The 72,089-nt window shown below is 37.9% G+C and overlaps 1 pseudogene; it reads left to right on the top strand.

Moving 5' to 3' along the window:
• The first annotated feature begins 46,256 nt into the window (after positions 1 to 46,256).
• LOC102965821 lies at positions 46,257 to 69,086 on the top strand (annotated as a pseudogene).
• Positions 69,087 to 72,089: the final 3,003 nt, after the last annotated feature.

Genomic DNA, 72,089 nt, shown 5'->3' with positions numbered 1-72,089 from the left:
CACATGCACGCTCACTTGCATGCTGTCTCTTTCTCTCTCTCTCAAAAGAAATAAATAACCTTAAAAAAAACATGATAAAAAATCAAGACGGAGTAATTCGAATTACCATTTGAGGACTTACCAAGTGCCAGATAGTCTGCTAAATAATACATGTATATGTAAATGTATAGTACATACACAAACACGTAATTTCATTTAATTCTTATGAGAAGCCTTTGAAGAAACAAATCAGAAGAAATCAAAGCCGAGGGAATTTAAGTAACTTATTCAAGCTCTCACTGAAATTCCTGGCCAGGTTTTTCTGACTCCAGAGGCATATTTCAATGCCTCTGTGATATTGTCTTCTGGTATAGATTTATTCATAACTCACAAAGCTTCTGCATTGTTGACTAGAGCTTGATTAAGAAATAGCTTTATCAATGACTTAGAGATGAACGTTCTAGGGTAATCGTAAATTATTACCCCAAAGTGTTTTGGACTCCAATTACTAAAAACCAGGAATCAAAATCAGTAATCTAAGTGCAAATAAGGCAAAACACTTTCTAGTAAAGATGCATCCTTTCTTTATAGTTGGCAAAGTAATAAATTCTAAAGAATTTCAAAGCACACAATCAGAGGACAATTGCAAACAAATGGATTTAAGCAGTAGGCTGAGAGGGAATGGGACAAATCACATGAAGGAATATTTAATTGTTCCGCTTTCAGAACTTTCTGAGAGCAATTTCTCTTTTCTCAAGGCCTAAATACATAAGATAATTTTTGTGAAAATTATTAGAAGAGAAGCAAACACTATGAACAGTTGCAAAAAGAGAATGAACTTCCTTTTGGAAAGGATTATCTTGAAATTTTATGGACGGAGGAATATTACACTACAGTGATCCCAGGAGAATTAGGGTACCCAATTTAAAGAAAAATTGTCATCGGCTTTACTGAATGAAATGTCTTTGTGCTGCTTACCCCCAGAGGAAAGGAAAAGTCTGCTTTTCTGTTCTAGAAGCTGCCAGTCATGCAGCAGTGAACATGAGCCATCAGATGAGTCACTTTTCTTTCAGCTCTAATCTCTTTTCACAGTGACAAATGAATCACAGAAATCAATCTCAACTCTGACTCCCAAAAATCTTCTGTGGGATTTTTATTTGAAGAGAGTAAAGACAGGCGACCTAAAATTTCACATTAGGAGGCAGACAAGCTGGGTGCCAGGAGTCCACTGAAAGGGTTTGGCATGTTGGGGAGGGGTCAGGGTCTGGATACAGAGCAGATGAGTCCACATCCTGTGCCATGGCCTCTTAGTTGTGTGAGTGGGTAAATTAGTCAACCTCTGTAGGGTTTAGTGTCCTCATTTACAAAAAGAGAAGATAATAATATCTACCCAGTATGACTATGATGAGTATCAAACAACATATTTAGACTTTTTCTTCACCCTCCAATAAAAGCATCAATCAGAAACCAAAGTAGGTACTAAGTAATCCCACAATCTTTTACACGATATTACTTTTTCTTTTGCTATTTTCTGCATGAATACATTTTTCCACCCTAATTTAATGAGTGTTACTGAAAAGCATTGCTTTTTATTTCTTTTTTAATGTACTCTTCAGTTCTGAATACTTTGAAGACACTCTGCCCATAGAGGGAACTCAGTAAAGGTAGTGGATAACTATCGAGCTACATATTATACGGAAAAGAGTGAGATGTTGATGATCTATGTATTTATGTGGATCAGGAAGGTACATAGCAAAGACACAACAAAATAAAACATCACCGATGCTGTTTCTGCTCATTAATAAAGTTCTACGTTTATCTCCATGGTTCTTTCTCCTGAACCAGGGCCTCATGAACAATTTTAATGCATCCCATTTATTTCCCAGTCCTTAGTATGAATTAGTTAGGTAATACTGAATACCTCAATGGAGCTTCTGCTGAATACTCTGGTCTACTTATTAAACACAATTACTGTCAGGTTAAGAAACCACATAGTGGTTGCTGAGCTCCCGTTGCTACTCATTAGAAAATTCTGGAGCCAGGAGCAATACAGGAAGAAAGGGGTTTATTAAGGTTCATTTTTTATGCTAAACAAAGCTTCCCTTATTGAGGCACACATGCATATTGAGGCATTTCAGCTTATACCAAATTAGCTGCCTTTTAAAAGTCACCTATATTTAATGGCATTAAATGATAGCAATGGTTGAAGGAATCCTTACTCTGTTACAGAACCTCTGATGAATGGTTGAGTCTTGATTTAAATAAAATACAATGTAAACATTCTCCTAAAGCTAAATTTTAGTGGACCATTGTTAAATGTAAATAACTATAAATATGGAAGCTACTATTTTGTGGTTAGTCCCATGGAATCACCACAATGTTAAGCTTTGCCTTTGGTTTCTTTCAGTTAATTTTTTCAATCTCAGCAGAGAAGTAGCTGTGTGTGTGTGTGTGTGTGTGTGTGTGTGTGTGCATGCACTTGTGTGTTCTGTGAGTGTACAACCTTCACAGGATTCAAATATGTTATATAATTTTAGTTTTAAAATCCACTACTTAGCCACCTTTTTATATCCAAGTTCTTTCTTATAATTTGAAAAAAAAGAAGAGTGAAAATGTAAGAAAAAATTCATACTGAGTAAAATATGATTAAGCCCTCCCCTCCAAATACAGTACACAGAAAACTTTTCATTTTAAGATACAGACATTAAAGATAAGGTGAGCACATAATTAGAAAGTTATTTGTCAAGCCCTAGGAATTGTTTTTATTTTAATACTTCAAAAAAATGTATCTGTATTTCCTAAAATATAGAGATCTTAGTTTATTAATACAGCGCCATCTTCTGGCAAATATTAAGAAAGGCAGTTGGTTTTGTAGCAAAAAAGTATTGAAATCATTTAAAGAATTTAATGAAAAATTGATCCATTGTAACAAATGTCTAGAATTGCATTCTTCAGGGCTTTCTTAACATTTTTGTGTTATATTAATTTGCTACTCGTTAACCTTGACTTCTGACCTTTTCCAAGAAGTTATTGTCAAATTGCTACAACATAGTTTAAATTCCATTAAGTCAAATTTTAAGATGAAATTACATATGCTATATACCTTTTACATTTAATATGTAATTTTATATTTAACATATTTTGTATGTACTATAAAATACATGTAAATATATAACACAAAATGTACTCAATCATTTTAAAAAGCAGTTAAGATAGATAGATAGATATATCCCAAAATTCTACATATATATGAGCTAAAATATGCAAAAAGGCCAGAATTAACATGAATAAAAAAATAGAACATCAAAAATGGACTGCTTTTCTAAATATAACATACCAAAAATTAAAATACAAAGAAAAAACTGAAAAACTTTTCTTAATGCATGAAAGAAAAAGAGCCAATAACTCTAAAATTTAATCATCATTATAATCATCATCAATGATAAATGCTAACCTCCTTAATATGTCAATAGTTCTAATGAATCAGTAAGAAAAAGACAGCAATCAAAATAGGAAAATGAGATTAACAGAAGATGGTGGAGCAGCATGGAGACTGAGCTTGTCTAGAACTGAAATGCAGCTAGAGCAGCACGAAACCATTTTGGTTTTTTTTTAATTTTTTTTTTAACGTTTATTTATTTTTGAGACCGAGAGAGACAGAGCATGAACGGGGGAGGGGCAGAGAGAGAGGGAGACACAGAATCGGAAGCAGGCTCCAGGCTCTGAGCTGTCAGCACAGAGCCCGACGCGGGGCTCGAACCCACAGACCGTGAGATCATGACCTGAGCCAAAGTCGGCCGCTTAACCGACTGAGCCACCCAGGCACCCCAGCACGAAACCATTTTGAACACCTAGGAAATTGATCTGAGGATTAATGCAACAATCTGCATAACTTGAGCCACAGAATTCAACAGGTATGGAGCAGGGAGAGGCGAACTGGGGGAGAGAAAAGCCACAGAAGGTAGGGAGCTGTTTTCGCAGAGAGAGGACAGAGAGAGAAAGAGAAAAGGGGAGAGTGAGATGCATCAGGATAGTGGAAGAAAAGCACGCTCCCCCCCCCCCCGAAGGTAGCTGGAAAGGAAGAGAAAGAGTGAAAACACTCACAAGAGACCTAACAAGAAATCTGTTCCCCAAAACCATTGACAAGGAGAAAGGAGAGGGTTTCAGTACCATCAGGATTCTAGAAACAGTAGAGCACAGCGTCTGAAGTTCAAGAGCCCAATGTCTCGCAGTGTTCTGGTGAGGAAGTAAGGGGAATCCCCAGGAGCAGGCAGCCTGGCCTGACGGGTTCATGTGCCACACAGGGAAAGGCAGTTCCCCTGCTTGGAGTGAATTTGGTAGAGGCCATACAGCCTCCCCACCGGCCAAGGTCCCAGCACACCCTGGAGAGCAACCGAGTTTGCTGGCATTAGGACAAAGATGTCAAAGTGCAGCAAAAACTGGCACCAGCTGTGTGTTGTGATTTGCCATAATCTCTGAGTCTCTGCCACTGCGCAAACCCCCAAACATTCTCTGGGACAACCCATTGCTCAGTGAGACCCTCCCTCAGAGAGTTGGCATGGGACCAAGCCCTGGGGCTCTCTGAAGTGTGGGGTTTTGAAATACAGCCCCACCTGAAATAAAACTCTGGAGGGATGTGCTACCTGGCAGGAAGACAGCTTGGACACAGAGAGGGTAGAGGCAGGTAGTGGATGGAGGCCTGAGATAAAGGAGGGGTGCTTCACTGTGGGTCGATGAGAGCACAAAGTTACCACGCAAGTTACTACAGAGCTGGGTAAAGCCGTTTCCACCTCTCCACCGCACAGGTGCATGATCCCAGGCACACTGATCCACCCCAGTAAGCTAAGCAGCGCCACCTAGTGGAAAACAGAGCTGTTACACCAAGCTCCGCCCAACTACACCCTCCCAGCACATCTCCCAGATCAGCACAAATCATTCCACCTGCTTGGTGTACAGACTATAGAGTGCATCATAGTTTCAGTTCTAGGAGAAACTAGATATAACTTCATGCAGCTTTCATCTTGTTTGCTGGTTCATTCATTTATTCATTTTCTTTGTTCCTGTTTTTGCTTAAATTGTTTTTTCTTTTCTTCCTTTTTCTTAGATAAAGAGAAAACTTTATTTTTTTTTACTTTATTTTTTAAAATTTTTATTCTATTTAATTTTCTTATTTTATTTTATTTCATTATATGTTTTTTTTAATTTTAAATTTTTTCTTACCTTTTTTTCTTTCCTTTCTCTTTTTTCTCTGTTCTATCAAGCTTCTTTCAATAAGCAGACCAAGCTAGGGTCTAGCTTCCTTTATTTGATTCTTTGTTTTGTTTTTAATTTTTGTTTTATATTTTATTAATTTTTTTCTTCCTCCAAAATGATAAAACAAAGGAATTCAGCCCAAAAGAAAGAACAGGAATAAATCACAGGCAGGGACTTAATCAACACAGATATAAGTAAGATGTCTGAACTAGAATTTAGAACCACGATAATAAGAATATGAGCTTGGGTTGAAAAAAAGCATAGAAGACACCAAAGAATCCCTTTCTGCAGAGATTAAAAAAAAATAGTCTAGCCAGGCCAAAATTAAATATGATATAACCGAGATGCAATTTCGAATGGAGGCCACAACAGCAAGGACAGACTAAGTAGAGCAGTAAATAAGCAATACAGAAGACAAAATTATGGAGAATAATGAAGCAGGAAAAAAAAGAGGGAAACAAAGGCAAAATATCATGATACAAGACTTAGGGAAATCAGTGACTTATTAAAAAGAAATAACATCTGAATCATAGGAGTCCCAGAAGATGGAAAGAGAGAAAAAGGGGCAGAATGTTTATGTCAGCAAATTATAGAGGAAAACTTTCCTAATCTGGGAAAGTACACAGACATCAAAATCCAAGAAGCACAGAGAACTCCCATTAGATTCAACAAGAACCGACTGTCACCACAGCATATCACAGTCAAATTCACAAAATACACAGACAAGGAAAGAATTATGAAAGCAGCAAGGGAAAAAAAGTCCTTAACCTAGAAGGGAAGACAGATCAGGTTTGCAGCAGACCTATCCACAGAAACTTAGCAGGCCAGAAAGGAGTGGCAGGATATATTCAACCCACTGAATCAGAAAAATATGCAGCCAAGAATTCTTTATCCAGCAAGGTTATCATTCAAAATAGAAGGAGAGAAAAAGTGTTTCCCAGACAAACCAAAATTAAAGGATTTCGTTACCAGTAAACTAGCCTTGAGAGAAATTTTAAGGGGGACTCTGAGTGGAGAAAACACACACACACACACACACACACACACACACACACACACACAATTGAAAGCAGCAAAGACTAGAAGGGACCAGAGAACATCGCCAGAAACACCAACTCTATAAACAATACAATGGCACTAAATTTGTATCTTTCAGTCTCACTCTAAATGTCAGCGGACTAAACACTCCAATCAAAAGACATAGGTATCAGAATAGATATGAAAATATAACCCATCTATATGCTGCTTATAAGAGACTCATTTTAGACTTAAAGACACCTACAGATTGAAAGTAATGGGATTGAGAACCATCTACCATGCCAATTGTCATCAAAGGAAAGCTGGAGTAGCCACACTTCAATCAAACAAACTAGATTTTATAATAAACACTGTAATGAGATAAAGAAGGGCATTATATCGTAATTAAGGAGTCTATCCACCAAGAAGATCTAACAATTGTAAATATTTACACCTCCAATGTGGGGCACCCAAATATATAAACCAATTACAAATGTAAAGAAACTAAATGGCAATAATACCATAATTGGTATATTATAGTAGGGGACCTCACCAACCCACTTACAACAATGGACAGATCATGTAAGCAGAAAATTAATAAGGAAACAATGGCTTTGAATGACACACTGGACCAGATGGACTTAACAGATATATTCAGAAAATTTCATCCTAAAGCAGCAGAATACACATTCTTCTCAAGTGCCCATTAAACATTCTCCAGAATAGATCAGATGCTAGGTCACAAATCAGCTCTCCACAAGTACAAAAAGATCGAGATCATACTGTGCATATTGTCAGTCCATACCACTATGAAATTCAAAATCCACCACAAGAAAAATTTGGAAAAAAACATGAATACTTGGAGATTAAAGAACATCCTACTAAAGAATGAATGGCTTAACCAATAAATTAAAGGGAAACTAAAAAGTTCATGGAAGCCAATGAAAATGAAAACACGACAGTCTAAAACCTCTAGGATGTAGCAAAGGCAATCATAAGAGGGAAGTATATAGCAATCCAGGCCTTCCTAAAGAATAAAGAAAGGTCTCAAGTACACAACCTAACCTTATACCTAAAAGAACTGGGAAAAGAACAGCAAGTAAAGCCCTAACCCAGGAGAAGATGTGAAGTAATAAAGATTAGAGCAGAAATCAATGATATCGAAATCAAACGAAACAGTAGAACAGATCAATGAAACCAGGAGCTGGTTCTTTGAAAGAACTAACAAAATTGGTAAACCCCTAGCCAGATTGATGAAACAGAAAAAGGAAAGGACCCAAATAAATAAAATCACAAATAAAAGAGGAGAGGTCACAACCAACACAGCAGAAATAAAAACAATAAGAGAATGTTATGAACAATTATATGTCAGAGATTTGGGCAATCTGGAAGAAATGGACAAATTCCTAGAAACATATAAACTACTAAAACTAAAACAGGAAGAAATAGAAAATTTGACCCATTTGAAGAAATATACCCATAACCAGTAAAGAAATTGAATCAGTAATCAAAAATCTCCAAACAAACAAGAGTCCAGGGCTGGGTGGTTTCCAGGGGAATTCTACCAACATTTAAAGAAGAGTTAACACCTATTCTTTTTGAAGCTGTTCCAAAAAATAGAAATGTAAGGAAAACTTCCAAACTCATTCTATAAGTCCAGCATTACCTTAATTCCAAAACCAGAAAATTACCCCACTAAAAAGGAAGACTATGGACCAATTTTCCTAATGAACAGGAAGGTAAAAATTCTCAACAAGATACTAGTAAACTGGATCCAAAAACACATTAAAAGAATTATTCTCCACAATCAAGTGTGATTTATTCCTGGGATGCAGGGCTGGTTCAGTATCTGCAAATGAAACAATTTGATACATCACATTAACAAAACAAAAGATAAGAACCGCATGACCCTCTCAACAGTTGAAGAGAAAGCATTTGACAAAATAGAACATCCTTTTTTTGATAAAGGCCCTCAAAAAAATAGGGATAGAAGGAACATACCTCAAGATTATAATAGCTGTATATGAAAGATCCACAGCTAATATCATCCTCAATGGGGAAAAACTGAGAGCTTTCCCCCTAAGGTCAGGAACAAGACAGGGATGTCCACTCTCACCACTGTTATTCAACATAGTGTTGGAAGTCCTAGCCTCAGCAATAAGACAACAAAAAGAAATAAAAGGCATCCAAATTGTCAAGAAGGAGGTCAAACTTTCACTCTTCGCAGAAGATATGATACTGTATGTGGAAAACCCAAAAGACACCACCAAAAACCTGCTAGAACTGACACATGAATTCAGCAAAGTCGCAGGATATAAAATCAATGTACAGAAATAAGTTGCATTTCTATACACCAACGATGAAGCAGCAGAAAGAGAAATCACGGAATTTATCCCATTTACAGTTGCACCAAAAACCATCAAATACCTAGGAATAAACCTAACAAAAGAGGTGAAATATCTATACATTGAAAACTATAGAAAGCTGATGAAAGAAATTGAACAAGACACACAAAAAAATGGAAAAACATTCCATATTCATGGATTGGAAGGACAAATATTGTTAAAATGTTGATACCACCCAAAGCAATCTACAGACTCAATGAAATCCCTATCAAAATAACACCATCATTCTTCACAGAACTAGAACAAACAATTCTAAAATGTGTATGGAAGCAGAAAAGACCCTGAATAGCCAAAGTAATGGTGAAAAAGAAAACCAAAGCTGGAGGCATCACAGTTCCAGACTTCAAGCTGTATTACAAATCTGTAATCATCAAGACAGTATAGTACGGGCACAAAAACAGACACATAAATCAATGAAACAGAATAGAGAACCCAGAAATGGACCCACAGATGTATGGCCAACAAATCTTTGACAAAGCAGGAAAGACTATCCAATGGAAAAAAGCCAGCCTCTTCAGCAAATGGTGGTGACACATCTGGACAGTGACATGCAGAAGAATGAACCTGAACCATTTTTTATACCACACAAAAATAAACTCAAAATGGATGAAAGCCTAAATGGAGACAGGAAACAATCAAAATCCTACAAGAGAAAATAGGCATCAACCTCTTTGATGTAGGCCGCAATAACTTCTTACTTGACATGTTTCCAGAGGCAAGGGAAATAAAAGCAAAAATGAGCCATTGGGACCTAATCAAGATAAAAAGTTTCTGCACAGTGAAGGAAACAATCAACAAAACTAAAAGGCAACTGACAGAATGGGAGAAGATATTTGCAAATTACATATCAGATAAAGGGTGAGTATCCAAAATCTATAAAGAACTTAACAAACTCAACACCCAAAAAACAAATAATCCACTGAAGAAATGGGCAGAAGACATGAATAAGCACTTTTCCAAAGAAGACATGCAGATGGCCAACATGAAGCAGACACAAAGCTGCTCAACATCACTCATCATCAAGGAAATACAAATCAAAACCACAATGAGATACCACCTTGCACCTGGCGGAATGACTAAAATTAAGAGCTCAGGAAACAACAGATACTGGTGAGGATGTGGAGAGAAGGGAACCCTTTTGCACTACTGGTGGGAATAAAACTGGTGTAGCCACTCTGGAAAATAGTATGGAGTTTCCTCAAAAATTAAAAATAGAACTACCCTATGACCCTGCAATTGCACTTCTAGGTATTTATCCAAAGGATACAAAAATGCTGAGTTGAAGGGGTATATGCACCCCAGTGTTTATAGCAACACTACTGACAATAACCAAAGTATGGAAAGAGCCCAAATGTCCATCAAAGGATGGATGGATAAGGAAGATGTGGTGTGTGTGTGTGTGTGTGTGTGTGTGTGTGTGTGTATACAATGGAATATTACTTGGCAATCAAAAAGAATGAAATCTTGCCATTTGCAACAATGTGGATGGAACTAGAGTATATTATACTAAGCACAGTCAGTCAGAGAAAGACAAATATATGATTTCACTCCTATGTGGAATTTAAGAAACAAAACATATGAACACAGGGGAAGGAACACAAAGATAAGATAAAAACAGAAAGGAAGATAAACCATAAGAGACTCTTAAATACAGAGAACAAACTGAGGGTTTCTTGTGGAGTGTTAGGTGGGGGAGATGAGCTAAACAGGTGATGGGCATTAAGGAGGCACTTGTTGGGATGAGCACTGAGTGTTATATGTAAGTGATGAATTGCTAAATTCTATTCCTGAAATAATTATGACACTATATGTTAACTAACTTGGATTTAAATTTAAGAAAGGAAAAAATGAGATTAATAAAATTTTGTAAATAAGGCATACTAACAAATAAAAAACAAGTAAATAAACCCAAAACTACTTTTACCCTCATACACAATTAACTATAAGCTAAAAACAACAAAGCAACAGTTTTTAGCTACAATTTTGAGAAAAAAATTAATGCTATGAATTCATCATGTTGAGTATAAATCTATACTGTATTTCTGAAGGGTTACTTTGCAATAAGCACCAAAGGTATTTTTAAATGTATATATCTCTCCAGGAAATAGCCATGCATATGAGAAATATGTAAAAAAGAAAACTTAAAAATTTGACTTTTATTTGTTTTGTTTGTGTCAAACATACAGAATGTTGGCAAACAATCTATATGTCTTAAAATAGGAGATTTTAAAATACATTTTTAATATATTTAATATATACATACAAACTGCAGTGCCTTTATGTGATAAAATTATGGTATTAATTTGTGGAATGATGTTCACAATATATTGTTCAGAAAAAAAAATAAAATGAAAATAAAATAAAGTAATATGTATATTATGATCTCATGGAAATGATGGATGCATGTACATTGATTATTCACAAGTCCTCTCTGCATATTGAAATTATAGATAAGTTTACCTTCATATTAATCCATATATTCTGTGTTCTAAATAGTGAATTTATTTATTTTATATCTTTTATTAAAAATAATTTATTATTTAGAACATAGAACTTCTAAAAATGACAAATTATAATTATTTCTAATAACATAAAAAATGAGAAAGAAGAGTAAATATTTAAAGTCTATGTTTTTTGAAGTTATACAAAGCATAACTATACATACTATAATTGAGAAATTAAGATTACAAATCAAGAATGTAACAGGATAGAAGAAAAGTACTGTATGAGTAACTATATCAACATAAAAGAACCTGAAGCCTTGTTGAATGTACTTACGCTGAAGAAGAAGAAGAAAAGGAAGAGAAAGAGAAAGAGAAAGAAAGAAAGAAAGAAAAGAAAGAAAGAAAGAAAGAAAGAAAGAAAGAAAGAAAGAAAGAAAGAAAAGAAGGGAAAAGAAAAGAAAAGAAAAAGAGGAGAGGAGTGGAGAGAAGAAAATAAAGAAAAGAGAAGGAAAGAAAAGAAAAAATCATTCACTTTCACAGTTGGGAAGGGCAGAAGTAGAGCTGATTTTAAGGATGACTATAAAGAAGGACTAAAAAGCAGTTAAACCTTGACCTTGTTTCTGTTTCTGTGTGTGAGACATCTTCATTGTCTAACGTCAGCTTCTTCAAGCAGTGGTAGCAGGGAATGTCCCAAACACCTTACCCATATACTCATACCCATAAAATTCCATTAAGAGAACTGCACTTTAAAAAAACATTCTGACTGATTGAATTACGTTAGTCCATACCCTGTAGTCCAGGGTGTTGGTTAACATGATTGACACTTCTCGTTCTTAAAATAAAAATAAATAAAAAAGATTCTAATGTGTTAAAATGGTAAGGAAGACTTTATTAGGGAGTATGGTGGTTGGTGTCGAGACGATCACAATCCAGGAGAGAGACTGGGCTCAACTCAACACAGCCTTGTCAGCTAGGATTTATAGTCAACAAGCAAAGTGACAGTCACTGGACAAAAAATTTCAAAGAGGAGTCGAATGTAGAGGAATTCTTGCTAAATGCACTTCACTAGATTTCTTGCTGAAGACCAGTCGAGACGATCACATATCAAATATTTGAGGGATTCTCAATAAACTGACTTAGCAGAACTCTTGCTACAACCTAGACTAGGTAGGCTTGAAGATAGGACCCAAGGATGAGACCTACATGACAAGTAGGCCCTAAGGACCCTGACTAAAATTTGGTCAAGAAGATAGTCTTTATCACCACTAAACACAAATCTTTGAAAGGAGCAGGATATGGAACAGAATATTGTTTAAAACCATTAATAAGTATTTAAACAATGTAATGCAACTCATTGGAAGATTACAAGAAGCCAGTCATGGAAAAGAGTGCTTCGACCCTAAAGGTATTTAAAGACAAGATGAGTATGAAGTTGACATTGAAAATTAATCAATATTTTATAGGCAGAGATGAAAGCAGGGAGGAAGTTATTGATAAGGAAGTCAGTTGTGAACAAAGATAGGAAAGCAGAGAAATTAGTCTATGTGAGAATGAGTGCAACAGTTTAGCTGCAGTGTCACATTTGTGCAGGGAATTAATGGAAGAAAGACTGGAAACGGCAGTTAAAGATGGATTGTGGAGTATCATGAAATTCCAACACAAGAGTTTGAATCTGATCTGATTTCTCAAGCCAGGGTACTCATATCTCCAAGAAAATGTGGTGGCTCCAGAGATGCTTGGATGCATAGGACTCATAGCACACCTTCCCAGACATCAAAATTACTTCAAGATTTGGAATAAAATGTCAGGCTATTTAATCAGGAACTATTTTCAATTATTTAAGTACTACAAATATGACAGTATGTAGAAAAGAATGACAGGTTGAATTTTTAAAATATAAAGTAAGACTTGAGGAGGGTTGCTAACTCTATTGCCGTCAGGATCTTCTAGCCCTGTCCCATCTGCCACTTGGGTAGAAATTCTTGAGAATGTTACTGCAGTCTATTGGAAACTTCCAAGGATGTGTGGGCATGAAAGTGACATAAAAAAATGGTATTATGTAAAGATTAATATAGTAACAATGTGTCAACTCTTTTTTCTTATCTGTCACAATACAGGATAGAATGATGTTGATGATTATGAAGATACAACCACGAACCATCACAGACACTGTCCCCTTTCCACTTCAAGTCTTACATGGCAAGAGAAGCAATTACCTAATTAGTGAGCAATTCTTCATTCCCTCTAATTTCAACAAAAATTCACTTTCCCTTTGGAATGCAAAAAAAAAAAAAAAATAGTGGAAGCTGACTGTAAGAGTTGATTAAAAATCTAAACTCTTAGGTATGATTCTGATGCCATCTCTGAAAGAAGACAGTGTAGGGTTCAAAGAAGGTACAATAAAAGGTAGCTAAAATCAGGAATATGTAAAAATTTTCATCTGACATAATGGGATTCATCAATCTCAAAAAAGTAAATTGGAAAGGGAACGTAACTGAATTCTATAAAACCGTGAAAATGACCCATAGAGGTAATAGGTTCTGTAACAAAATAGCATCTACTATGTACTAGGTAGTTGTTTTTACTGAAATAATAATAATGAAATAACAAATATAAACATATTAGAAATGTATTTTATTAGAAATATAATACAATGTTATAACATTATAATAAAATATAATATTATAAATGAATAACAATTACTATTATTACTATTATTATTTCAAATGAAGAAAATCAGGCTCAGAGAATTTTGGGATTATTCCATAATGAATGAATGACACAGTGTCAGGTAATATAAAAGAAAATAGCACTTTATACTCCAGTGAATGAAGATAAGAGGTATTAGAGGCTAAAAATAAATTAAGTATAAGTGAATAAAATCTTAAGGAGAATCAGACTCATGAACAATAGCTATGTCATGAATAGCAAGTGTATGTTATAGGTTTTTGAAGTAAAAGGCTAACCTTTTGAGATTGCAGCATAGAAAATAATTGGGAAGCCTTATAATACCACCCTCTTGGTTCTCTCAGAAACAGAATTTTGAATGTACTATGTAGCCTGAAACACCTCAAAGTTGTTAATGTGTATCAAATATTTATCAAGTATAGTACTCAGGATATCTTAACTCAATCAACTTTCCTAAGACATTACTATGTATAATCAAACACCCCTGAAAGAGATTGTTTTCTTTTATATGTAATTGTTTTTCTTTGTCCTGGAGACCTGAAACTATAGTGTAGTGCTATCCACAGGATCATGTCATGGGACTCTATTATAAATGAAACCTCAGTACAATGAGATCCTTTTGGTATTTCCAGTAATAAATCCCCTTGGATAGGATCAAAAATACATACACTTTATCCTGAATTCTGCATTCTCCACAGTAGTGCTATAAGGCTCAGTCTTACAACATAAATGTAAAAGTAAACTCTCAAAACAATTTTTATATGGATGGAAAGCCTAAGAATTATCTTTAGTATGGCCATGTTATGCAATGCAGAATTGGGAGTAGAATTCAGAGAATTGTATAAATGCATTCTACTCTCTCATGAGATCTATGTACCAGATAATTGCCGCCAACCAAGTTGAATTCAAAGTCAATTTCTAATCCATTGCTTCATAGGAAGCTTTGAAACATGCTTCTTTAAAAATCTGCTGGATGTGGTTTAAGGGGGCAACACAGGATGATCCTGAACTCACCTCCTCCCACAGACACTAAAATCTACAGTTACATATAGAGGAATTTCCTCTGAAAAGGAGCTAAAAACTAGCTGAACAGCTTTTCCACAACAAGGATAAAAGGGCCTCATCTAGATAGGTAGGAGAGTCAAAGACAAAGACTCATCAAACTCCTTCCCCCCCAGTATGGAAACCCATAATTGGAAGAGAGCTCACAAATATGAAGCCACTTCCTGAGGAGCAAGGGGTTTGTGCCCCACATCACATGCTCCAACCCTTGGGATCTGCACAGTAAAGATGAACCTCCAAAATATCTGGCTTTGAAAACCAATGAGGCTTATATCCAGGAAAGCCATAAGACTGTAGGGAACAGAGATTCTACTCTTAAAGAACTCTTAAGAACACAGATTCATTCACCCTGGAACCCAATGCAAAAGTAGCAGTTTGTAAAGCACCTACACTTATATGTGAAGGAGATCCATTTGTTAACCTTACAGCATCTGCCAAAGGCACAGAAGCATGCTGGGACTCTCTGCAGGGATGGAGGTGTTGTCAGGCACCATTTTTGCACTCTCCCTCTGACCTGCTTGTGCTGATGGGCACATGCTGCTCTCGCACCAATCCCATAGTCCCACCAAAGCCAACAGGCAAATGCCCTGCCTCTATGTTTCTCCCATGGCCCTGCCAAAGCTGGAAATCTTGCACAACCTACACATTGACCACCTGGTTCTGGTGACTGGGAGTTTACATTTCTGGGCCCCACAGGTCTAAAACAATTGAAGAGATAGTTCTTGGCAGGCTACCACCCCCAGAGCACTGCACAGACAACAGATTAAAACACACTCCCAGTTTTCCAGTGAAAAAGCCCTATTGTCTAGGAGCTTCAGCTTGAGGGCAGGCTTAAGGTTTACCATCTAGAGGCCACAGAAGTATTCTCAGGCTACATATCCCTTGGCCTCACTACAGCTTACTGGTACCTTACAGAAAGGAGCTTCTACACTTGTCTGGAACCCCGATTTTTTGCAACTTTTATGAAGGGGGACAACTCCAGATTGCCTGGTCTGGAGGCTAGCAGACTTTATAACTGTGGTCCCACAGGACTGTATATAATTGCATATCTTAAAAGCTGCTGCATGAAGCACTAACTTCCAATGAACCTGAAAGTAGGTGCTGACTAGATCCTAACCTCTGAAACACTCACAATTCTTGGCACATCCTGAACAATTAGGACCTATCAACACTAAATCAAGCTGCTTAGACAATCACGAAGGTTTGAGATACAACCAGAGCTAGGGCAGAGGTCAGAGAAAAGGCTCATCTCCTATACAAGTCCACTCTTTCAAGCCTAGAAGAGGCTGTTTTGCCTAATAAATGGAAACAAACACAGCAAATCAAGCAAAATGAGGAAATAGGGCAATATGTTCCAAATGAAAGAAGAAAATGAAATCTCAGGAAAAGAAAAACCTTAATGAAATGGACATAAGTAATTTACCTGATAAAGATTTTAAAGTGAGGGTGATTAAGATGCTCACCAAACTTGGGAGAAGAATGGATAAACACAGTGAGAACTTCAAAAAAGAGAAAGAAAACGTAAGTACCAAAAAATAAGTCACAAAGCTGAAGAACACAATAGCTGAGCTGATAAATACACCACAGGGGTTTAATAGTAAATTAGATAAAACAGAGGGAAAAAAATCAGTGACCTGGAGGATAGGGCAATAAAACTCACCCAACAACAACAACAAAAAGTCTTTTAAAGTGAATATAGTTTAAGGGACCTATGAAACAACATGAAGCAGAGTAATAGTTGCGTTATATAGGTCTTAGAAGAAGAAGAGAGAGAAAAGGAACAGAAAACTTATTTGAAGAAATAATGCCTGAAAATTCCCTAACCAGGGGAAAGAAACAGAAATCTAGATCCAAAAAGCTCAAGGGGTTCCAAACAAGATGAATCCAAGGATACCTACCCCAAGGTACATTATAATTAAAATGTCAGACGTTAAAGATAAAGAGAGTCTTGAAAACAGCAAAAGTAAAACAACTTGTTACATACATGGTAATCTCCGTAAGACCATCAGCAGATATCTCAGCAGAAACTTTGCAGGCCAGAAGGGAGTGAGTGGCATGATATACTCAAAGTGCTGAAAGGAAAAAAAAAAACTTCCAAGAATACTCTACCTTGCAAGATTATCACTCAGAATTGAAGGAGAGATAAAGAGGTTTCCAGACAAGGAAAAGCTAAAGTAGTTCATCATTACTAAACTGAAGTTACAGGAAATATTAAAAGGACTTCTGTAAGCTGAAAAAAAGGGCGCACTAATTAGTAACAGGAAAACATCTGGAAGCAATAATGTCACTGGGGAAGGTAAATATATGGTAAAGGTAGTGGATCACCTATAAAGCTAGTATGAAGGTTAAAAGACAAATGTAGTAAAAATAACTATAATAATTAGTTAAGGGTTACACAAAATAAAAAGATATAAAAAGTAACATCAAATTCATAAAACATAGGAGTTAGGGTGAGTAAAAATTTAAAGTTTTAAAATATATTCAAACTTAACTAGGTATCAACTTAAAATAGACTATATTTTTTATATATAGGCTGCTATATGTGAGACTCATGATAACTACAAACGAAAAAGCTATAGTTGAAACACAAAAGAAAATGAGAAAGAAATCTAAGCATAACATTACAGAAGAGTCATCAAATTACAATGGAAGAAAGCAAGAGAAGAAATTAACAGAGAGAACTACAAAACAGCCAAAAAACAGTTAACAAAATGCCAACAAGTACATATGCATCAATGATCACTTTAAATGTAAATGGACTGAATTCTCTATTAACCCAACCCAGACTAGCTGAATGGGTTAAAAAAAAAAAAAAAAGACATTTATTGGCTGCCTAAAGAGACTCACTTCAGATGTAAGGACATACACAGACTGAAAGTGAAGGGATAGAAAAAGATGTTCTATGCAACGAAGACCAAAAGAAAGTGGGGTTAACTAAACTTATACTAAAATAGACATTGAAACAAAGGCTGCAATAAAAGACAAGTATTGCATTACATAATGATAAAGGTGAAAATCCAACAAGAAGATATAACATTTTTGATATTTACATACTCAACATAAGAACACCTAAATATATACAGCAAATATTGACAGAACCAAAGAAAAATTCTTTCAGATGATCATACTTCATGATCATGTGGGATTTACTCCAGGGGTACAAGGATGTTTCAACACCACAAATCCATCAATGTGATACAATACATTAACAAAATGAAAGATGAAAATCATGTATGATCATCTCACTAAACACAGAAAAAGCATTTGATGAAATTAATCTATTTATAAAATCTCTCAACAAACTGGATATAGAAGGAACATCCCTCACAAAATAAAGGCCTTGTGGGATACACAAAATAAAAATCTAATAACAGAAGCCCACAGGTAATGTAGAAATCAATGGTGAAAAGCTTAAAGCTTTTCTTCTAAGATCAGGAACAAGACAAGGATGCCCATTCTCACCACTTTCATTCAACTTAGTATTGGAAGTCCTAGCCAGAGCAACTATAGGAAAAAAAGAGATCTCAGTTGGAAAGAAAGAAGTAAAACTGTCAGTATCTGCAAACAACATGTGTTTATATATACTAAAGACTCCTTCAAAAAACTATTAGAAAATTTCAGTACAGTTGCAGGGTACAAAATCAACATAAAAATCTGTCACATTTCTGGGGCGCCTGGGTGGCTCAGTAGGTTGAGCGTCTGACTTCGGCTCAGGTCATGATCTCGCGGTTTGTGAGTTCGAGCCCCTCATAGAGCTCTGTGCTGACAGCTCAGAGCCTGGAGCCTGCTTTGGATTCTGTGTCTCGCTCTCTCCCTGCCCCTCCCCTGCTCACGCTCTGTCTCTCTCTGTCTCAAAAATAAATAAAACATTAAAAATAATAAAATAAAAATCTGTCACATTTTTATATACTAACAACTACAGAGAAATTAAGAAAACAATTCCATTCAAAATTGCATCAAAAAGAATAAACTACCTAAGAATAAATTTAACCAAAAGGATGAAAGACCTGTACACTGAAAACTATAAGATACTAATGAAACAAATAAATGGGAAACTATCTTATGCTCATGGATTGAAAGAATTAATGTTGTTAAAATTTCCATATTACCCAAAGCATTCTACAGATTAAATGCAATCCCTATCAAAATTCCCATGTCATTTTTCGCAGAAATAGAACAAAATAATCTAAAAATTTATCAGGTACCATCAAAGCTCCTGAATAGCCAAAGCAATATTGAGAAAGAACAAAGCTGAAAGCATCACACATCCTGATTTCAAGCTGTATTACCAAGCTATAGTAATTAAAACAATATGGTATTGGCATAAAAACAGACACATGTATCAATGGAATAGAATAGGGAGCCCAGAAAAAAACCTCTGCATATATGATCAATTAATTAATGACAAAGGAGGCAAGAATATATGACAGAGAAAGGACAATCTCTCAATAAGTAGTGTTGGAAAAACTGGACAGCCACATTCAAAAGAGTGCAACTGGACTACTACCTTATACCGTACACAAAAATTAACTCAAAATGGATTAAAGACTTGAATGTAAGACCTGAAACCCTAAAACTCTTAGAGGAAAACATAGGCAGTAAGCTCTTTGACATCAGTCTTGGTGATGATTTTTTGGACCTGACTCCAAAGGCAAGGGCAACAAAAGCAAAAATAAAATGGTGGGACTACATCAAACTAAATAGCTTCTGCACAGCAAAAGAAACCCTCAATGAAATGAAAGGCTTCCTACTGAATGGGAGAAAAAATTTCCAATATATATCATATCCAATAAGAAGTTAATATCTAAAATATATAAAGAACTCATACAACTCAATAACAAAAATAATCAAATTTAAAATTGGGCAAAAGACCTGAATAGACATTTTTCCGAAAGAGACATACAAATGGCCAACAGACACATGAAAAAAATCTCAACATCACTAACCATCAGGGAAATGCAAACCAAAACCAAAATGAGACAGCTATCACCTTATCCCTGTCAGAATGGCTATTATCAAAAGAAATAACAAGTGTCAGCAAGGATGTGGAGAAAAGGGATGCACAGTTGATGAGAATGTAAATTGGTGCAGCCGTTATAAAAACAGTATGAAGATTCTTCAAAAAGTTGAAATAGAACTACCATATGATCCAGCAATTCCACTGCTGGGTATTTATCCAAAGAAAATGAACACTAATTTGAAAAGATATATGCATGCCTATATTCATTGCAACATTATTTACAATAGCTTGGATATGAAAACAACCTAGTAAGTGTTTATTGATGGATAAATGTATAAAGAATATATGACGTATATGCGATGTATCGAACACTACTCAGTCATAAAAGAGAATCAGATCTTACCATTTGTGACATGAGTGTAACTTGATGATATGCTAAGTGAAATAAGTCATGCAGCAAAAGACAAATACAAATGATTTCATGTATATGTGGAATCTAAAAAACAAACAAGCCAAACAAACCAAACAAAAAACAAAACCCATAGATACAGAGAACAGATTGGTGGTTTCCAAAAGGGGGGGCGGGGATAGACGGTGGGCAAAATGCATGAAGAGGATCAAGAGGTACAAACCTCCAGCTATAAAATAAGTAAGTTATGGGGTGGTGATGGATAGCATGGTGACTATAGTCAACAATATTGTATTGTATATTTGAAAGTTGCTAAGAGAGTAGATCTTGAAAATTCTCATCATAAAAAAGAATTGTAACTCTGATAGTGATGGATGGAAACTAGACTTACTGTGGTGATCGTTTTGCAATGTATGTAAATATTGAGTCATTATGTTGGAGCCTGAAACGAATATGCCTTATGTCAATTATACTTTAATAAAAAATAAAATAAAAGCCATAAAAATATTAATTAAAGAACATGAAAGTCATTTAAAAAAATCTGCTATATAACAGCAAGTTCTGTACCGCTCTCCTGTAATGTATGATATTACCAAGAATGAGAAGGAAACATGAATTTTGACAATTATGGATATTAAATTCAGTCTCTCATTTCAGGTATATGTCAGATGTCACCATCTTCAAGAATTCATAAATAAGCAGTTCTCTTCCTCTAGTCAAAGTAATATGAATTATAGGATGAGAAATATTATGTTAAACCACTCTGTTTTGGTTGCACACCTATAAAATACTCTTTTGCATCCCAGAAGCTCTGGATCACAGAAATTTTCCAAATACTTCATCCATCACTATAATGTAGTTACTTCTAGGGTGTGATTTCCACAATCAAAGGTGAAATGGAGAAAAACAGATCATCACTTTTTACTAATTAATGATTTAAGTTATTATGCCTGGTAAGCTTGAGCATTTTTCAAAATGAGAATTGCAGGGCCCTATTTTTTGGAGCAGCACAGTCTAAATTAGAGCCATACAATAGTATTCCCTAAACTGCGGTTTCATTTTTCACGGTTTTAGTTACCTGTGGTCAACCACGGTGCAGAAGCAGATGATTCTTTTTCTGATGTATCATCAGAAGATCAATCATAGCCTAACGCTAAGTCACAGTGCCTGCATCACTCACCTCACTTCATCTCATCACATAGGCATTTTATCATCTCACATCATCACAAGAAAATTGAATGTACTACAAAAAGGTATTTTAAGAGAGAGAGAGAGAGAGACCACATTCCGATAACTTTTATTACAATACATTCTTACAATGTACATGATTAGCTAATCATGAAATGAAACATTCATGATTAGCTAATCTCTCTTAATCTCTTTCTGTACCTAGTTTATGCATTAAACTTTATTGGGTGCCTGGGTGGCTCAGTTGGTTGAGCGTCTGACTCTTGATTTCGACTCAGGGCATGATCTCATGGGTTCACGGGTTTGAGCCCTGTGTTAGGCTCTGTGCTGACAGTGAAGCCTGCTTGGGATTTCTCTCTCTCACTTTCTCTCTGCCTCTCTCCTTCTCTCTCTCTCTTTCTCTCTCTCTCTCTCTCTCTCTCTCTCTTTCTCTCTCTTTCAAAAAGTAAATAAACATTAAAAAAATAAATTAAACTTTATCATAGGTAGGGTACATAGGAAAAAGCATAATGTATATAGGGTTCAGTACTATCCTCTGATGGATAAGGAAGACTACTATGTATCTATATCTATCTATATCTACTATATTCACAAAATAGCATTTGAAAGGTACTGGTGACAAGAAGGATGTTTATGATACCCTTTTTGTTGTTACCCATATGTTTATTTTCAAGAAATAAAAAAAGTGGTATATTTAGCATTCTTTGACTATGTAAGTTGTGAGCTAAAAAGTTATATCAAAAGTTAGTTTTGTAATCAATTCTGTCTTCAACTCTAACCTTAGAGCTCAGCTACTGTAAACATTTTAGTTTCTCTGGAGGCTTGCTGTTCATGGCATTCATGCTGCAAAATTGTATTATAGCTGAGGCATTTGTACAACTTTCTATAATAAATGCCTTCAGACAATGGCCGCAGATCTCAAGAAGATTTCCATAAAGAGAATTCTATAGTGGTTTACTGTATAGTGAGGGCCAAGTAAATCAAACAAATGTGGTCCACTTTCGGTGAGAGTTAAATATCTGAGTCCCTAAATCAAATCTCATCTGCTTTTAGCAGTCATGGTAACATTTAATAACCAGTAGGCTATAAAACATTTTAAGAAATGTATGTATCACACATTGATGACTTATATTGGCAATTCATTATTCCTAACTCTTTTATTGCCATTTTATCATTCCTGACTAATTGCATGTTCTGACAGTTTCTATGAAATGTGTGATCCCAAATAATAATTATTGACTATTCATCCAGCAGTGGTAGGAAGCACAGCCAGGATAAAATGTGTCCCAGATGATACATTGGCAAATGCTATTTAGACTTTGATAATTTCATGTTAATTTTGATTTCAACAGTAATTAGAGAATTTATGCCTTAAAAATTTTCACTTTTATTGACATCCTTAAATATTCACAGTGGTTAATAAAGAAAAGTTTCTTATTGATTATTTTTACAGAGCTAGTTTATCAGTATAATAAATTTAAAATCTTTGATTTTTAAGGGAAATTTTCTATCAAGAAATAATGACTTGGGATATATCGTAGGTAGAAGTTTTGTTTTATTAGCAAATAGTTTTCTTCTTCAAAACAAATCAATCTTATTTTCTGGTTTAATGTTCCATTTGAGGGTAATATTTATGAAGAGAGTCTTCATATAGACAAACATCAAAACCAAACTGTAACCCACAAACGCCATACCAGCAACTTGTCCATCTTCAGTGATGTTTTTCAACAGAGTTGTAATTCAATCATAAGCAACCACTTCTGTGGTTACATGTGAAACCCCAAAAGTTCAGTTTTACCTATGGCTGTTCAGTGAAACTGCAAACACAATTCACTAAGCTTTTATATACATTCTAGCTCTTTAACTTAGTCATGCAAAGAACCCAAAGGCATCTGACCTGCTGAGTTGCCTGAAGATATGAAACTGTCCTTCTGAACAGTGTTTCTCTGAAATAACTCAATATGGCTTTAGTTCGATACAGATTTTATTTGGAGGCAGTGAAGAAAACTGACATGCTTCACAGGCTCTCCTTGCCAATCTAGCAACACCTAGTTTGATGACAAGGAAAGAGTGGACACTTGGGAAAACTGGAACAGCATTTCCATAATAAAATAGCTTCAATGATAGGGAAGTACTTCTGTAACCCTAAACTCTACAATGTCTGTATGAATAGGTATTTATTTACTGTAAACTAACACAAAATTAAGCAAGATGGAAAGTGATGGCAATAAATATTTGCTTACAAGCAGTTTATTTATTTAGCAAATTATCTAATGAGTGTTCGGTACTAGAGGCACTAAAGAGGTAAAATCAGGCCCTGATATCAATGGTTGTCCAAGTTTATAAGAATAGTTATATTTTAAATGTTACCTAGAAGATAACTTCACTTAATATGTTATAGTAACATTTCAAATTCTGCTGTTAGATGTTTGGAGAATATGAATGTAGAGGGCAGCCTATGCGACCCTTATAGTGCATCAGAAATATATAAATAATAAGCAGTAAGATATAAATGAGGAAAAGGGAGGGAAATAGAGCCAAACCATTCTCTTTCTCTCTCTCTCTCTCTTTTATTTTTATTTTTTTTACAGATGCAGCTATTCATGTTTAGGCACATTTGTATAGTATGTAAGGTAAGAATGATAAACAATGTCATACTCTAGCATCAACAGCAATGAAATGGGAATTAAGGTATGAAAGATCTCTGAGCCTCAGTTTCCTTATCTGTAAAGTGAAAGTGGCAGGTCTATGTGATTTCTCAGATATGCGTATATACTGAAAACTACTAAGGATAAAGAAAACTGATTTTATACCCATGAATATTCAGAGCTACTGAGATACAACCATAAGGTAAAGAGAATAAAATAATCTCTAAAAACCAGACAATAAAATCTATCTCATTTATCTATTGCCACATCCCATCATAATAAGACTATATTCATTCTGCTATTTGCAATTCATTTATACTATATAGGATGAAAGCATTTCATCATATACTGTTTCCTTCCAAAGAATTGTAAACTTGATTTTAAGTTTTCTGCTTATTTGAAAATGAGCTAGAAAATCACCCCAGTAATTATGGCCCAGAGTCTTAACTTTTAGATAATGGAGAAATATTACTACCTTAGCATATATGTTCTGTGCATAAAATCACCCACACCACATCTTCCTGAAACCTTGAAATTGTGGGAGAATCATCTGAGCAGTCTCCCTCAAATGGAGAGGGAAATAAACAGTGCTATTTCTGAACCAAGTGAATTTTCTTCAAAACAATCTTTCTGGAAACAAGCAACAAAACTAAAAGACAACCATCTGAATGGGAGAAGGTATTTGCAAATGACATTTCCGATAAAGGGTTAGTATCTAAAATATATAAAGAACTGATACAACTCAACACCTTTCCTTTTAAGGACAAGGAAAATTGATTTTATACCCATGAATATTTGGAGCTACTGAGATACAACCATAAAGTAAAGAGAAAAAAAACAATCTCCAAAAACCAGACAATAAAATCTATTGCTTTTTTGAACATTATTCAAAAAAATGAATAATCCAATTAAAAAATGGGCAAAGACATAAACAAACATTTCTCCAAAGAGGACATACATATGGACAACAGACACATGAAGAGATGTTTAACATCACTAATCATCAGGAAAATGCAAAACCACATTGAGATATCATCTCACAGCTGTCTGAATGGCTAAAATTAAAAACATAAGAAACAACAACAAGTCCTGGCAAGGATGTGTAATAAAAGGAATGCTTGTGCACTGTTAGTGGGAATGCAGACTGGGGACGCCACTCTAGAAACCAGTACAGAGATTCCTCAAAAAGTGAAAAATAGAACTGTCCTATAATCCACTAATTGCACTACTGGGTATTTACCTAAAGAATACAAAAACACTGATCTGAAAGGATATATGCACCCCTATGTTTATTGCAGCATTGTTTACAATAGCCAAATTATTAAATCAGCCCAAGTGTCCATTAAGAGATGAATAGATAAAGAAGGTTTGGTGTATACTATGCTACATGAAATAAGTCAGTCAGAGAAAGACAAATACCATATGATTTCACTCATATGTGGAATTGAAGAAACAATACAAATAAAGGGTGTTGGGGAGAAACAAAGCAAGAAACAGACTCTTAACTATAGAGAACTGATGGTTACCAGAGAGGTGGGTAGGGGGATGGGTGAAATAGATAACAGGGATTAAAGAGTACAGTTATCATGGTGGGCACTGAGCAATATACAGAATTGTTGAATCACTGTATTGTACACCTGAAGCTAATATAATACTATATGTCAACTATATTGGAACTAAAATAAAAACCTTACCAAAATAAAAAAATAATAGAAAAGGAATGGGTTGTGGAATGAGTATTGTAATTTGAAAAACAAAACAAAACAAAACAGAAAAAAAAAAACAGTAAAAACACATCATCATATGCAAATCTCTGCTGTTGGGCTCACTCACAGGAGGTCAGTGACAGTCATCCAGAAATATTTCCAAAATTCTCAAATTGCCAAGTCATTCTGATACATACTTAACCCATACCCTACCTTCCAAATATTCTACTCTAATTGAAAAACATTCATTTAGAGACATCCAAATAAAATCAATGACACATCATTAATGACTATAATTTCTACAAACACCAGTTTTGATCCTTGATTTTCAGAGAAGCCATGCATCAAATTTGTGAACATATATATCCTGGATGTTTACAAAGTTTGGGAATACTGAATTTGGAATAGTGTGGTAAATTCCTGTTAGCAAGCTAGACCAGACAAAACTATCCTGATAATAGTGCTTTGGTAAGTGGGTATGTTCACCCTCTCTCTCTGCAGTTGAAGACACTATGGTAACTTAAGAAATCTTCTAAAGCAATCACCATTAGAACTGACAAAACTTCCCTAGAGGAACAAGAATATTGGTCGCCAAATTGCCTAGTATCAAAATATTAGCACTGTAGAAATATCAAAAATCTAATGTCTCTATTTCATTTTTTTATTAATATTTAGACAGAAAAGAGTAAAGGTTGAAAAATAAAAAGGTTCTTACAGGCTACAACATATGAAGGATAAAGAATGTTGGATCTTCAGTGTCCATTGTATCTGTCTATAATGTTTAAAACCTGCCAAAAATACGCTATTGTAAATTCACTCATTCAACAAATATGTATTGATCACTAACTATGTAATTGACACTTTTCTGGACACTGGAGTTATCTCTTCTACTTTTGCCTCCATTTTTGTCTATCTCTAAAGAATTTTTAATTATTTAAAATCCAGAACCATACATGAGTTTATATTCTCAATAAGTGTGATAATACCAAATTTTTCCATAACATATTTTGCAACGTCAGTCATACCCCAAATAGTCTATACAAAGATGATGTCTAATTCCCTTCTTCTCTAAATTGGCAAAGATCAAGGATCATCTATTTTAATGTTAATATCTTTGCTACGACAATGACCATCTTAGTTCCTTGATGCAATTAATAATTGAGCAATTTTCTTCTAAAAACAAAAACAAAAACAAAACTCAACTCATTAGAAGTTTTTAGATAACAATGTTGTTCTCACCAGTTAATTTGTTCTGGCTTTTGTAGAATAGAAAATAAGAGTGGGTAAGTATGAGTTGTAGTCAGTATTCTAAAGGAATAAATTTTATTGACTTTGACAAAACTCTGTTTTCTGATAATTTGAAAAGCACTATTTCTCAATCATGTGACAACATTTTTCTTCCTGTATATACCTACTTAGAAAAGTCTGAGAGTTTTTAGATAAGAGGACATCATTAGGTTAAAGCAAAATCTGTTAATCCAAATTTCCCAGTGAGACCTTTACCAGTTCACTCTTGCTCCTAGATTTTGAAACTCTTCTATTTCTTCCCTTAAATTCCCTGGATGCATTTCAAATGAATTTGGAAACAAGATAATGAAAGCAGAAGCAATCTCCTTGAGAAGGCTCAAAAACAATTAATATGGAATTAATTGCCATTTTAAAATATTTTCAGATCACAAATCAATATTTGTAAATGTTAAGGGATTGGGAATCCTACACTGGCATAAGAATGGAAGGTTATGAGTTAAATCAATATAGGCGGTGAGGGGAAAGTTTTTTGAAGCAGGAGTACTTTCCCCAGATTTTGCTTAGCCTTGATAGAATACCCATATACCTGATAGAATACAGAGTCTCAAAATAGGGGTAGAGATAAGGTATCTGTAAATCCACAGACTGCAACCAACTAGTGCATTCCATTTTCAGTAACCCTCACTCCTTCCTCCTACAAAACTAAATCAGAAAATTCAGGAAGTACATATTTTGAGAAAACTCTACAGATTCACTTTTATTTTACCAATGCTTTATTCTAATTTTTTATCTATGTTTACATGAAAAATTGGCATCTCCTAGGCAGAATGATATTTTAAAATACACAGATGCTGCAAATAAAACATCTCATGGCTGTTCAACAGAAACATAAGGCCACTGAAATATATTAATTTGTCAGTACACATGTAAATGTGGCTAAGCAAAAATTTGGCAGAAGAACAGCATTCTCACAAAGAAAATACAACACAGTAAAACATAAACACAATTAAATGAACCAAATTATAACCCATCAGTAGATGAGAGAGGCGTGCCATTGACTATGTCTGCATGGTAACTATACAATCAATTTTCTGGCTTATTAGACGAAATATGCACAAAGCTTTTGGACAATTAACTGTATATTAGAATCCCATTAATTTAGCCAACATTTATTGAATACCTATCATATTTCATGCATTATGATAAACACTGGCATTACAAAGATGAAAACAGGCATGGTCCACACAGTCAAGAACCTGCCATCTTAAGTCATTTCTTTACTGCATAGGTTTAGACATTTTATAGATTATCTAATATTTCTTAAAATCAACAAAAGCCTGATACAGCATGATTTGTCTATGCTCTGTGATGTTCTTGCCTTACACGTGTACATAAGTATGTAATCCACTTTATACTCTGTGATACTTTAGCAATACATAGACAGTAAAACTGTATTTCATTTTTAAATGTCTCATTAGTTAATTCTTTTATTCAACAAGTATTTATTCAGGAATTATTCCTTACCACATTCTGTGCCAGTAACTAGAGGCAGCAGTGAAATATCAGTGTATTTCTTATTTTTCAGATCTGTAATTTTATGTTTCTTCTTCTCCCAGTAACAACACTCCTAGAGTCTCCCATCTGGACAGATTACTTGCTTTGTTTTCCTACTGTTAGTCTGCAATTCTCTTGAGAATATCTAGACTTCTCTCATCTTCATCAACGTATTTGGCTTGATCTATTCCCTTCCCTTTCTAATCTGACACACTGATATATACTAATCAATGACATCTCTCACCCCTCCATGTAATAGTGGTGCACTGATGCAATGTCCTTCTAGAGATCATGTAGTTAAACCAAAGTGACTCTAATGATAGGGATCCCAAACCCTGAGACAGACAATTTGAGGAGATGATTGGACTGAATTCATAAATAGTCACCTACATACCTATGCAGGGATTATGCCTGTAGCCACCTGCTGTTAAATGTTGTGAAAAGTATTTTGATATTTAATTGCATTGCTCATCTCACAGTGAGATGCGCCCAAAGTGATGCACACACCTTCTGTTTTAGAAATTTAGGTGTAGTCCTTTGATTGATGAGTATAATCACTTCATAACAGGAGTTTGTTTCCTCCATCCTTCATGCTGTTGTGTCCTGCTAATCAGGTACTAATATGAGGAGAGGACATTCGTCCTCAAGACTGCTTTAACAGTGTCTGGTTTAAATACACAGTCATTCTAGTTTGCAGTCAGACTAAGCCAGTAATCAGGAATACCCTCTACTACCTGTGACAAATTTCAGTTTTCAAAATGAAGTTTATTTCAAGGTCATTCTGTAAGAAAAATTAACATTTATGTGCTAGGGACTGTGCTACTTCTTTATATCTGCCATTTCATGTAGTTTTTGTTTGTTTGTTTTTGTTTTTGTTTTTTATGGTTCTATGAGATAGAATTTATACCTCTGTTTTACAGATGAGGAAGCTGATGAAAAGAGGCTAACTAAATCTTTGGCCGTGGTCAAATCACTAACAAGTGTAGAAAACTAAGATTGGAGCAAGTGGAACAGATATCAATGGTATCAGAAATAGACTATGACCAAAAACATACCTGCCACCACTTATCACTATGATTCAAAGTCCACCTTTAGTAAGTCATCGTTCAGAGCTCTAAAGTTATTTTACTTGACCTCTTTTTTTTTCATTTTAGAATATTTATGTATATATATATATATATATATACACACACACACACACACACATATACACACATATATGTATATATACCTGCCACCACTTATGTATATATATTTACATATGTATATATATATAAATCTTCTAAAATGAAAAAAAAAGAGGTCAAGTAAAATAACTTTAGGGCTCCGAACGATGACTTACTAAAGGTGGACTTTGAATCATAGTGATATATATCCCTAAAAGAAATAGTGCCTACAGGGTGCCTGGGTGGCTCAGTTGGTTAAGCATCTGACTTCAGTTCAGGTCATGATCTCACAGTTTGTGAATTCCAGCCCCAGGTTGGGCTCTGTGCTGACAGCTCAGAACCTGGAGCCTGCTTCAGATTCTGTGTCTCCCTCTCTCTCTGCCCCTCCTCCACTCACACTCTGTCTCTGTCTCCTTCAAAAATAAATAAACATTAAAAAAATTTTAAAGAAATAATGCCTAAAGATTTTCACCTAAATATTATTGAATATTCAGAAATCTCTACAGGGATACATTGCCTTTATGACTTTATTGCCTTATGTTTAATTTCACTAAATCTAAGATGCCATCAATTGTAAAATGTACCAACTTTTTGTTACCTACCACAAAGAAAAAAGTGCCAATTAGTCATGACAATTGTGATGATTTTCTTATCACATTGACTTGACATCACACCTCTAATTTTAGAGATGCTAAAATGTGAAAAATGCACTACTTAAAATTAACAAACTAGTGTAGACACTTTGAATATGAAGAAAATAAAATAAGATAGATTTTAGAGTATCACTAAAGACTAAATTTACCTGCTCCACCATCTAATGAAGATTTTTTAAATTGCTGGATGATTACCTAAACTGGTGTGGAAAACTATAATTTAAATACCCGTGCTATTGCAGAATTAGACTATGCACAGTCATTAAGTTCAGAAGAATGTCGCTGCTATAGTTATGATGGTAATTAAGAAAATACTAATTTAATATCTACTGCTTATTACTTTGTCCTTTGCAATGTAAAGGGAAAGTAAAAGACACAATGTTCCATGCTTCTCAGACTTTTAAATGAGGGGAAAATGAGGAACTATGTTTGAGTTTAAGTGGGTAAATAGAACATATCGGCATTCTAATCTCCCTCTGAGAACATTTCTGGATTCAGCTCAGACACAACCATCATTGCCAACCTTGTCCCAAGAATGCCTCGTCACTGCTTGAGTAACGTGCAACATTCTCTGTGGGCTCTCTCTTACAATGATAGACTTACCACATGAACCATCTGAGCAAGGTTAACATGAGTTACTTAGTACAGAACTTTATTTTCTGTTTTTATATATTATCCACCTGCCTTTAACAAGTAAGCAAACATCAGAGTAGTTGGTAATAAAAATATTATAAGCCTTATAGCTGGAGTTGAATTTGAATCCCTTTTTTTCAAGTTTGATTTTTTTTAAGTTGTAAGATACAAGAAACTAGAGAGATAACACACTTTTTAGTGGGTATTCAATATATATTGGTTTCCTACATACCCACACTTTGTAAAGAGAACGTTTGGGTTGATCTCTTTCAGGAGACCCTGCAGTTTGACGGTTTGGAACACTAGCGATGAATAAAAGAGGACTCAATTATGGTGGCTGATGTTGAAAAGAAAACAAATAACACATAAATTCCGTGGGAAGCCTAAGCTAGATTTTATATTTCTCAGAAGGTGTAAAAGCTATTTATTAATATACACAATTTGCTGCAAAGGGCTCCTGTTTAATGCTCACTTTTTGCTTGTGTTCATCTTTCCCTCTTGTTTTTCTTTCCCTACCACTGATCTTTTTAATCAGTGGAATCTTTTTTTAATTGAAGTACAGGTGACAGTGTTAAATTCGTTTCAGGTGTACAACGTAGCGATCAGACAAGTCTATACGTTATGCTGTGCTTGAGAGGCTAAGAGAAAAATTACCAGGTGTACTCACAACTGCAAAGACAAGATCTTTCCCTTCTCCCGCCGTTCCCGAAACCAGGCAGGGCGCGCTGGGTGGTAGTCTGATATATAGGCGGGAACCAATCAAGTTCTGCTGAATGGTTTGAAATAAAGGCTGGAACCAATCAAGTTCTGCTGAGCGTTCAAATTTAAATGTCAACCTATAACAACTCTGTAACCTCAAAAAAATCCCTAACTTGTTTGTGCCTGTCTATAAAAGAAGCTGTAATATCCTTGCTCGGGGCCTCTTGCGTCATCGGCAACGAGTGCGCGGAGGACCGGGTTCGAACCTGCAATAAACGACCCTTGCCGCTTGGCTTTGGCTCTGGACTCTGGTGGTTTGTTTTCGGAGGGTCTCTCGAATCGGGGCATATCATGCTCACAAGTTTAACCACCATGTGTCACCACACAACACTATTACAACACCATTGACTATCTTCCTTGGGCTGTATCCCCTGCCATTTCTCCTACCTTTACTTTTTCTTGCTAACTGTGCTCCAAAGTCCATATTACTGGAGCAGCTGTGGTTTTGTTAACCAGTGCCTAGAAGCATTTCCATGTATTTTGACTCCTCACCTCAAGCTTTGCAAAAAATCCAAAGTGCAGACCATGAACCCCAATAGAGCCTTTTAGTTCTTACCCCTATTGTGGAAAAAGCTAGAAGGTGTTTTCTCCTAAACTGTCACTAATCTAAGGTTTTCTACTAAAATATAATGCAACCAGCTTTCGTTCAATGAATTACAAAATTCTAGACAAGTTTCAGTGCCCATTTAGAATCAGGTTAGATGAGCAAATATTCTTATTTGTTATTTATAGTCCCTGAGTTAATTTTTCAAAGAACTACCGTTTGAAGTCTTCTACAGGATCAGGATCCTAGGTAACCAGTTAGTCAATGTTTAGTAACAATTTGAAGCAACACATTCATTACGTAAGTATTCCACCAAACACACATCGTATGTGAAATATATCTATAAAATATTTCATCTCTACATAGAAATTTTGTTATGACTTCTTACTTGGGTTTTGGACTACTCCTTATACTTTGGTAAATAAATAACTGCATATTCTTTACCCATATTTTAACTTCCACAGTTTCCATATTTTAACTCTATATTGAGAATGTAGAAAAGATCAATTCAGTGAAAATTTATAGTTCTAGACAATTTTAAAAAAAAGCAACATCTGCATTTTTTGTTTTACTTTCAGTATTTCAAAGCAAGCAGAACTTTGTACAATAATTAGTTTCAGGAAAGAAGTTTCAATTAGTGGACAAGAAAATGAAACACCTCAAATGCATTTTTCTGATGTTCATGGTTACTAGAGTTCCTACAATTATTTTGGTGTGATTAATTTCTCAGCACAAAACATCTACTTTCAGAAAACTTAGTGAATGTTTTCTTCCTATTAGTTTTTTGCAGGATTCTTCAAAATTCTCCCATAAAGAGGTTATATTGTATATTCACCTAGCCCCATGGTTCTGGCTCTACTTTCTCCTTATTTATATTCTCAGCAGGGAGCTGCTAATGTTTCCTAAAATATACAATAAACTGTTGTCAGCTGGCAGTCGAGTTAGTTATATACCTGAAGCCGCTGTACTTGAAGCAACTTTGCAATTAATACTAAATTACACTGACAGATTTTATTAAATATATTTACTCATCATAAACCCTCCTGGATCAATTAATTGTTGTGAAATAGAACTTCTAACTTTAAGGAAGTCCCATACCAAAAAGACAACAATATCGTATTTCAAACGCCTATCTTTTTCTTTTAAAAAAAATAGTAGCACATTTCCTATGGTCAGATTTATAAGGCCACACTCTGAGGTAAGCTCTTACCTTACCTAAATTCTTAACAGATTCCCCACACTGGCAGGGTAGGCTGACTGTGAATCCGTTCTACACTCCTGTCCCTGAGCACTGCATCATGACACTATAATGGGAAAAGTTGATCTCACAGAAGTATTTTCAAAGCAAAACAAAGTAGTTCAGAAGCATTGACTCATTCAGTCACCTATTCTACAGATGAGAGACTGAAGATCCTTCCCTACGGTCCACAAGTGACCTCTTTCCTATTGGCTTCTCTTCATTTACGGAAATACGTTTGAAACCAGATATTTTCATGTACAGTATTTCTTTTCTCAGAGAAATACTTTTCAACCTTTCCCACATGGGAATTTGCTTACCTTGGGAGAGTCTGAGGATTTTGACCTAGCTTAAGATTAAAATTAATATATTTTATTAATTATGAAATTGATCATTTTTAGGTAATAATAAAGGGATTTCCAATCTCTGCCAGACATTTTATTTTATTAGACATTGAGGATCCAGAGATAAGTAAATATGGTTCCCTTTATCTGAAAGATCTTGCAGTATAGTGGGGAAAGAAAAATAATAAATAACTGTAACTCACTATACTGATGTCACAATAAAGGTGCATATAACATGCCAGAAAGCACAGAAGGCGGACAGACCATTTGCCAAACAAACTTAGAGTAACTTTATATCTGATCATTCTTCCTTCTGATGCTGCTTGCCTTGTAAATAAACACTATTTAAGTCCTGGTATTTTAAAATTGATGTTTTTGGTACTGTGCTATATGACATTTCATCAAACAGTTTATTGAATCTATAATATATAGCACATTGATTCCTAGTACTCCCTTATCTAATAAATCCATCATTACATTAAAGAAAAAGATGACAGTAGTTTTTTTATAAGCTTTCTTTAATAAATTTGTGATACTGGCCACTTTTTAGCATCCTCTAGCAAAAGTATTTCTTGGGTCATAAATTTAAATCAGTCTGTAAATCATGTAACTAAACTTTGTGAAAACTTCTAGACTTTTGAACCATATTCATTCCAGAGTGGGAAAAGCTTCGCTCTAAATTATGCAGGGACTAGAACCTAAAAAAGAAGATGAATAGTTGTTTCTATTAAAAGTGTGATAACACAACTCTTAGGGAAGTTCTTATCTGAGCTCTTATCTTAGTAGATCCCCTAGGAACTCACTGGCCTTTTGATTTTAAATGTATAATTGTTGGAGAACAAGAATCGGGAGGCACCATAGGAATGTCCTGAAGGAAAGGGACAGAGAAGAAACTGAAAGCAGTTTCATTCCCAGGAGGAAGTCCACGGGACTGCTGTTCTCTCCAGAAGGACATCACAAGGGTGCCAGATCTGGAGATAAGAATGCTTTGTCTGGTGCCAGATATACTCATGACCCAGTATGGAATACACTGCGGGTGGATGACCTGTCAGGATGCCAAATACTATGTTGTATGTGCTTGCTGTTATCAGACAAATTGCAAAAATAAAAGAGGCTTGAGCCAGGGGACCGATGCTTCGGCTCCTGGAGAGTCTTGGCCACTGCTTTTCAATTCTCTCATCACCGCACCTTTAGGACCTGTCTCTCTCTATATAATAATGAAAATTATGACAAGAAATATAAAACCAATTAAGAAACTAATTAATACATTGAGTTTTCCATAAAATTTCACAAACATATAAGTCAATTAGTCCTCAGAAAATTTCTATGAAGTAGTTAATATCCCCACATTGAATATGTGGAGACTGATATTCCAAAAGCATAAGAGCACACTATAAGTAGACAGCCTAAACAGGACTTCAAAATCTACTTCTCTGAAATTTCATAATGGCATATTTCCTAATCTAAGTTATAGTATTTAAAAATTTTTTCTAGGGGCGCCCGGGGGGCTCAGTCGGTTGAGCGTCCGACTTCGGCTCAGGTTACGATCTCACGGTCTGTGAGTTTGAGCCCCACATCAGGCTCTGTGCTGACAGCTCAGAGCCTGGAGCCTGTTTCTGATTCTGTGCCCCCCTCTCTCTGCCCTTCCCCTGCTCATGCTCTCTCTCTCTCTCTCTGTCTCTCTCTCATCAAAAATAAATAAACATTAAAAAAAAATTTTTTTTTCTAGACATCTCCATTTATACTTAAGTATATAACACACAATTATGACTATAAGCTTCATTATGCTAAAATAGTTATAAAATAAATTAGGCATGATTAAAGATTGGTATAGTTAATTAGCAAAGTCACACGAAGAAAGGAAACAGACTGTAGGGTTAGAATCGACTTAGTTCTGTCACTTCCTGTGTGACCTTGAGCAAATGACTTAAATTCTCTGAACTTCTGTTCTTATGTAAAATATACATAAAAATACATTGCACATAGTACATTTTAAGAAAAACTATCCTAGGAATTGATATTAAAGTTGTTACTATTATTTTTGATAGAGTAAAGCAACCCCAAAGTTCAATTTTAGGACATTATGCATTTATTTTGTCCATGAATAGCTAATTTATCAGTCTTTTCCTTATTTTTTAAAATGTTTTATGTATTTTTGAGAAAGAGAGAGGGAGGGAGTGAATGGGGGAGGGGCAGAGAGAGAGAGGGAGACAAAGAATCCAAAGTAGGATCCAGGCTCCAAGCTGTCAGCACAGAGCCCCATGCAGGGCTTGAACTCACAGACTGTGAGATCATGACCTGAGTCGAAGTTGGACACTCAACCAGCTGAGCCACCCAGGCACCTTGAGTCTTTTCCTTCTAAATGACAATAATTTCTTAAAGAGAGTTTACCTAGAGACTTGTCTATAATGTTTTCTGGGAGGTAGCTGTAATTAAAAATTTACATGAATCTTCTCAAATTTATAGTCACTTGGGAAGTTATCTGTCAACAGGCAAGGTAGCCATTATTTGAAAGACAAAGATCTAGGGACGTCTGGGTGGCTCAGTTGGTTTAGCAACCAACTCTTGACTTCCATTCAGGTCATGAACCCAGGGTTGTGGGATGGAATTTGGGCTCTGTGCTGAGCATGGAACTTGCTTAAGATTCTCTTTCTCTCTCCCCCACTGCCCTTCTCCACCACTTACATTCTCTTTCTCAAATTAAAAATGATGATGATGAGGGGCACCTGGGTGATTCAGTGGGTTGAGCATCCGACTTCGGCTCAGGTCATGATCTCACGGTTTGTAAGTTCGAGCTCCGCATCGGACTCTGTGCTGACAGCTGGGAGCCTGGAGCCTGCTTCAGATTCTGTGTCTCCCTCTCTCCCTGGCCCTTCTCCTCTTGAGTTCTCTCTCTCTCTCTCTCTCTCTCTCTCTCTCTCTCTCTCTCAAAAATAAACATTAAAAAAAGATGATGATGATAAATATCAGATCTAGAAAATTGGGAACCACTAAGAAGTAAGTATAACATACTTTTTCCATACATTTTCCCCCAAATTTGCTCAGAACTAATCTGAGCTGGCATAAAAGAAAAATCAAGAAAATGAGAAAAAGCTTTAGTTAAAAGACTCAATAGCTATGCAGAGATTTTGGCAGTCTCACAGTTCTAACTAAAGTTATAAAAATTTGGAGTTCAGGGTTTTCCAAGGAGGACAGTCTATGGTAAATATATAAGGTTTTCAGCTGAGATTCCCAAAAGGCAACATCCTAGTGTAAGACAAACTGGAATTAGAACAGCACTCAGAAATTCTGAAATTGTTTCAATCCATTTCTGGATAAGGGTGATTTCTTTGCCTATTGAAAGGAAATTAAATCATCTCTAGAGGAAGAAACCATCACCTGGTACCTCTATGAGTTTTTCCTAGAAAATAGTGGCATTCACCAAATCTCTCATTCTAACACACACACACACACACACACACACACACACACACACACACGCCAAAAGCCAGATGATAGAAAAAGATCCATAGGTTGTCTATTTATATATTATAAGAATCAGACCAGGACTTTATAATAACTATAACCAATGTATCCAGGAAAATAGATGAGATGAGGAATTTTACCAGCAAACTGAATTCATTAAAAACAATCTATTGAAAATTCTATAAAGTTAAGTATGCAATAAGTTAAATTATAAATTTAAAGATATCTTAAGAAATAATTAGACACTGCACTAAAGAAGATTAATAACTAGGAGACAGGTCAGTAGAAAAATTAATCTATTGAAGTACAAAGTTGGAAAAACATTTAAATACATAACAGAGAATGAGTCCTATGGAAACACTGAAAATACCTCACATGCATGAAATTAGAGTCGAAGAAGGAATAGAAAGAAAGAATATTTAAAGATATACTGGACAGGGAATTTTCCAAGATGGATAAAAACTAGCCAGCAATCTCAAACAAACCTAAAAGATATCAAAAACCCTGAGATGAAGGAGGATAAAGAAAAAACGGCCTAGGTCCATGAGCTGTCCACCTGCTGGACAAGAAAAAGAGAAAAATGTAAAAGAAGATAAAAGGGTAAAAAGGACATGTTCGCTTCAAAGGAGTGACAGACAATAAGACTGACAGCTCACTGAGCAGACATGATGCAAGTTAGAAGACAACGAAATGATGGATTTAAAGTATGGAAAAAAATAAATGCCAACCTAGACTCCTTCCTCCAATGAAAGTATCCTTAATAAAACAAAGGTGAGATGAAGAAATTTTCAAATAAATAACATCTGAGAAAAGTCATTTCAAGGACAACTGTACTAAAAGATATAATAAAGTAGTTCTTCAGAAAGGAGAAGCATAATAATGCAACAGGAGAAATAAATTTCGAAAGTGTAGAAATGAGGGTAAATCTAAATGAATACTGACTCCTCCTGATAATAATATCTTGTGGAGTTTGAAGTGTGTGTGTGTGTGTATACATACACACATATTCATATCATACATATGTATATGTATTTGTATGTATAGACCAATATACACATAAAGTATGCGTGTATATGTTTCTACATGCAATATGACAACAATGGCACAAAGCTCAGGAAGTAGAAAAATAAGCCTAAAATGTGTAAGTTTATTGTATTCTCCAGGAAATGGCAAAAATATTAATAAGCTGTAGGCTGTTGAATCCTCTAAAGATTTCACTTAAAGAATAATAAATATAGGTACATAATTAAAAAGCTAATAGAAAGATTAGAAAATATTTTAAAATAATATGATTACTCCAAAAAAAATTAAGAATGGAGGAAAAAAACAAAGCCAAATAGAAAAGTAGGAAAAACAGGTAAACTAACAGCTTTAAATTCCACGTGCATCAGTACTCCCATTAATTATATGAAATTTAAATTGAATAAATACTCCAAATTTCTTTACAAGATTATCAGGCTGGGGCTCCTGGGTATCCAACTCTTGGTTTTGGCTCAGGTCGTGATCTCATGTTTCGTGAGTTCGGGCCCTGTGTTAGGCTCTGCACTGGCAGTGCGGAGCCTGCTTTGGATTCTCTTTCTCTCCCTCTCTATGCCTCTCTCTCTCTCTCTCTCAAATAAATAAACAAACAAACAAACAAATAAATGTCAGGCTGGATAGAAAAACAAAACCAGGGGCGCCTGAGTGGCTCAGTCAGTTGAGCATCTGACTTCAGCTCAGGTCATGATCTCACGGCTTGTGAGTTCGAGCCCCGCATGGGGCTCTGTGCTGACGGGTCAGAGCCTGGAGCCTGCGTCAGATTCTGTGTCTCCCTCTCTCTCTGCCCCTCCCCTGCTCATGCTCTGTCTTTCTCTCTCCCTCTCAAGAATAAATGAACATTAAAAAAAAACTGTATACTGCTTAAAATGGACACACATTAAATATGAAAAGAAACAGGAAGTTTGTAAGAAAGGATGAAAATACATGCCACACACACAAAGGCTACCAGAAAACAAAAATAGAAGCAGCTAATACTAATATGAGACAAATACACATCAAGGTAAGGAGGAAAAGGAAACATATCCCATAATGATTCAGGGTTCTCCAGAGAAACAGAAACAATAGGACCTATGGATCAGTCGATCCATTAAGAGACTTATAAGAAATAAACTCATTCAATTATGAAGGATAATAAGTCTCAAGATCTACCACTGACAATGGTGCAGTTCCATTCTGAAGGCCACAGTAGTGGGGGAGAGGGGGTGGGCAGAAATACTCATCTCTCAGGTCCAGGACAATCAGGCAGAAGTAGTTTCTGTTGCTCTGGGGAAGGTCTGCCTTTCTGCCCTACTCAGACCTTCAAGTGACTGGAAGAGAGCCACCCACATTGGGGAAAAGCAATGTGCTTTACTCAGTCTGTCACCTGAAATGTGACCCTCATCCAAGACACCCTCACAGACATACTTCCAATATTATTTGACCAAAGAACTGGGATTCTATGGCCCAGCCAAGCTGACAGGTAAGATTCATCATCACAGAAATGAAAAGATAACTCACCTGAAAGACATAACAATCCTGAGGATATGTGCCTCCTGAGGTTGGGCGGGGCCACAATTGGCTAGAAAGCCTAAAAGGCAGAGACACCAGATAACTGTGCCAAAGGTGCAAAATAAGCAGTGAAGAGGTTGCTGCATATAAGGCATCACTTACACCTCCAGAGGTTGCTCATGGTAAAGGAGGCAGATGAGCCTTTCCTGTGGATCAGGAGAGGAACATTCTCTTAGAGGGAAAATGATAATGATAATGAATATTACATCCTTCCATGGTGTGGATAGATGGATGGATGGTGGATAGATATGATTTACTCTCAGCAGCTCTGTGAAGTCAGTTCTATTTATTATCATCCTATGTTCAGATGAGGAGACAAGCAAAAGATGTTAAGTAGCCTGTCTAAAGTTACACAACTAGTAAGTGGTAAAACTAGGTAGGATTTGAACTCAGGCAGCCAAGTTCCAGAATTCCTTTAGCCCCACACTATGTAACATAAACAGAAAAGGCTAGGTAAAGCCGACCTCCAGAAAACTAAGAGATAGGTAGGAGGAAGGGTAGGAACCAATCCGAGAAAGTATATCCCCATATCATAGGAACCTAAGAGAGGAAAAACTTTAAACACCTACCAAGCTCAAAACCAGAAAGCCAGCTTGGTAGCATCAAAAGAGTAAATTTAATTGACCTCCCTCTCGGCTTTTATCTCTTCTGTGTTTCCCCAGTTTGACCCTAGAGAGATTTGGAACTTAGTGTTTCTGGCAATAAAATATTACCTGCTTTAGGTTTCCATTATTCACCCACAACAGTTTTTTTTTTTTAATGGACTCACATTTTGAAAAAGCAGCTCAACGTGTATTTGTCAGATTATTCTCTTATGCTGATTTCACTCTAAGGATTCACACTATTACGTGCAGCTCATTATAATTTGCAAATTTCTAGCCTCACTGGGTGTGTGTCCTCAGTTACAAGAAGGATCAGCTGCTTATATTTAGAAACATAGGATAAATGAGAAGAGACCACAGGTTAGTTGTTGTTTTTCTCTTAACAGTTTTTTCCTTGCCAAATCAGTTAAGTAAACAAGCTGTAGTTTCCATTCGAAAAAAAAACAAAAAACAAAAAAACATGCATTTACGCTTGCCCAAATGTGTTTTCCTTTTCATACATAAAAGAAAATACTCAGAGGATTTAATTATAACAAGACGTTGACATTTGTGACATCAATATGATAGGTTAGTTAATGTTTGTGTGCTTTCTCTAAACACAGAAACAAACAGAAGTATCTAGCAAGCCAGCCTGAATGCTGTACTACAGCTGACAAGCTGGAGATTTGCCATATGGATACTATTATAGTTGCAATTAGCTGGCAACTCTTGGACAAAAAAAAAAAAATGCTGTTATTCCTTATAGAACTTTTCAGGGCAGAGCAGAAATATTGGAAAAATTAATATAGTCTTATGGAGGTGATAACTGTTACAGGAAAAAAAATGTTAATAGCAACCTGTGTTGCAAAACAAGAATCCATGAATGAGGGCCTAAAATATCACTCAAAAGGATAATCCTGAAGACTCCCAAAAGCTATTTTCACAGTAGTCTAGATCACATTAGATGTAAGGTCCCCCCCACTATCTGGAAGTACAGTTCCCATGAAACCTTTTGTAAACCGCAGTGGCCTAACGTGAAGAAGAAACTACCTTTAATTTACAGTTGACCGTTGAACAACATGGCTTTGAATTGTGCACGGCCATTTATAGGCAGATGTTTTCTTTTTATAAATACAGTGCAGTTCTGTAACTGCATTTTCCCTTATGATTTTAACATTTTTTTCTCTAGCTTACTTTATTGTGAGAAGACAGCATATAATACATACAACATACAAAAATGTGTTAATCAATTGCTTATGTGATCAGCTCAGCTACCAGTTAACAGAAGTCTATTGAGTTTTGGAAAGTCAGAAGTTACATGAAGATTTTCAACTGCATGGGGGTCAGTACCCCTAACCCTGGTGTTGTTCAAGGATCAACTGTATATGGAAAAATTTTTGAGCATTCCCAGGCCCAGAAAAAGTGTTGCTGATACCTTCAGATACATCTTGCTCAGGGATACAGTACATAAATTGGAATAAACACGGATGTTCACAGACGTGGTTCAAAATGATGGTGGCTTGATGCTGAGATGCTGAGTGTACTTCCTAGGGAAGGAGCGAGGTGTAGCGCTACTGTTGTTGCTGGGGTACACACCGCCTCTATATAACTGCCCACTTGAAAGTTATTTTCACTTGTCACTTTTTTCTGTAAAAGCAAAAATTCTCTTCGGATTTCCATTGGTTAGCAAAAACAGGTACTCATGTAGGTCTTTCATGAAAGCAAAGTGGTGTAACGTGGGACTTTTGAAAAGCAGGGAATACCTGCATTTTAACTTCAAAGTTCAACTGGGGGGAGGTGCTAGGAAGACAAAGACCAGAAAGATCTCTTTGGTAAATGATTCAAGAATATCAGCGGGGTTTGGGGGGAGGGTGCCTGGGTGGCTCAGTCAGTTAAGCCTCCAACTTCGGCTCAGGTCACAATCAACCGGTTCTTGAGTTCCAGCCCCAAATGGGACTCTGAGCTGACAGCTCAGAGCCTGGAGCTGGCTTCAGATTCTGTGTCTCCCTCTCTCTCTGCTCCTCCCCCACTAATAAACATTAAAAAAAATAATAACAAAAAAAAATAAAGAATATCACTACGGATATTGAGAACAAGGATTTTCCAAAGGAAGAATTTTCCAAATCCTCATCGGAACACCAACTAAGAAATTATATTTTACCTAAAATCTGCTAACTCTATTAACTTTTTCATCGAAGTTTTCTCACAGAGAATAATTTTTTTAAGTGCACTTCGCAGTTTTTCCTGCTTCTGAAGACAGCCCTAAAGGGAGCTAATAAATCCTGTTTAAAATTCAAATTGTGCTTCTAAAATGAGGAATTGCAGAGATTTCCTTTACTGATAGGATGAGGGAACTTGAGGCAAGCAGAGGTCAAAGTACAAGTTAGCAACCTCCCCCCCTCTCCTGGTTGGACATGTACCTATTCCTTGGACACTCCGCCAAAAACAAGAAAGGACAAAAAAAAAAAAAAGGTTAAACTGATGAGTCTCCACCAGTTTAGCGAAAAAGGCAATCCCATAAATGGCCTAAAGTCCAGGAACTCCCTACTGTCTTAATGTTAATATTTTGCTAGAGGGAAAAAAAAAACCTTACTTTGATGATAGCTAGCCCTCCAGTAAGTCTTAAGCATGTGAAAGTCTCTTTGGAAACTCCCTCTTGACTTTATCTCCCCCAGCTCCATAAAACGGTTACCCACCCCCCCCAACACTTGCAGTGCAGCTCTTTCTGTCCAGGGGTCCTGTCCCCTTGCTTTAATAAAATCACCTTTTTGCACCAAAGACATCTTCAAGAATTTTTTCTTGGCTGTCGGCTCTGGACCCCAAAACTCCACCAACACCCCAAAACTTCATCAAATAGATTCATAAAATGAAACAAATCAATGAACCTCATTCATCTGTCATGTTATATTCTTTTGCTCTTTCTCTGATCTCTATATATTGTTATGAAACAGTTACTTCCACTTAGATCCCTCTTAGTTCGATCTGAATCTCAGTTTAGACCTTCCTTTCTCTAGGAATCACTTCCTCTTTCAAATGTTCAACACTACTGGGAGAATCCTTGACTCTCCTCAAAATATAGGACTTGTGCAAAACACATTGAGAGACTAAGAGAAAAATTACCAGGCGTACTTACAACTGCAAAGAAAAGACCCCCCCGCCCCCCCCTTCCCGAAACCAGCCAGGGCGTGCCCGGTTGCAGTCTGACATAAAGGCGGGAACCAATCAAGTTCTGCTGAATGGTTTGAAATAAAGGCGGGAACCAATCAAGTTCTGCTGAGCGTTCAAATTTAAATGTCAACCAACAACAGCTCTGTAACCTCTAAAAAAAATCCCTAACTTGTTTGTGCCTGTCTATAAAAGAAGCTGTAAGATCCTTACTCGGGGCCTCTTAGCGTCACCGGCAACGAGGGCACGGAGGACCGGGTTCGAACCTGCAATAAACGACCCTTGCCGCTTGGCTTTGATTCTGGACTCTGGTGGTTTGTTTTCGGGGGGGGGGGGGGTCTCTCGAATCAGGGCATATCAACATTAGAAGAATCTAAATGTTTAATATCATCAAAATGTGTTTCCACAGTATCCTATATTTCTTCTCTTATAATACTTAGCATGCACCGTATTGAACTTGCTTATTTAATTTTTTTTCCTCGACTAATCTTATAAGCCCTATGAAAACAGAAGTCCTGCTTTTACTGTTCATTTTTATATCCGCAGAGCTTAGTGCAAAGCCTGACACACAATGCGAACCCCATAAATATGGGAAAAGAGATGATAAAACTCAAATAAAGCCTACACAAAAATTCGCATTGTTAATTTCTAACTCAGGACAAATATTTGAACTTTAGATGGCAGGTAAAAATAAGAAGGCAACAAAATGGCCAGAAATCAGGGAGGGATGGTAGGTCTGAATCAAGTATTTAGAGGACACTATAAAAAATGTGAGCCACAGCGGCAAAACCTAATGAAAGAGCGGGCCTATGCAGGCCGACTCCATCTTGTTCTGTGTCCTTCACCTTGACCACACCTCCTCCCCTTGCGTAACCCCCCCCCCTCACCTGCCTAACAGGACTAGGCCCCAATAAAACCTTTGTCCTTTTGAAACTCACGCTCTCTCCCCAGTATCTCACCGCTGCGTTGGTGCAGGTAGGGGATTGAGCTCGAGCTAGCTCGAATAAAGGCTCTTTTGCTTTTGCATTGGACTCGGCTCCCTGGCGGTATTTGGGGATCACGAATTCTGGGCATAACATTTGGGGGCTCGGCCCGGGATCCCCAAGACCCCCGAGGGACCCCCGACCCGGAGAGCCTGACTGGCCACGGTTAGTGTCTGTTTGTTCTGCCTTTTCTGTGTGAGCTCATTTCTGGAATTCTGGTAGTGCCCGACGCGGTCTAAGTGGACGCACTGGAGGACCACGGGCCGGGAGTTTCGGAAGACATTCCAATCCTCCCTTCTGGAGGGACGTGGAATCCCCTCAAAGGTCTGAGACAAGGCGGGTCACTCCCGCTGGTCGGCGTGAGGCCGTCGTCTTTGGAGGGACGTGGAATCCCCTCAAATGTCTAAGCTAGCTTTCAGTTTTGCTTCCATGGAGTTGGAAGACTTTCTAGGGGCCCTCTGTTTGTCTGTTTTTGTGTTTCTCTGTTTTGTTCTGTGGACTTACTGGACGGACGTTATGGGACAGACTCAGACTACCCCTCTACCCACCCTCTTGGCTTAAGCCCTTCCTAGCCCCGCTCCCTCCGGAGCCAAACCCATTCTTGCTTTGCAGGGGACAAAGAAGAAGAAAAGTCTTACCCAGCCTTCAGCACCCCTCTACCCTGTCCTACAGGGGGGTACTGAAGAAAAATTAATTTTTTCCTCCCCCGTATAACCCCTCTAGGATGCCAGAAGAACACCATCCTCCCCCTCTGGGGGAGGCAGACGCTGTTCCGAGAGCGGGAGGCAGAAACGCTCCAGTGGGAAGCCCGCCCTTTACCAGACAAAGGGCTCAGAGGGAGCAACCCGCCTCCACCGCCGACTCCACTATTCTGCCCCTGCGAGCCACCGGACCCCCAGATGCGGAGGGGAATCAGCCCCATCACTATTGGCCTTTCGCCACTAGTGACCTCTACAATTGGAAAGCTCAGAATCCTAAGTTTTCCGAGAAACCGGCAGGGCTTATTGATCTATTAGACTCTGTTCTTTTTACCCATCAGCCCACGTGGGACGATTACCAGCAGCTTTTGCAGGTCCTGTTCACGACTGAAGAAAGAGAAAGAATCCTCAATGGGGACCGAAAACTAGTTCCGGGCGCAGACGGGAATCCCACCACCAACCAGGCTCAGATAGATGCCTCCTTCCCCTTAACTCGGCCCCAGTGGGATTTCAACACGGCAGAAGGTAAGGAGAGGCTCCGGGTCTACCGCCAGACTCTAATGGGGGGTCTCCGAATGGCTGCTAGAAAGCCAACCAATTTGGCCAAGGTAGGCAATGTACAACAGGGAAAAGATGAATCTCCGGCTGCCTTGTTAGAACGGATCATGGAGGCATTCCGTACCTATACCCCCATGGATCCAGAGGCTCCGGAAAGCAAGGCAGCTGTTATCATGGCCTTTGTAAACCAATCGGCCATAGACATTAGGAGAAAATTACAGAAAATAGATAGACTAGGAGAAAAAAGTCTGCAGGACTTTCTGGTGGTAGCTAAAAAGGTATATAATAACTGGGAGCCTCCTGAGGACAAGCAGGCTCGCACCATGGCAGCTGCCAGCAGTAAGCAGACTCGAGACCTGGCCAGAATACTACTAGCTACCACTGCTGACTTCCCCGAGGAACGAGACCGCCGTCTCCGGCAGCTGGCAGACGACGCAAGAAAAGGTAAAGGAACCACCAAGGGGGGAAGCAGAGGCTGCAAAAGGATCAGTGCGCATACTGCAAGGAGATAGGGTATTGGGCCCGAGATTGTCCAAAAAGGGCCAGCGGGAAGGGAAGCAAGACTGATTGAGTAAAAGTCCTAGAGCTAGATGAACTAAGTGATTAGGGGAGTCAGGGTTCGGACCCTCTCCCCGAACCCAGGGTAAACTGTTAAAGTGGAGGGGACCCCTGTTGACTTCCTTGTCGACACCGGAGCACAACATTCGGTCCTCCACACCCCACAAGGAAAACTAGCTAGCAAGAAGTCCTGGGTACAAGGGGCAACTGGTATGAGCCAGTATTCATGGACTGCCCGAAGAACAGTAGATTTGGGAACGGGCCAGGTATCCCACTCCTTTAAGGTAATACCAGAATGCCCCTACCCGCTGTTAGGATGGGACTTACTGACCAAGATTGGAGCTCAGATAACTTTCAGACAAGGGGGGGCCTCAGTTCACCGATGGCAAGGGCCACCCCATCCAGGTCCTGACCATGAAACTGGAGGATGAATACCTCCTCCACCAGGAGGCGCTCCCGAGAGAGAATAATATAGACAGATGGCTACAAGAATTCCCCTCAGTTTGGGCAGAGACAGGGGGGATGGGACTAGCCGCTCACAGGACCCCAGTCCTGGTAGAGCTCAAGCCAGGAGAGAGTCCGGTAAGGATCAAACAATACCCCATGTCTCAGGAGGCCTGGAAGGGGATCCAGCCACACATCCGGAGACTACGAAGCCTAGGGGTACTAGTTCCTTGCCAGTCTGCCTGGAACACCCCCTTACTGCCGGTCAAAAAACCTCACACAAATGACTACCGACCGGTACAAGACCTCCGGGAAGTAAATAAGAGGGTCGCGGACATACACCCAACTGTTCCCAACCCATATACTCTCTTGAGCTCCTTGGCGCCCTCCAGGGTCTGGTATACTGTACTAGATTTAAAGGACGCCTTCTTCAGTCTGCCGCTGGCACCCCAGAGCCAACCCCTGTTCGCCTTCGAGTGGCATGATCCGGAGGAGGGCTACAGTGGGCAACTCACCTGGACACGGCTACCTCAGGGATTCAAAAATTCACCCACCATCTTCGATGAGACACTACACGAGGACCTGGGTGAGTACAGAAGGGAGCACCCTGGCCTCACCCTTCTACAGTACGCAGATGACATCCTGATTGCTGCCGACATGGCCAAAGACTGTGAGCGAGGGACCCAGGACCTGCTGGCTACCCTGGGGGCCTTAGGGTACCGTGCATCCCTGAAGAAGGCTCAGATATGCAGGGAGAGGGTAAGTTACCTGGGATATATCCTGGAGGGCGGACAGCGGCGGTTATCAGATGCTAGAAAAGAAACTGTCCTAAAGATCCCTACTCCCACCTCCCGAAGAGAAGTGAGGGAATTCCTAGGATCAGCCGGCTACTGCCGCCTCTGGGTTCCAGGTTTTGCTGAGATCGCCAGGCCCCTATATGAAGCTACCAAAGAGGGAAAACATTTAAATGGGCTGAAAAAGAAGAAACTGCCTTTAATCAGTTAAAAAAGGCCCTCCTAAGTGCCCCAGCCCTGGGCCTACCAGACATTACGAAGCCCTTCCACCTCTTTGTAGACGAACATAAGGGAATAGCAAAAGGGGTTCTAACTCAAGCCTTAGGCCCCTGAAACCGCCCAGTGTCTTACCTGTCTAAGAAACTAGATCCAGTGGCTGCTGGCTGGCTGCCATGCCTAAGAATTATTGCGGCGACAGCACTCCTAGTCAAGGATGCAGACAAACTGACCCTAGGACAGGAGATCTGGATCACGACCCCACATGCCATTGAAGGGGTCCTGAAACAGCCTCCTGATAGATGGATGAGCAACACACGTGTGACTCATTACCAGAGCCTCCTACTCAACCCTCCACGAGTGCGGTTCCACCCCAGTGCAGCCCTCAATCCTGCAACCCTGCTGCCCGACCCTGACCTAGGTGCTCCACTACATGACTGTGCGGGAATCCTGGAACAAGTACATGGATTCCGGATGGACCTGACCGACCGGCCCCTCCCTGATGCCGAGGCTACTTGGTTCACTGATGGCAGCAGCTTTGTGCGAGATGGACACAGGTATGCGGGTGCAGCGGTGGTCACCGAAACGGACACCGTATGGGCCGAGGCTCTACCCTCCGGAACATCAGCCCAGCAAGCAGAGCTCGTCGCCCTTACCAAGGCGCTAACATTGAGAGCTAGAAAATGGCTTAACAACTACCGGACCCAGGAGACCCAGTTTTACCAGACCAGCCCAAATACACCCAGGAGGAGTTACAGCGGATCAAGAAACTCCCCATGGCCCAGGAGATAAAGGGATGGTGGTATACACCTAACAAGGAGCTCGTGCTGCCAGACCAGCTCGGAGTCTCAATATTACAGCACATGCATCAGTCTACTCACATGGGGGCCCGAAAATTAAAAGACTTAATCCGACATGCCGAAATCAAGATTCACCAACAGGGCACCAAAATAGAGCAAGTTGTATCTGCCTGCAAGACCTGCCAACTCACCAATGCGAGAGCCACATCAAATAAAAAAGGAACCAGGCTCAGAGGCACCAGACCGGGAGCCCAATGGGAAGTCGACTTCACTGAAGTCAAACCAGGAAAGTATGGTTTTAAATATCTTTTAGTATTTACAGACACCTTCTCTGGCTGGGTGGAGGCATACCCAACCAAGCATGAAACGGCTCAGACGGTGGCTAAGAAGCTACTAGAAGACATCTTACCCAGGTATGGTTTTCCTGCCATGGTAGGATCAGACAATGGACCAGCTTTTATCTCGCAGGTAACATAGGCAGTAGCCAAGGCGGTGGGAGCAAACTGGAAATTACATTGTGCTTATAGGCCCCAGAGCTCAGGACAGGTAGAAAGAATGAATAGAACCCTAAAAGAGACCCTTACCAAATTAACCATGGAGACTGGCGGGGACTGGGTGACTCTCCTACCGTACGCCCTTTACCGGGTTAGAAACACTCCTTACACTCTGGGTTTTACTCCCTATGAGATCATGTTTGGCAGGCCACCCCCTGTTATTCCCAGCCTTCGAGCTGAACTTATTGCTGAGTTTAAAGATCAAGAACTTTTTCTTTCCTTGAGAGGGCTCCAGAGGGTGCACGACGACATTTGGCCGCGCCTCTGTGCCATCTATGAGGCTGGCCCGACCCCGACACCTCATCAGTACAGGCCGGGAGACAGTCTATGTCAAGAGGCACCACCGAGAGACCCTCGAGCCGCGCTGGAAGGGACCCTACATCGTGGTGTTGACAACCCCCACCGCTCTCAAGGTAGACGGCATCGCGACCTGGGTCCATCACACCCACGTTTGGCCAGTGGACCCCTCCTCAATCCGGAAGGACTTCGTCACGCGATGGGCCATCAGTCGGGACCAACACAACCCGCTCAATCTCAAGCTACAGCGCAGCGCATTCGACCCACCTAATATTGGTAACTCTGTTAACTCTGCTTGTCATTGCTCATGCTGCCGGGAGTCCCCATGCCCCCCAAAACATCACCTGGCAGATCATAGACACCAGCTTGGGGACAATACTTAATCAGACCTCCCAGAGCCACCCCAGGGACACTTGGTTCCCAGAACTTTGCGTAAACCTCCAAACTCTGTTCCCCTTGTCACCATAAATGCAGCCGGTCCCATGATTGGGTCCCTCAGCTACATGACAAGGGGGGAATGAAAGGGCGGGCCTACGCAGGCTGACTCCATCTTGTTCTGTGTCCTTCACCTTGACCACACCTCCTCCCCTTGAGTAACCCCCCCTCACCTGCCTAACAGGACTTGGACCCTTCCCTAGCCAATTGGCTGAGGCCATAGCCATTACCTCACCAACTGCCCCTAGGCCCCAATAAAACCTTTGTCCTTTTGAAACTCGCTCTCTCCCCAGTATCTCACTGCTGCGTCGGTGCAGGTAGGGGATTGAGCTCGAGCTAGCTCGAATAAAGGCTCTTTTGCTTTTACATCGGACTCGGCTCCCTGGCGGTATTTGGGGATCACGAATTCTGGGCATAACACTACCAATAGACAACATTTGAGGTGGGAAACAAAGGCAGAAGGAAATGGCATATAGAATAAATTTTCTTATAACCTGCAGCCCATTGACAAATACTTGAGGCTGGCAGAGTAAAACTTTCTCCAGGAACTCCCTGCTGTCTTAATGCTAATGCTTTGCTAGAGGGAAAAACAACCCTAGCTTGACAATATCTAGGCCTCCAGTATCCTGGGAGTCTTCTTTAGCATATGAAAATCTCACTGGAAACTTCCTCTGGACCGTACCTCCCCCATTTCCCAAGTATATAATCAGTCTCTCCTCATGGTCCCAGGGAAGCTCCTCCTGCCCATGGGTGTTGTCCCCATGCTTTAATAAAATCACCTTTTTTTGCACCAAAGACATCTAAAGAATTCTTTCTTGTCTATAGACTCTGAACCCCCCACCCCTCCAAAAACCTCATTCCATTCACCATAAATAAGATGAAAATTCTTTTGTCACAGTTCTTTTGTCACAATTAAAAAACAACTTAATGAAGCCATCTGTTTTGTGAAACAAGTCACCAAGGGGAAATACAAGAACTCAGGGCAAGGAAGGTGAGATAACAGAGAAAATAACGTGTGAGCTGTTAGAATTTGGGAAAGAAGTAGAAGGAATAAAAACAATCACAGAAATGACAAATTTTGAAGAAACACAAAGGAGAAGAGAAACTGGTGAAAATATGGTGACATAAAGAATACAAATTTAAGTATCCAACATAAAGCAATGGAGTAAACAAAGTTGAGGGGAATTAGATGTAATAAATACAAAAGACAGGCAAAATGAGCCAATAGGTGCACAGCTGAAGTCTCCATAGGAAAACGTGGAAAGAAAAATATCAATAATATTTAAATATTCAATTCCATAAATTTTTTGCTGAATATACATACTAGAAAAGCTAGATAAAAGTGACCCAGAATGATCAACACTGAGCAATATCCTGGTCAATTATTGTTCCCGTGAACTTTCTTGAGGATCTTCTTGGGAAATTGCTGGAGAATTCATGAAAAAAAAAAATGTCAGTCAGACTGAAATGATCTACTATAAAACTTAGGCTAAAATAATAATGGAGGTTAAAGTGGTTTGACCATATAGTTTCTATTTCCATTGTTTTTTATTTCCTCGTGCATCTTTGATCTCTATCAGAAAAAAATTTTCCTTTGCCTGAATAAAACCCTTTTAGCATTTTCTTTGGGGCCCGGGTTACTGATGGCAAATGCACAGTTATTGTGCATTCAAAAATTCATTTACTTAACTTTCATCCTCAAAGAAATTTTTCTCTCAATAAGAGATTTTCAGTTGGCATTTTGAAGTTACTATTTCATTATCTATGAGATCACATATTTTTCTAGCAAGAAGTCACCTGCCTGTGATCATCGCCACTTTCAAATTCATCTTTTTTTTTTATTCAGCTACATATAACATTTTCTTATATTTTTCATTTTTTTTTAAAATTTAAATTCCAGTTAGTTAACATCCAGTGCAGTCTTGGCTTCAGGAGTAGAACCCAATGATTTATCTCTTACATATGACACCCAGTGCTCATCCCAAACAGTGTCCTCCTTAAGGCTTGTCATCCATTTAACCTCCCCTCCAGCAACCCTCCGTTTGTTCTCTGTATTTAAAAGTCTCTTATAGTTTGCCTCCCTCTCTGTTTTTATCTTATTTTCCATTCCTGATGGCTTCCCAGGGGAATTCTACCAGACATTTAAAGCAAGGTTAAAACCTATTCTTTTCAAACTGTTCCAAATAATAGAAATGGAAGGAAATCTTTCAAACTTATTCCATGAGGCCAGCATTACCTTGATTCCAAATCAGACAAAGAAAGACCCCACTAAAAAGGAGAATTACAGGCCAATATCCCTGATGAATCTGGACGCAAAAATTCTCAACAAGATACTAGCAAATCAAATTCAACAGTATATTAAAAGAATTATTCACCATGATCAAGTGGGATTCATTCCTGGGTTGCCGGGCTGGTTCAATATTTGCAAATCAATCAACATGATACACCACATTAACAAAAGAAAGGATAAGAACCATAGGATCCTTTCAATAGATTCAGAAAAAGCATTTGACAAAATACAGCATCCTTTCTTATATTTTTCTTAATATCTCATACCATCTCTTCTCTTTCTCTCAACAAGCTTATTGACATTAGGATGCCCCACTCATGTACCATACACTCTCTTACTTATTTTCAGTCTTGACTTGTCCATGCTTATTCTGATATTTTCTTCTGACCTATTAGTTCACAAATGTTGTCCTCATCTGGATCTAATATGCTGTCAAATCTTTACCACTTTTGTCTAAATTGGGTTATCATATTAGTTAGTCCTAAAATAATTATGCTTTAGCCCAATAAACTTGTTATTTCAGGGTCTTTGATGAGTGTTTTCTGTTGCCTGGGGGGTTTTTTTGTTTGTTTTTGTTTTTGTTTTTTTTTTTGTTTGTTTGTTTGTTTTTTGGTTTTCTTTCAATCAGTCTTTTCTTACGTGCCTTGATATCTCAGATATTTTTTATTTTGTTCCAGACATTGCATTTGCAAAATTGATTGTGTAACTAATTTTAGTTGGGGCCTAAGATGACATCAGCTTCTTCCGGAAGTGATTTATCTTATGTTTCTGCCAGGGGCACTATAAACATGGGATTATCTTCATCCACTCCCAGAACTGGAAATGCTTCAGAGCTAACTTCAGTGTCCATTAGGCCTCTTTATACACACTTCACCCTCACTTTTAGCTTATCCTCTGAGACTTCAAAGCTAGGCACATACCAGAGCCCAACTGACTTCATGGGACTTGGACTCTGATTTCTGTTCCCCCCAGAAGTCTGAAGTAAAATTAGGGTAGATTCTTTTCTGACATATTTCACAGGAAATAATTCTAAGCAAAAATGTAATTGTAAAGAAAAAAAAAAAAGAAAAACTATAAAAGTAGTGGAGAAAGCTATGGAGTTTCACATATAAACTTCACATATAAATATGGAATAGAAAAGGATGTTCTAACCATCACTCAAAAGCCAGAGTCCTCAAAGAAAAGATTGATAACTTACACTACTTTGAAACACACACACACACACACACACACACACACACACATTCCACATGTCAACAAATACCATAAATAAACCCAAAAGGCAACCCAGGAAAAATATTTGTAGCTCTATCACAAAGCACTACTCTTGTTAGAATATATTAGTTGATAAAAAATGAATTTTAAAAATGAAAATTAGGCAAAAGTTATGGAAAGGAAATACAAGTAACATTTAAAAAAAATATGTATTCATTTTTGAGAGAGAGAGACAGAATGTGAGCAGGGGAGGAGCAGAGAGAGAGGGAGACACAGAATCCAAAGCAGGCTCCAGGCCCCGAGCCGTCAGCACAGAGCCCCACGTGGGGCTCAAACCCACAAACCGTGAGATCATGACCTGAGCTGAAGTCGGACGCTCAACCGACTGAGCCACCCAGGCGCCCCTACAAGTAACTTTTAAACACATAAACGGATGTTCAAATTCACCTGTAAGAAAAGTATAATTAAACTACTTTGAGATGCCACTTTATCTTATCATATATGCAAAAACTGAAAGGTTAAGAAAACATTCTATTCATAAGATGATGAGAAAACAGGCATCTACATATACTGTTGATTAGGATATATATTGGGGCAATTACTATTATCAGTAATTTGGCAATAACTATCAAAATTACCAAAACCTCTGACATAGCGATCCAAGATCTGACATTTTTCAGATATACTTGCACAGGTGAAAAATTAAATAGATGCATACACTTATTCATTGCAGAATGTTGTCTAATAGGAAGGGTTTACATCAAAATATATAACAATAGGAGAAAGAAGAAATAAATTATGAGGACTGAAATTATTGTTTTTATTTTCATAGAAATACTACAAGCCTAACAAAATTAAAATTAGTATTAACAATACACACTGCAACTAAAAGTACAGTTGCAGAAAGTAACACAAGCCCAAGTTTGTAAGAAATCAGATGAAGTAAATAAAAATTTGCGTGCATATTCCACACTGATTTTGCATATCTCTGTATGGACAAGAAGTAGGGCTTTGTCAAGAAAAGGAGAGAATGAGAAAGATTCTGCTGGAATATGTCATCCAACAGTATGTTTTAGGAAAGTATAGGAGAGGTATATCTCATAAACCTTTCAATAATAGGAAATAACTCTCAGTTGCCTTCAGAATTGAATGACAAATTGGCTTGAAATAAAATTCTTGGATCAAAATATTTTTCCTTCAAAATTCTACTGAAAGGGCCTCCATCACACCCTATGCTGGACTAGATGATACATATACACACAAATACATCTTGTATTTCACCTTTTGTTATAATATATATGTAAATATTTTGAAAGGGCGGGCCTACGCCGGCCCACTCCATCATGTTCTGTGTCCTTCACCTAGACCACGCCTCCACCCCTTGAGTAACCTCCCGCTCACCCGTTCAAACTTCCTGGTCAAGACACGCCCAGCGACCTGCCTAACAGGACTCTGACCCTTCCCCAGCCAATCAGCTGAGGCCACAGCCATTACCTCACCAACTGCCCCTAGGCCCCAATAAAACCTTTGTCCTTTTGAAACTCACTCTCTCTCCCTGGTATCTCACCGCTGTGTCGGTGCAGGTAGGGGATTGAGCTCGAGCTAGCTCGAATAAAGGCTCTTCTGCTTTTGCATCGGACTCGGCTCCCTGGTGGTGTTTGGGGATCACGAATTCTGGGCATAACATTTTCACTGGTAAACTTTGTCCCCACCATTCTGTAAACTCCACAATGATAGGAACTGTGATTATTTTATTTGCCTCTTATTCACCTGGGTTTGTGTCAGATATAAAGTATACAGTACATATATTTTTAAATGAATAAATGAACAAATGAGTAAAGACAAAGAAAGTCCCTATCTATATGGCTTCATTTTCCTCTGGCATTTAGTATTAGAACAAAGGCATCTAACAAAAGGTAAATTTTGCTCTGTAGTAAATAAACTGTATATTCTAAGTTCATGCCTAAAGGATTTTGAAGCCTCTTGAACTTGGTAAGAATTTTCTACGTGTGAAGCTTCTTACAGTCTTTACCATAGATCTTTTGTTTTGAGATGAAACCATTTGGATTCAAAATTTAAATACCCCTATAAAAATATAATTATGTCAATCAATGATGCAAGATGGTGGGCAAAACTGTGAATACGATAACAGCTAACACAGAGTGGTTCCCTTGTGCCAGATACTCTTCCAGGGCCTTTATGAATAATAACCAGTTAATCCCAAACTAACTCTATGAAGTTGGGTTAATTACATTTTAGATGAGGCATCTGAGATAAACAAAGGTGAAGACAGCTGTCCAAAGGAGAGAACCATTTGAAGGACAAGAGATTCTTAATGCTTAAGATAAGCATCATTTATATGTATATACATATGTATGCATATGCAGAAGAAGGACCTATAAAGAAAGCTCTGCAAGGGGCGCCTGGGTGGCTCAGTCCTTTAAGCATCTGACTTCAGCTCAGGTCACGATCTCGGGGTTCGTGAGTTCAAGCCCCGCGTCGGGCTCTGGGCTGATGGCTCAGAGCCCGGAGCCTGCTTCAGATTCTCTGTCTCCCTCTCTCTCTGCCCCTCCCCCGTTCATGCTCTGTCTCTCTCTGTCCCAAAAATAAATAAATGTTAAAAAAAATTTTTTTTTAATAAATAAATAAAGGAAGCTCTGCAGACATTACTTCCAGGGGGGAACCAAGAATCCACAGTAGGAAGAAGATTATTTTACTATAAACACATTATACTTTTTGAAAGCTTTGCTACATGCATGCTACATTTTCAGTTAAAAAAAAAAAAAAAGAGAGAGAGAGAAAACGACCTATCCTGAATGTGTTATTTATCCTCCACTTGGCAAGGGATGCCAACTGCCAAGGCCCAAACTGTCAACATCATAGTCTTGCCCATGGTCAGCCTGTTCAACAGAGGGTGTTTAGGGCAATTTATCAACACAAAAAATACGTATTTTATAAATGTTATGAATATGCCTTTGGGAAAAATATATTACAAAGCATAGTTTGGTTCCTTTTCTTTGAATTGTTTTATACAATCATTTTAAAAGGCCCTTGTGAAATGTATTCTCACTGTGCTGTACGACGCTTCATTAGTCACTTTATTTATTAATAGAATAACTACATTGTGCTCTATCTACAAGTACTGATATTCAGAAGTATTTCTTTGAAAAGAGCATTAGCTTTCGATCCCCATAATCCAATAGTTTTGAAATTATCATAGTTTTGTAATCATTCAACATCAAATCAGGAGCAAGTCTCATCATTTTCAAACTAGAGTCAGGTGGTAAGATGAGATATCAGTCCAAGCTATTGTTTCAGTTGAAAGAGGAAAAGCATCTGTAAAACAAACAAGCAAAAACTAGTCTATTTGTTTCAAACTGAGTGGGTTTTTTTCTGAAAAACAAAACAGAACAAAACTATACTCTGACACACAAGAAATACATGACAGAAGACTTATAGTAAGATGAGCCACCACTGCCATTTTGCCTTCAGCTCAATCAGACTCACCAAAGAAATAATAACTCACAAGACGCAAAAAGGGATGGGGTGGGATTGGCAATGCTTTTTTCATTTTTGAGATAAATACAGGCAAGCAAGGGCCCTGAACCGCAAGGAAAGCACTTAATCCCTATCAAAAAATACATTTTAAATACATAGTATCTGGTGTAAAAAAAAAAAAAAAATCACATCATTTGGAGAGATAAAGGCTAACAATAATAGCTCACATGTAGCAACACATTCCAGTCGGCTGAATAATCTAAGATGGCCTTTGAATCGCTATAGATTTCTATGTCTGGCTGTTGTCACCCAGGGATACTGCACAAAATGTGTCACTGAGCTCTCATTATCCATCAGGCTGGCTCACTCACATGGTGGTAACAGGTGTCTACAAGCAACAAAAGTTGAAGCTACAAGACCTCTTGATGCCTAGGTTCATAAATCACATGGCCTGTAACTCATCATTTCTGCTACATTCAATGTATCAAAGAAGGCCACAAAGCCAATCCTAGATTTCAGGAATGGGGAACCAGACTCCACCTTTTCATGAGAGCTACTGCAAAGTATTGTCACCATTTTGCACACTCCAACACCAGGCAGAGTAGAACGTATGATCCCCCTGCATTTACTGAAATAAGGACAACTAAACGAAGTACAGCTTCTTTCCGAGTACCACAGAACAAAGGCCATTCAACTGCCCTCTGACTTCAAACAGTCTTAGAATTATGAAACCATCTCCTTTGGAAGCCATATTAGGACTTCAAAACACCAAAGAGGGTTAACAGTATGGGAGGTTGTGTAGATGGGCCTTCTGTGTTAGAATAATCCTTTAAGCCCTCCCTAACCCATCCATCTTCTCAGAGTGAAGTAGACATCTTGAAAGTAGATGCTTACATCTACTTTACTCACCTGAGTCCACTGGTCAGACATAGAGGACATTTGCCTACTCCTGGTCCTGTGCCTCCTGGTCTCTCATGCTGCCTCTGGACAAAATACTTCACAGCCTAAGGATTCTTACCCTTGGAGAGATGTGTTGGTGGCAGCTGCAAAACTAATGACCACAACTGGGCCACTGAGTAACTGTCTATAGCTTTGTCAAATTTTCTTTCTGAGGAAATTCAAAGAAATTGGGATAAACTCAGAGCATCAGAGCAATAGGAAGGATGTGCGATGGGTCTCAGAATCTGAGATGTCCTTAGCTTTAGTCTTTGTCTGGTATTCCCATACCCTCCTGCCTCGGGTGCAAGATCCACACTAGGCCACACTGTAACCACATTCCCACCTCCTCCTGCCCCTCACCAGCTCCCAAAGAATCATGATTTTACAGAAGTCCTTATTTAAAAAATCTTCCCAGAGTATCTTGATGAACTACCAAGTTTGGGAATCATTGATGTTATCAACAAGTTTATAGCTGAACCTAGATTCTTCACTTAATCTTGCTGCAAATGGCATTTGTGTTTTCTTGGAACTAAAGAAATCATAATGTATAAATTATTTCCTCAGAAGAGACAAATTATTCTTTTGTTTTCTTTGAAATGCTTTTACTAGGCAGAGAAAATTTTGTGTCACTAAATACAAGCATACTTCGTTTTCTTGAATTTGTCTTCACTGTGCCTTGCAGAGATATTCCATTTTTCACAAACGGAAGGTTTGTGATAACCCTGTGTCGAGCAAGCACCATTTTTTCCCAACAGCATTTCCTCACTTTGTGTCTCTCTGTTGATAATTCTCACAATATTTCAAACTGTTTCACCGTTACTATGTTTTTATGATGATCTGTGATCAGTGATTATGACTTGCTGAGCGCTCAGATGATGGTTAGCAATTTTAGCCATAAAGTATTTTTTAATTAAGGCATGCACATTGTTTTTTTAAACATAATGCTATTGCCCACTTAATAGGCTACAGTACAGTGTAAACATAACTTTTATATCCACTGTGAAACCAAAACACTCATTTGATTCACTTTATTGCAATATTCACTTTATCGTGGTAGTCTGGAACCAAATCTGCAATATCTCCAAAGTTTGCCTATAAGGAAAGTCTTATGGTAGAGGTATACTTCCCAGACTTCAGACACCTGGCTCCTGTGAATTCGAATAGTTTCTTCAGGCTATGGCTGGAAGATGACACTTCCATGTGTTGAATCTTCAAGACTGGTACATTTTTCTCTCCCCCCAAAAATGCTGAAATGCATACAAATGAACAACGGCAACCACAGAACACACAGAAAAGAAATTTTCTGCTCAATAACACATAAACTAGTGGAAAACAGAATCAGTACAAAGAGCGAGGTTTGCTATTTCTTTCCTTTGTTTACACCAAACACTGTTAAAGTAATAATGGCAATGGTGGCTATCATTGAGTCCCAAACCATAGCCTCCACAAGACCTTTCACTAAGCTTGTTACTAGCATTCGTCTATTAATCTTCACAAAATCATGAGGCAGGATTACTATCCCTACTTTAAAGATCAAGAATCCAGATCATAAGAATGTTCAGCAACTTGTCCAACTCACATGCTGGTAAGTGATAGAGCTAGAATGGGACCCAGGTCATCATAACCCAAAACCCACACATTCAACCATTCCTACAACCTGTGCTAGAAGAAGAGTAAGGGTGAAGAGAAGTCAGAGGCAGGTGACAAGATCTGAAAACAGGGTCATGATTTCTCATCATATGCTTAGTGATGATTACAAATTTGACTTCCAAACTTGAGATTCTCCCAAACTCAGCAATCAAGGCATACTTCAGGTAAATGAAGAGAACTTCGGGTTCTATTACTATGTTCATCTTCTAATCCTTCATGCTTAGAGAACATTATTAAGCTAAAATGTAGGGTTTTTTTCCTTTATTTTGGGGGAGGATTTTTTGTTTTTTTTTCTATATGTCTTATGGTGAGATGAAAATTTCTTTGGTGCTTGATCAATGAAAAGTAATAGCATTCAAGGACTGCCCACCAAATGAACAGAATTCACTGGTGGCAATTCAATGATAAGTCCTATTGAATGGGTCCCTTTCAAGAGACCCATAAGTCCTCCTCACCCATATACCATTATATATACCATATATTATATATGCCATATATCAGTATATGGAATTTCCTGCAAGGAAAAGGACATTTCACCAATTTGGCAAGTAGTTCAGGAATTTTTACAACTAGTAAAGCAAAAGTTAGCCATATATGGATTATTTCTGGGAAAAATTTTAACTGAAAGTGATTTATATCTTGACTGATAGTAAACAGTACAGATCACCTGAACATAGTCTACACTGTGACTTTTTGCTGAAAAGGCTTTCCAAATGATTAGTAAAGACAGATATACCATACATTTATATATCTCTTCTTTTTTCTTATTATTTATCTTCTAAGTAGGAATTTGTCTTTTTATATTTCCACAGAAATTCTTTGTTTTATTAGATATATTCTACAGAGACACCATTTCTAGTAAATGGAATATTTAAATATCTCTAATGTATATAATTAAGATCTAGAATGTATCTTTATTTTATATACTGTATCTTTATTTTCTCCTGAATTTTATACACAGAGTTTCTCTGCTATTATTTAAGATTTTGTTTGAATTATATTATTCTGAGCTGCCTAAATTTATTTTAGGTATAGTTTAACAAATAAAATTTAATTATTTTGTAGACACGATAAAATCCATATGCTGGGTCCAGTTATTTTAATGTATCTAGATGAAAGTCAAGAGACTAGAACCATGTATTTTCTGGGAACATGCTCTTAATATCACAATCCACTCATGACCTCCTATTTTCAAGATCAAAGGAGAGCTATGGAAGGAGGTAATGGAAGCAAGACCATTTGGTCCAAATATCAAGTATGTAAAGACCTGTGTCTATGCTTTAGCAAAGTAAGGTAGGTTGACACTTTATTATAAATACAGACCTCCTGAAATCCACCAGTGCTAGCTAAACATGAGTGAGAGGGCAGGGATTCTCATGACAGGAAAATTGCATGGGTCTTAACAAAACCCATAGAGTTTCTGTATTTTCTTCTCTCTCTTAATAAAAAAAAATGTATTTTTCTTTCAAATGTTCCATTTAATTGGTTTCTCATAATTGCTGGTAGAGAAAGAAGAAAATACATCTTTTTTCCTTCAACGAACTTGATAAAATCTTGTATTTGTAGCTAACTAGAGTTTTAAGGTGTGTCAGGAACCCCACTTAAAGGAAGTATATAAGAAACAGATCTATACTCAGCCTATCTGGAAAAAAAAAGGCTTAAAATTCACTTTGTGGGGCTGAGTGACTGAGATGAGCTGTCTACATTAACCAGATTACATAAGAAATGGGCAAATATCTATTATGTGCTGCATGGAGACAGACACTGACAATCAAAGCTAGAAAGTTTTAATGAGGAGACTTAATTAAAACACACATCATCTTCAGAAGTAGGAGTCCTTAATTCTGAGAAAAATCACTGCCAAACTTGGCTCAGCTGTGCTAATTAGCAGACACTGGGAATTCAGAAAACTAGCCTGTTAGGAAAAGGTAAGCTAAGGAGTGACTTTACAGAATATTGCCCCGAGAGTGTATTGTTGGGGCTCTGATGCTATGACTGAGACTTTTATAGATTTTGGCAGGGACAGGACTTTAGATGATATCCAGCTAGACCTTCCCCTACCCAAACCATGAAATAGAGAGTTAGCTAAACATCCTGACATCCAGGGACCTCAACACCAGAGACAAGGATTCACTACATTCTTTGGTCAGTTTTGGAATATCTCAATTTAACTGAAAGTATGTTCTTCAACTGAGCCGAATCTGTCTCAATGTCTTTAATTCTTGCTCTCTCAAATTATCCAGATGAAGTCAGCCCCACTTTTCCAGACCTGTACCAATTGTGTTTGTTTCTTTTCCAATATATTTTTTAATGTTTATTTATTTTTGAGAGAGAGAAGTGGGGGTGGGTCAGAGAGAGGCAAAGGAATCCGAAGCAGGCTCCAAGCCATCAGCACAGAGCCTGATGTGAGGCTTGAACTCATGAACCAAGCCTGAGCCAAAACCAAGAGTTGGACACTCAACCCACTGAGCCACCCAGGCACCCCTTTTTGTTTCTTTTCTAGCATAACAGGATTCCCTATTGTTTCTACTGTCCCTCATATAACCTTGTTGCAGAACTTACCATCATCCAGGTCAGTCTCTTCTGGAAGAAATGCAGTTTCTGTCCTTAAACTGGGGTACCTCAAAGTCATATAATAGGACTATTGTCTATGGTCCTTTGGACTCTCAAACTTGGTAATTGCTACCTGATTTTCCATTAACAAACATTTTGGCAGTTACAGCACACTGTTGACTGATTTTGAACTTGTAATCAACTAAAACTCCTGTCTTTTTTTTTTTAATGAACAGCTATTGAGCCAGGTTCCTCTATATTTTGTACTTCATCAGTTAACTAATTTAAGTCCAAACTTGTTCCATCTTTATTTAACAAATGATCGATATCCACTTTAAGAAAAATTAGAAAATATAGCAAGTAAGCAAGATGAGTAAGAATAAAAATTAAGTATAAATCATCCCTTCATTCCAAACATTTGAAGAAAACCAGCATTTCCATTTTGGTAAATATCTTACCAACCTCTTCTATGCATACATATGCTGGTTGAATATTTATGTGCATTTTTTGCACATGCATAAAAAATGTAATTATATATATATATATTCTTATGATCTTATGAACTTTTTCCAAGTTGCAACTTTGTAAATATCTTTAAATTTTTAAGATAGTTATTCCTGTATACTTTCATGTGAAATGGCTTCACAATATGCAGGTTTTAGATGTAACAATACTGTCCAAGGTACTATGGCCATGTAACAAACCAGTTCAAAATGAAGTGACTGTAAACAATTGTTCTTTTGCTCACATATCTGCAGTTTGAAAGAGCTCAGCAGACTTCTCTCTCTCTCTGCTCTGAATCAGCTGTAGTGGCTCAAAGGCTGGAGGCTGGTTTCATCTGAAATCTCATTTGCTTACATGAACACTAGATGCCACTAGAATGCCCACAGGTGACCTTGCCCTGGAGGTGGGACTTCCTCACAATATGGAAACAAATGGACTGGGTTTTGAGGAAGAAAATTCCAAAAGAGAGCCAGATACTGCCTTTAAACATCACTTTCATCATATTCTATTCAGTGAGAGAGCCACAAAGTCCTACCTAGGTTCAGGGCAAGGCAAAACAGATTCAAACTGTAAATGGGGGAGAGACAAGGTTAAGGAAGAGCGAACGGGACTGGAATTTTGTTGTTGTTGTTTAAATAGACTTCACACCCAGCATGAAGATCAACACAGGGCTTGAATTCATGACCCTGAGATCAAGACCTGAGGTGAGATCAAGAGTTGGTCACTTAACTGAGCGAGCCACCCAGGCGCCCCTGGACTGGGAATATTTTTTGAAAATATTTTGGGAAATTACTGTTGCCACAGCCATAATTCATGTAACCTACTTAATACTGTTTAAAATTGCCACTGTTATAAAAAATGCTGCAGAGACATTTCTCAAATATACATTTGTGAGTATTTACATAATCATTTCCCTAGGATACATTTTGAGAACAGTGATTACTGGGTCAAAGTTTACCCATAATTTTTTTTTAATTTTTATTTTTTAAAGTTTATTTGTTTATTTTAAGAGACAGAGAGAGAGAGAGAGCACGTGCACAAGCAGGGTAGGGGCAGAGAGAGAGAGAATCCCAAGCAGGCTCTGTGCTGATAGCACGTGGGGTTCAGTCTCACAAACAATGAGATCACAACCTGTGCCGAAATTAAGAGTCCGATGCTCAACAGAGCCACCCAGGTGCCCCAAGTTTAGCCCCATTTTTAAGGCTTTTGGTAGATATTGGCAAACTGCCATTTAGAAACGTGATGGCAATTTTTGACCCTGATCACCAGTCTATGAATAGAAAAGCCTATTTCCTAACTCCAGCCTTAAAGACTGGGTATTATCAGACTTCTTAATACTAGCCAGTGCTATATTATTGCTATTTAAACTTGAACTTCTTTGACCAATAGTACATTTGAACATTTTATATGTCTACTGATTATTTGTATTTCTTCTTAGACATTGCTTTTTTCTTGGCCTTTGATCACTTTTCTTTTGATCTCTCTTAGAAGTTTTTAGAGTTTTGCATATTAAGTACATTAAACCTTGTCATATATATTGCCATGCTTTTACCAATTTGTTATTCGCCTTTTATACTCTACATAAAGTTCCTATATTTTCCTGTACTCAGAAGAATATTCATTTCTTAATAATGGTTTGAGGCCTTCTTCAAGACATACATTACATAAAAATTAACCTAAATTTTCTTCTAATACTTTTTTTTAAGATTTAACTTTTATGTAAACTCTTCTTTTTTTAAACATTTATTTATTTTTGAGACAGAGAGAGACAGAGCATGAACGGGGGAGAGGCAGAGAGAGAGGGAGACACAGAATCTGAAACAGGCTCCAGGCTCTGAGCAGTCAGCACAGAGCCCGACGCAGGGCTCAAACTCACATACCACGAGATCGTGACCTGAGCCGAAGTCGGACGCTCAACCAACTGAGCCACCCAGGCGCCCCTGTAAACTCTTTATTAAATCTGAAATTTTGGTATATGGAAAGAAATAGAAAATACATTTATTTTTTTCTAAATAATTGTCTTTTTTCTTTAAAAGCATGTGTTTAAGAATTCATTTTTTTCTATTATTTTAGAGGTCACCTTTATCACAAACCAAATACTTATACCACTTCATAATTTTTAAATTTTCTATATGGTTACATTTATCTGTCAATTCCAACTCGTTTGTCTAGCAAGTTATTCTTCTACTTATTCCTCAATGTATTCTTATTACACTATTACAGACACTGATGCTTTATGGATAATGATATATAAACCTTCTTGTTTCTTAAAGCCATTTGAAAATCTGATGGAAGTTTTGGACTCTCTACCCAAAAAAAGATTTTCTCTACCTAGTAAAGTTCTCTACCATGACATCGTTTTCATCAATTTCCTACAATTGCCCATCTCTGAGACCCATGAAAGAATTCTTCTTTGCACATCTCTTATTTAAATCCTGAGTATTTTATTACTTAGACTGTTATTGTGAATGAGCTCTCTTTTCCTTTTAATTTTCTGTTATGTTAGTTTGTTTATAACATATAGGAAAGCCGTTGATTTTTTTAAACAATTCTTTTTTTATCCATCTACCTTTTTGAATTCTTTCAATTTCAAATTTAAATGTTTTCATTTTGAATGAAGAAGTCATGGGGATGAAAGCTAAACTAAGGGATACAGTCAATGGTATTGTGATAGTGTCGTATGGTAGCTATCCTTGTGGTGAGCACAACACAACGTATAGGGTTCTCAAATCACTATGTTATACACCTGAAACTAATGGAACATTGTCAGCTAAACTTAAATAAAATAAAATGAAAATGAATGTTTTAATTCTTTTCTGTGTTCTATGTAGACAATCAAATCATCTGCACTGAGTATAACATTGCCTTCTGTTTTCTGGTATTTAAATATGATATATATCATGTTAGAGTATTTAAAACATACGTCCTGGTTAGAATATCTAAAACAATGTTAAACAATAATGGAGATAATATACTCTTATTATTGTTCATTTTTAATGCATAAGTTAATGGGAATGCAGCTAGCTTTACCTGGCTACATGTGCAAGATAAAACATCCTTACTATATTTAGTTTCTTTATGTTTTTCGTAAGTTTTTGTTCTATTCCCAGTTTATTAGCCATACATGTCTTTTCAAACTTTTTTTGAGATATAACTAGTTATAAAATTCACCCTTTCAAAGTGTACACTTAGTAGGCCTTAGTATATTCACAAAATATGCAACCATTACCCTTAATTAATTCCAAAACATTTCATCACTCCAAAAAGAAACAATTCATTAGTAATCACTCCCTTTCCCCACTTCCCCCAGGCCCTAGCAACCATCAATCTACTTTCTGTCTCTATGAATTCATCTATTTTGGACATTTCACATAAATACTTTCTTATTGAATTGAGCCCATTATTTCCAAGTCATAGAGATACTTCTGAATTCTGATTCTATTCCAGATTATATGAGCTATTAATTGTGAACTGCTAGATGAATGTTGATTAGTTTTATGTATTTCTCTGTGTTCTAAGTCATTAATACATTTCAAACAGAAATGTGCCAATTATTTTTGCAACTTCCATGTAGGAATCTTCGGTTACATTGTTATAACAAGCTAACAGCTTACTCATCTCCAGAATCATTTGTCTGCAGGTCTCTATTTTGCCTCCAAGCATGTCCTAAAAAACTGTAAGTGATTAGCTAAGAACATGTTGTTTCCGGTATACCAGCCAAACCCTGCCAAATCCTGAAATTAAGGTTTTTTCAACAAAGTTTATTCTAAATCACCACATAGTAACTCCTACTAATCAATACACCCTTTTCTCTCTGTGAATAAATCATCCCTTTCATAACAAAATTCAGACTCTTCTCTAGTATCAACTACAGATCGAATGACCCACAATTTTCAGATAAAGCCTTTAAAAAAAAACACAAAATTGTTAGTTTTTTCCTACTCTAAATTCTGTAACCTCTCCTTTTTTCTATAATGTCTCAAAAATCACAACTAATGTGGCAATTGCTAAATCACCACTTTGGCGTCCACTTTCTCATACACTAGAGCCTAGGTGGAGAAGGGGTGAAAGGGACAACAGCATAATTCACAGCACTCTGCCAAGTTGCTATTAATTATGATAATCAACAATTCAATTCATCATTCCTCACCTGCAAACATTTGATCGATATAAATTATCATGAGAGATGAAGAGTCATGAACTCTGACAAGTATGGCATGGAGAATGGCCATACCATACCAAGGAGTGGTCCCATGGAGCATTCAAGGTCTTCCAAGCCCTGTCCCCGCAGAGTCCAGTGACCTACCTTGAGGTAGGGTGAGTCCTGGCCACCAGTCCCGGCAGAGTGGGAGGGTTGGAGGCTGTTCTGTCCACCCAAGGTCCTTTCACTGTTCAGCTACCCCCACCCCCACGAACCCCCCCCCCCCCCCCGTGTTATTAGCTCCACCTGGGCATGAAGACAGAGATGGCTGCCCACCAGGGTGGAGCTGCAGCTTCCCATCTATTAGAATCAGCTCTTTCTAATAATACCCTCTTGTAAAAGAGCTTGACGTCCCCAACCCACCAGAGCTCTGTCATACTGCAGATGTGTATGTACACATATGTATACTATAGAACCAAAACAAAAATGGAGTCATGTATATTAAAGACAAAATGGAACTGGGCTGTATAGTCTCATTAAAGAAAAACAAAACAGACTTACCTAAGTTACAGAAATTTACAGCTCTTCTTAGAAATCAGCAAAGGATGCCAGCCAATCCCCCAACACCACGTCTGTTAACATCATCTTTGGACTTCCTTGTTGCATTGACTCCACTACCCTGATCCAAATAAGGAAGAAAACCATCAGGCAATCATTCTGAAAAAACCAAATATATTCTGCATTTTGCCTTATTAAAACCCTTTAGTCTGTGAGCAACTCGGAACTCATACCTCTGGGTAGCCTTCAGTTTCCCAGTTTGCAGGTCAAAACTGTTGCAATAAACTTGTCTTTCTGCTTTGTTTTATTCAGTATGCAGAGTTTGGCGACCTGTGTGCACCTAGGGGCCAGCACAGAGGTACGTAGTGGATGACTCATCCCCTTCCCCAATAAAGAAATGGCACCCACACAACAACAAAGACTTTAAAAAATGGGGAGTTGGCTGGGGGGAGAGGAGAATGCTTCACGCTGTGTGGCTCCGTAAGCCTCACAGGTAGAACTCTCTCTAGAAGTAGGAAGTACTCGCCTATGCGCAGGTACTGCATTAACACCTGATGGGTGTGGCTGCTCTGCACCAGGTGTTTGACGGGAAGCAGTATAGAGACCACCGCATCCCCTGGGATTTGCCACCAGGAGCAGCACCTGAATCAAGATCACGGATCTTGAAGCCAAGATGGCTTACATTCAAGAAAAACAAGGCCACAATACACCGCCTATGCCTGATGAAGTCTTGTCTTTCTAAGCTTCAGAGAACACATTACTTCAAAAGCTCGAGATAGCGGGCTGGGAGAAGATGTTGATGTGGCCAAGATTAAGTGATGCTCAAATTGGGTTTGTAGATTTTCTATCCTAGGAGAAGCCAACACTACTTACATTACAATGACAGCCTGAATTCACTACTCTCACCACCTATAGTTCCTGGTGTCATCAGATACAAAGGTGCCAAGATCGAGCTCCTGAATCTCCCAGTTATCAGTGAGGGTACCAAGAATGGGGAAAAGTAGAGGAAGTCATTGCAGTGGCCTGAGCAAATAACTTGATCCTGATTGGTTCCTGGTGTTCTGAAACCGTTGGAACATAAGAAGATAATTGAAAACAAGTTGGAAGGCTTTAGTATTCACTTGAACAACAACCCTGCTTACGTTGGCTTTAAAAAGAAGGATAAGGGAGGCATTAATCTCACAGCCACTTGCTCTCAGAGTGAGCTGGATGCTGAAATTGTGAAGAGCATTCTGGTTGAATACAAAATTAATAAGGCCGGTGTGGCTCTGCATAGCGATGCCACAGTAGAGGACCTCGTTGGTGCGGTAGAAGGAAACAGAGTTTATATCTGCTGTATCTACGCGTCAAATAAGATTGATCAGGTCTCCATTGAAGAATCGGGTATCATCTATAAGGTGCCTCACTGTGCCTCCATCTCTGCCCATCGCTGACGCAATTTTGGCAACCTGTTGGAAAATATCTGGTACTAAGAAAAACTAGTGAGGATTTACACCAAACCCATAGCCCAGTTACATATCTCCAGTGGTGCTGCCTTCCCCCAGGATCACATGGGAGATTTCTACATGAGTAATCCCAAAAGCCTTATCAAAGAATTTAAATATCTTTTGGTCTGGGGGGGGTCTCTCTGTGAAACACAATTCTCAAACAGTGGGATAATACCATACATTGGAGAATGAGGATGCCATTCAGGTTGTGAAGAATTGAACCCTTCTCCTTTCCCCATCCGCCAGGCCAAGCACAGCAGCTTTCCCCATGACTAAGCATTCTACTCCAGGTCTCTTCTGGCTTTGGCAGCCACAAGGAAGATGGGGGCACCCACAAGAAACTTCACTTGTTTTGGGGGCACCTGGGTGGCTCAGTCAGTTAAGTATCTGGTTCTTGTTTTCTGCTCAGGTCATGATCTCACATTCGTGAGATCGAGCCTTGCATCGGGCTCCATGCTGACAGCCTGGAGCCTGCTTGAGATTCTCTATCCCTCTCTCTCTGCCCATCTCCCCCTTGTGCTCTCTCTCTCTCAAAAGAAATAAATAAACTTTAAAAAAAGAGAAAACTTGTTTTATCTTAGTGTTATTAACTGCATAAAGGACCTGGTAGAGGGGGAAAAAGCCACACTGGGTGAGGATTTCACAAATATCTACCTGGGGATTCATAATTAAGGCAGTCATTGGGTCATAAACATTTTTGAAATCTTGTTCAGGGCATGTGTATGCAAATCTGAAATATGTAAACAAGGACACCTATACCTGAGGTGAGGTTAATGAATGTTTAATGAATTCATGAGTGACATAAGCTTTCAGCGGCAGTGTTCATTTTGATTTTAGTGCAAAGAGGACACATCGGTAATTACTTATTTAAAATTTTACCTTTCATCATTTGATTAATGGGAAATAAAGACAGATCTCAATATGTTCTGTTGCTGAAGAAAATGACAAAATATTATAACCACCAAAGGGGGGGAAAATGTTGTGGAAGTCCATATAACAGCAACTTTGTTGCTTCTAACTATGTTTATAGAAATATGTTAAGTATAAGCTTTTTGGCAATCCAAATATTTCATGTTTGATCTGTGAATATGATGGGTAGGAACTGTTACAAAACAGAAGAAAAGGTGAGTCCTTAAAATATTCATTTCTAGAATGTGTTCATGACCTTTTGTGCCTTGTGCCACATAATGATTTATTCATAGAGCATTGATAACAAGTGTGACATAGTCTAACACACAGTGGACCAAATCATTGAGCTGGGATATGGAAGATTGTAATTCTCATCTTAGCTCTCATTACCTGTGTGACCCTGGCCAATTCATTCACTCATGCACTCAACATTTCAGAAAACTTCTTGCATGTGCTATGAACTCTACTAAGCAATAGGATGTAGCAGTTAACACAACTGCCCTGACTTCATAAAGCTTACATTCCAGTCATTTAACCTCTATTCAAGTCAAGACACATAATTCCTTTAGTCTCAAGTGTCCTTGTTTGTGAACTAAAACAATTGGATATTTATAATATCCTATCAAATGCTCCTGAACCTCCATCAATCAAATATGTGCTTTCAGTCATGTTTTCTGTAATGATTGCAGGTCGTCCTGAGTTATGCACACCAGGTTGCAAGATCCCTATGGGGCCACTAGCAACTGTCCCTTGAGCCAGTTGGTATTTTTGCCAGTTGGTATTGGACATATCATATGTCCATATGGACATATGATATGTCCAATGCCATCGCAATACTTGCTAAACAATGCAGGTATGCATCCCATAGTCACGAGATTTTATGTTCCGTTCAATAACCCAGAGCCTTCCAACCAGCGCAAACGGGCTACGGGGTCTGAGCAGAGAGCAATTCTCTTCAGTGTCAAGTGATCTAACAAAGTATGGTAGGCTGGTGCTTGTGATCTCCTAAGGCAAGCAGCCTTATCTGTTGCCTTTCATGTACTGTATTCATGTATCATTTTTAGATGTGTCATGATGTAAAAGATTTTGAGAAGTATTACTCTAACCGAGTTATAAAACCAAAAATGCAAATTACAATGAAGGTAAAGACATCAAAGGCAGAAGATATTTAGGAAAAGGTCACAGCCAGGGTCACCAAAACTAATTTAATATTATCTGTATAAAATTGGAACCAACAGATCTCAGGCTATTTACAAGAGTTTAAAACTATGCATGAATATGACATTGAATCTAAAGTGAAGGAGTGAGTGGGCATCTTTTGTCAAGAGTCTCAAAGAAAGCTACAAATTCATGATTTCAGTTTATGAGGCTGTAACCCCTTCCTCTCTATTTCATATATTTATAAATATCATTCTCTAAAGGGGCTATAAAATAGCCTCCATATTTGTAAAGTGAAATAACATATAGTATCAATTCTAAATTCCACTGGTTATGTCCATGAAACCCCAAGAAATAATTATTTTTAAAGTGCCCTTCCTCTCACACAGCCACTGCCTTAAATCCACCTTTCAAGTCTATCAGCTGATGCACTGTCCATTGTCTCCAGGGTGTTTCCCTGTTTTCTGCAAGACATTTTAAAGGCTCCCCTTTGTCTGTATAAATGATTCCCACAGAAGGCGGAATGCACAGGACACTATAATCTCTAATTATTTCAGGAGGGATTTGTATGTTTTTCGAGTGGATTTTCTTTAAAAGTGAGTAGCAGTGATCAGCTGAATGATATGGCAAACAGTCTTTCTTTTTAAAATTTTTTTTAAATGTTTATTTATTTTTGACAGAGAGAGAGACAGAGCATGAGCAGGGGAGGGGCAGAGAGAGGAGGAGACACAGAACCCGAAGCAGGCTCTAGGCTCTGAGCTGTCAGCACAGAGCCCGAAGCGTGGCTCGAACTCACAAACTGCAAGACCATGACCTGAGCCAAAGTTGGACGCTCAACCGACTGAGCCACCCAGGCACCCCAAACACAGCCTTCTTGATCTGAATTCAGCCTTTCTCTTTAGTCTCATCTCTTACCATCCCTCTTTCAAACAATTCTAAACTGTTTACAGTCCCCCCCAAATATTGATGCATCAAATACTAATGCATCTGAAAATGCCTTTCTTTTGCCTATTAACATCCCACATCTCAGGGCACCTGGGTGGCTCAGTCAGTTAAGCGTCTGACTCTTGATTTCAGCTCAGAAATTGATCTCATGTTTCGTGAGATCAAGCCCCACATTGGGCTCCGTGCTGACAGCTTAGAGCCTGCTTGGGAT

The sequence above is a fragment of the Panthera tigris genome, chromosome A2, assembly GCF_018350195.1.
Source record: "Panthera tigris isolate Pti1 chromosome A2, P.tigris_Pti1_mat1.1, whole genome shotgun sequence".
Lineage (NCBI taxonomy): Eukaryota > Metazoa > Chordata > Mammalia > Carnivora > Felidae > Panthera > Panthera tigris.
This window is presented reverse-complemented; position numbering and strand designations above follow the sequence as displayed.